The 72,089-nt window shown below is 34.1% G+C and overlaps 1 long non-coding RNA gene across 1 annotated transcript; it reads right to left on the reverse strand.

The window, feature by feature from the left end:
- Nucleotides 1–12,643: 12,643 nt before the first annotated feature.
- On the reverse strand, nucleotides 12,644–46,060 carry LOC111098476. Its single transcript, XR_005368392.1, has 3 exons — nucleotides 45,984–46,060; nucleotides 35,110–35,237; nucleotides 12,644–12,819 (listed from the first exon to the last, which is right to left on the reverse strand). It is a non-coding gene; the product is annotated as an uncharacterized LOC111098476 (long non-coding RNA).
- Between the last annotated feature and the right edge of the window lie 26,029 nt (nucleotides 46,061–72,089).

The following is a 72,089-nucleotide window of genomic DNA, read 5'->3' on the forward strand; positions in this document are numbered from 1 at the left end:
AAATAACATCAATATTTTGAGCTCAGGAGTCTGATTGAAGGATAGAAAACATGATCAATGGGGCTGCAATCAACACAACTCAGAGCAGTAAAGGTTTTGCTTAAGAATGTGTATAGTCTGAGGTCTGGATGGAGTGTGAGGAGGTGGTTGACATCATCTCCCAGCTTTGAGATCTCCATACATGAAAATTTGGAGAGAGATTCAGAAGGCCACAGGGAAGTGATGCCTCTAGGGGTAATCTGGTTTTGATAATGCAAGGTACAGAAATCATTTTGTTAAAAAAAATTGTAATATAGAGGGACGGTGAGTCCTGAGAATTTAAATTGTCATCAAAGTAGAAAGAGTTGGGATCAGTGTTCTGTGCACTTCTTTCCAGGCAGATGATAGAGGGGAAAATCATAATGGGTTTCAGATGTACAAATCCATAAGACACAGTATCTTGAGGACAGGCTTGCATTTTAAAAGAAAGATACAGTGTAATGAAAGGGTTGTAATGTTGGGGATTTGGGCCCCATATAAGAATATAACTTTTTTTTTTCTAGAAAAAAAGTAGGCATAAGTAGTGAAGTGATTCATTCTCTCCATCTTCAAAGACCTCTGAGAATAGGACAGGATTCAGTCTGAAGAGCACAAGTGAAGTAGAGGGGATTAACCATAGGGGCTACATTGGTGGTGAGCAAAATTCTCAAGTGTCCTGGGCACCTGGCAGACTCAGTTGGTTACAGCATGCAACTCTCAGTCTCAGGGTTGTGAGTTCAAGCCCCATGTTGGGTGTGAAGCCGACTTAAAAAAATAAAACTAAAAATAAACTTCTTACATGTACATTTGAGCACTGGATTTCTTGCTTGTGGTACCGGAAGCATCTTTAAAACAGGAGTTATTCAATTTTTGGCTCTGACATTGATACATATGTGATCAGGACAGCCTTCAGACCAAATGTATGAATGAGGATGGTTTAGAATCAGTACTGAAAAAAATGGTCTAGAGAGGAGAAAATGTTATTCTCCTAATGAGTAATCAACTAAATTATGCCATTAAATTAGAACATTAAAGAATATAAGACTTCTTGCATCTTGATCTGCTAAGAAGATGATTATTATACCTAAATCTGAAAAGCATTTAACAACACATGAAAATATTAAAAACAAAAAATGAATTGGAAATAAGAGATCATAATTCTTAATATATTACCCAACGTCTGTAAAAAGTTTTTACATACCAGCAAAGAAAAAGGACAAAAGTAAATGTTTAAATTTATGATAATATACAATTTTGGGAAAGTATACTGGACTTGCATAAATGCTATTCTAGATATAACTCTAAATGCCCAAGAAACATGAGATTATTCATTCTAACATATGTGTTTTTAAAACATTTCCAACAATACCTCTTTACCAGAACTTGCAAATAAATGAATCCCTATAATTGTAAAGATGAAACTGAAGTACTTTAAATTGCAGAGGTTCACAGAGCAAAATACATAAAAAAGACAAATGCAAAATAGCACTTTCAACACTGCCCTCTAAAGAGAGAAAGGCCAGTGTTTCTGAAATAAATTTCTAAATTTAAAACATATTTTCTGTATTCAGAATTTTGCATGCGATTAGAATGAAAGAAAAATCTCAAGAGAACAAAACATGAAGTAAAATATGGACATTTGAGCAATTATCAGAGGAGACAAAAAGCCTTGAACCTAAGAACATTTTCTCAAAAGTAATTTTTCAGCTGTTAGATATCAAAGGAGGCCAGACTTAGTCTATGTAAAGCAAGGCTTCAGAATCCTGCTTTAAAAACTATTCCAATATGGAAATAATTCTTTATATTTTATAGCTTTATGAATTCTTTCATCTAAGAATCTCAAAAAGGAAATGAAGTAAGTGCAATATTGAATTTTTTGAATATTAATGACCTCAAGAAAAATGGAAGCAATTAAAAAGAAATAGAAGTCTACTATAATGAAAGCCACTTTTTAATGTTAGGCATAAGGTTTCCTGGGTAGTTATTGAAAAGTGATAGCTGATAGCTATTGTTTTGTTTCTGAGTTCTTTTTTAAGGAGTATAATTATACTACATGAGCAGGGTGGAGATACCTCAGAAGAGAGCATGTGTTTTATTCTAGCAGGAAGACATCCCTTTTATACCTATCAGAACACTTGTATTCATGAAGTGTTTCCATATTAAAGCTTAGAGCAACTACATTCAAGATTGTTTACAACTCAAGGCTTCAAATAGAAAAAAAAAAGAAAAAAGCTTTTTTTTTTTTTTAAACCTTAAAATGCTGCACTGTTCTTTACAGTCAAGGCCACTATTAAGTAGTAACATAGTGGCCTGCAAGATGTGATTTATAGGCCTCTAAAAGTCCCATCTGCTCCAAAATGATAGCCATATATTTAAAACAGTTTATAGGGTGGCCATCTTTATCTAACCCGCTTTTGTCAAGCAGGGCCTCCACTGCCTTAGATGGAGCATCTTTGTGCAAATTGCAAAACAACCACACTTCCTCCAGTCTGGCTAAGCCTCAAAATTGAGTGAAGGGTTTGATGAACATAGAAAGTGCTAGATTTTACTGCTCTACTCTACTACTAGCAAATGCCTTTGTACAGTGCAAGTAGACAGCAGGATTCACAGCATCCCTGTCACCCTATGGTTAAGAAGTCATTGTCAAAAAGCCATCTTAAAATGCAAATTACATTACCTAGGAAGAGATAACACATATGTTTGAAGTTATATTAAGGGCTTAAATAAAATCAATGGCCTTTTAAACTTTAATTACATTCCTAAAATGTTATTTGCTAGGATATATTGCTGCTCACACCTCTATTTCCCAAAGAGAGGAAAGACATTGGCTAAATTCCCTGAGAAGGAAAAGCATGGAAGGAATATTTGTGGGTGCCTCATTGCTTCCCACTGAAGAGCTTAGGTACACAACTGAATATGGAGGATAAGCTGTGCATGTGTAGAGCAACCCTTCTGGGCTTTCTCCATGAATTTTTCAGGACCACATGTCCTCAGGGTGCACTTTGTTTTTCCTCTTGAATTCAGTAAGCTCTTCATCTCTCTGGGGATGCCTCTGACTGATGAGAGCAGCAACTTAACTCAAAAAAAAAAAAAAAAAAAAAAAAAAAACCAAAAGGTGAAGGGATATATATATTAGAAAATAAAAACTGCAGATCTATGTCATATTTTCTAATTATCTTATCATTACAAGTTTGATTCCTGCCTTATGTCTTAGTTGATATAGAGGCTGAGAGGTAAACAGAAGGTGTTATTACACATTTTATCTTCAATACTATTTTTTGATAGTAACCACTAGGATTACTTTCCTTGAATCATAAAAATTTTTTAAAAAGTATTTTTCAATTGCTTTAGATTTTAGAAAACATTTGGATATTGGTACTATCTCAGCATTATTACTTTGCAGTTCCTACATTTTCAGGATTAATTTGTGAAAAAATATTTATGGTTCGTTACTCTGAGACAAATATAAAATTATTTGTACAACATCTTGTAAGCAGCTGTTAATCAGAAGAATTATAATCAATAGCTTTCAGGATAATTAACTGCAAAGGAGGAAAGACTAGAGCATTAAATGGAAAAATATAAAAAAGTAGAACAGCAGAAAAAAAAAAAAAGACTACCAGAAAAATCCTCCCCATTTTAAAACCTTGCCAAGAAATTCCTACTCAATGGCTTGTCAGTAAACAGCCCATGCTGAAAAACCAATTTATTTGAAAGGAAGAGTTAATTGTAATATAATTAAAATGGAATGTCCAGTAATATTAGAATCTCCAGATGCTATCCATTTGCAAAAGAAAAACATAGCAGTAATATAAAGTCATAAAATCTATATCACAGAAAGGCATGGTGTAGATTTATGCCCTGTAAAAACAAAATAAAAAAAAAAATGAGCCTTGAGAAAGGTCTGTCCAGACCATACCTGGCTTTAATGATGAGAAAGAAACTGTTTAAATAAATGATCAAGTCCTGTATGTTTATTAATAACATAATTTTAAGTCTGATAATCTAAATATGAACACAAATTATTAAAGGGAAATAAAGTCTCTGTTGACAAATGAAAGAGATGTGTTAATGCCTCCTGAAAAAAATGCACACTAAAGCTTCTTATCTAGGGAATGGTAAATATTTCTACATGTTAGATGAATCAAGGAACATAAAAGATCAACCTAAAATGATGCTTGAAGAGAAATAAACTATGTATATAAACACTTAGCTATTTTCATTGGGTAACCATTTGTGATTCTCTGGGAAGTTCAAATAATATTTGCCCTGAATTCAAAGTGAGAAAAAAAAAAGTGAGAATATCTACTCTAGTATCAGCCATTGCTAGCACAATAAATTCTTCATATGACACCTCTAAAGGATTCACTAAAACTATGTTAATTTTTACCACACTGTTAAAAACGTTATATATGTGAGCATATATGCATATATACAATTTTCATATATACATTTCATATATACATTTTTATAACTTTACAGCTATATTACATATATTAAAATGTTATATATATTTTTTGTAATGGAGGAATAAAGTTCACTGTTACTAAACATTGGTTAAAGAAAACAAACACTTCTACTCATTGTGGAACTTTCATGAATTAGTCACAAACTACTTCATGAGAATTGGGGAGCAAAGAACAATCTGGATACATGAAAGCTAGTAATGACTTTTAAAAATGAAAATAATATAAAAAGATTTTGAATATGAAAATAAAACTAGAAGTTTTGTGTTGAAAAATGTTAAATGATTACAACTCAGACAATGCAAGGAAATATTATTTATAATACAAAATTCAGGATGGAAGTGTTGATAAACGGTGAACTGAAATAACTATGTGTCATGACATGAGAGAATTTTGGAAGAAATCTCTTAATTCAAAGCCTTAGTTTCTTCATCTACAAATCATACATATATTGGGGGGTTGTAAGGATTAAATGATATAAGGTATCTAACTTAAAATAGGTCCCCGATAAATGAAGGGGAGCTGCCCAACTAGACAGAACTATATAAACCAGATTCCCTTTGTAAGTGCTAGAAGGAAGTTTCTATCAGAGTGAAATATATATGATGCACTTTAAGGGGCTTTTAATGATATTTACCAAATGGTGTTTTAGGCATGTCTCAATGATAAATCTAAACAGAAGTTTATATTCTGTGAGTCTCATCTCTTAACAGCAGGCATCCAAGAGTAAGTAATATTTGGGTATATCCAGGATAGTAAATTAATCTTCTGATACTTTCCTATTTATTAAAATTTAATTTAGCATTTTACAACTTCTTCATTATATGGTTCAATGAAAGATGACATCAATTAAACTAAAATAGTCACCTTATAATAAGCATACATTTATTATAAAATCATTCTCTCATAATATATTATAGAAGTCTTATGTATTACATTTTCAGGTATTATATATAAAAATGTTTTATTACGAATTCACCATTTTGAAATATATTGAAGGATAACATGTATAAAGTGTATCCTAATTTAAACTACAACTAGATATAAAAGTTAAATATTTGTAAATGGAGTTCTAAATCTTCAGGCTCAGTTAAACTATTAATTTGATAACTATATTCTTCTGACCTTTTTAAAAATATAGTCAGCACTGTTGCAGAGAAAACTGCAGCTAAGAGATGATGCACTGTAAAAACATAGGAACATTCAAAAGAAGTGAATATATCTAGAAAAAAATATGCTTGAAACATTTTCATTTATTTCAAGGATTTTAAATGAAAGCATAGAAACACATTCCCCCTAAGGCTTTATACAGCATAGCCTGGATCGTTTCAACCCCCATAAGGTCTATTTCTTGAATGGCTTTTACATGTAAGCATAACAACCTTCTGCAATTGACTTCAAATATGTTTCCATATGCCTCATAGGAACAAAGATGAGGGAAAAAAAAAAAAAACGCTACGCCCAGTGAATACTGGAGACCAGCATTCATGTATTTAGAGTTATTTTTAAAGACTGTGTCTACAAAGTACAGCATGAATTGATAATTTGGCAAATGTCTAGTCAATGTAATCAAAAACAAAGCCAAAATTCAGGATGAAATACTAGCTTAGAAACATGTGTGATAATTGCCAAGCTGCCTCTTGACCTTGTGATACATAGACCGGATCAAAGACTGAAGCATTTAAAAATTTACTTCTCATGGGTTCTGCTTTCAGCAAGATGGAGATTTTCTATTCTCTCTACTTCCAACTAAGTAATCCTAAAAACTTCAACGCTATGTATAAAACAAATACACTTTCCAAGACGGGAGAGAAGAAGGCATACTGGATGGGAAGCTGTGGCATGGGGAAAATGTGACATGGAGGTCGGTCTCTCAGTTTTCTTTTTTGCCTCATATATCTCAGTCTTGGAGCTGAAGATGTGAGCCCCTGGGAAACACTGACAGTCACAGACAGGAAAGGTCTCCAGCAAAAGCCTTTTTCTAGCCAAAGGAATAAGAAATAAGCAACCCAAAAGGACAGAAAAGCTTTTAGAAAATAATTGCTTTCTTATTGCCAAGCATCACAAACATTAAAAAAAAAAAAAATTCATGGCTCCATCTCCATCTGTGTTATCGGAGGCCATGTGGGAAGCCTAGATTTCATCTCCTGCCAGTTACAACAAGGCACCTATGAAAGCTAATTTTGTCAACTTGACTCATCATGGGTGCCCAGACATTTGATCAGATATTCTTTTGGGTGTATCTGGTCTATGAGGTTGTTTCCAGATGATCATCATATTTGGATTGGTAGACTGTATAAAAGCAGGATGCTCTCTCCAGTGTGAATGACCTCAGTTATCCAGCTAAAAGCCTGAACAGAACCAAAAGCCTGACCTTCCTGTGGGTAAGAGAGACCATTTCCTGCCTGACTGCTTTTGAGCTGCTACATCGGTTTCTTTCTGCCTTCAACTCAAACTAAAACATGAGCTTATCCTGGGTTCACAAGTCTGCCTATCTGAACAGGAAATGCACAGTAAACTCACTCTCTTGGTTCTCAGGCCCTCAGACTCAGATTGGAACTACACCATTGACTCTTCTGGGTTTTCCAGCTTGTTGACTCTAAAACTTGAGACTTTTTAACTTATGTTACTATATGAGCCAATACTTTATATTAAATCTCTTCATTCACACATACACACATACACACATTTCTTGAATATATATGAGATATATTGAGGAAATATGGTTGTATATAATTATATTTGTGTATATACATATATACCTTATTGGTTATATTTTTCTGGAGAATCCTGAACAATACATCCCTCCAAATCCTCCTCCCCAGGGTAGCAAGGTGTCAGAAAAATCAATTAGTGAGTCAGGACTTTCATTCCTACAAGGCAATAATGAGCCTTTTTCCTGTGGTTACAGTGAATCTGACAAGAAGAGCCTGGATTTCCACCACCACTAAGTAATGACAAGGTGCCCCTCCTACTCCCTCTAAGGTAGTCAGAGAAGGTCTTGCTCAGAGTCAGGGTTTTCATTATTACCATCCAGAAATTAGACCACTCCCTTACTGTGGTGTCAATGATAACCATGCAGGGGATCGGTAATGACACACTCTTACCCACCCCAGCCAGAAATATTATTGGAGATTTAATTCCCACACATACCAAGTAGTAATTAGGAGCCTTCTGCTCAGTTATCAGTGGATCCTGATTGAGGAAACTAGACAACTACATCCTTTTGGCAGTGATAGGGCAGTGCCCCATCACCCCTTTTTTGTGTCAAAGTTGTGTCAAAGGAAGTCAGCTAAAACAGAAGTTTAAGTAAGATCTCCAGCCTTGTAGCATATTATTCAAAATTTCCAAGTGTCAATAAAAAAATCACTTGTCATATCAAGAACCAGAAAGATAGAACTATATCTTTTTGACAGATCTAGAACTATCTGACAGATTTTAAAGCAGCTGCCTTAAATATGTTTCAAAGAGCAATTTGAATACACTTAAAACAAAAGAAACATAGAACATAAGAAAATAAGTAAAAAGAAAGACAATGTATATAAGGAAGAACCCAGGGAAATGATGAAATTGAAAATAAGAGATTTAAAAATCAACATATGAGTTCACGAGCACAATGAAGAAAACAGAAGAAAGAACCAGTAAAACTGAATATATAATGATAATAATTGCCCAATTAATGAACAGAAAGAAAATAGACTGGAAAAAAAATGAACACAAACTCTGGAACCTATGGAACTATGAAAAGTAATTTTAAAAATTCATGTATTTGGAATCCTGGAAGGTGAGAAAAAAAAGGTGAGGCTGAAAAAGCACTTAAAAAACTAATGACTGAAATGTCCACAAATTTGGCAAATGATATTAATCTATAGATACAAGAAGCAAATTTTACACCAAACTCAGTAGCTGGAAGAAATACACATCAAGACATAGTCATAGTCAAAGTCAAATTGCTTCAAACTAAAGACAAAGAAAAAATCTTAAAAGTAGCAAGAAAAAATCATCGTATTACATGGGAAAAACATTTCAAATGACACTGATTTCTCATTGGAAACCATGAAAGCTAAGAAAGTAGCACATTATGTGTCACATACAGAAAAAAAAAAAATTAACAACCTAGTATCCAATGTCCAGCATAAACATCCTTTGGGAGTGAAAAAGAAGAAAAACATTCCCAGATGAATGAAAATGAAGAAAATTTGTTGCTAACCCTAATACCCTATACCCAGACATACCCTAATAGAATGGTTAAAAGAAATTATCTAAACAGAAAGGAAGCAATCAAAGAAAGAATCTTGGAATATCAGGAAGGAAGGAAGAACAGAGTAAGCAAAAATATGAATAAATACGATAGACTTTCCTTCTGTTGAATCTTCTAAATTGTGTTTGAAGCAAAAAAATAATATGATGTTGTCTGGGTTCTAAATATATGTAGAGAAATATTTAAATCAACTTTATCGCAAATAGAAATTAAGGGTATATAAAAAGAAGTAAATTTTCTGCACATGACTTGAAGTTGAAAAATAATGATCCCAGAGGCTGAGAGTTGTAAAATATAACAATATAAATTGTATTTCTACAAAAAATGTCTAGAGCAACCACTAAGTAAGTTATACAGAGAGATACACTTAAAAATAGTATAAATAAGTCAAAACAAAATTCTAAAAGATGCTCTCAGTATCCTACAGAAAATCAGAAAAAAGTAAACAGGAGATGAAAGATCTGTATAGTGGAAATAACAAAACATTGATGAATGGAACTGAAGAAGATAAAAATAAATGGAAAAATGTCCTGTGTTCAGGGATCAGATGAACTTATATTGTTAAAATGTTCATACTACTCAAAGCCACTTGTAGATTCAATGAAATCATATCACAATTCTAATGGCATTTTTTTAAGAAATAGAAAACATTTCTAAAATTCATATGGAACCACAAAAGACCCTAAATAGCCAAAGCAATTCCAAGAAAGAAGAACAACACTGGAGGCATTATACTTTCTGACTTCAAACTATGTTACAAAGGTGCAGTAATAAATAAAAATGTGATACTAGCATAAAAACAGATAAGTAGATCAATGGAACAGAATCAAGAGCCCAGAAATAAGACCTCATGTATACAGTAAACTAATATTTGACACGAGACCCAAGGATACTCAATGGGAAAAGGATAGTTTCTTTAGTAAATGATGCTGGGAAACCAAAGAATGAAATTTGACCTCCATCTTACACCACTCACAAAAGTAAACTCAAAATTAATTAAAAGTTAAACGTAAGACCTGAAACCATAAAACTCCTAGAAGAAAACAGGGAAAAACCTCCTTGACATTGGTCTTAGCAGTGTTTTTTTTGGATTTGACACCAAAAGCACAAGTAACCAAAGCAAAAAATAAACAAATGGAAGTACACCCAACTTAAAAACTTATGCACTGTGGGAAAGAAGCAATCAACAAAATGAAAAGGTAGCCTATGGAATGGAAAAAAAATATAAACCATTTGCTGATAACTGAGCATATTCAAAATATATAAGAAAAGAATATAAATAAGGAGCTCATACAACTCAATATCAAAAAGAAAAACGATTTAAAAAATGGGCAGAAGATCTCTATAGGCATTTTTCAAAATAAGATATATGGTAGGTACATGAGAAGGTGTTCAACATCACTAATCATTAGGGTAATGTAAATCAAAATCATAATGAGGTGTCACTCCAGACCTGTTGGAAATGGCTATTATAAAAAATAAGAGATAACCAGTATTGAGGAGAATGAGAAAAAGAGACCCTCTCTGTATACTGTCGGTGGGAATGGAGTTTCCTCCAAAAATTAAAAATAGAACTATCATATGATCTAGCAATCCCACTTCTGGGTATATATCTAAGATAAACGGAATCACTCTCATGAAGAGATATCTGTAACCCATGTTCATGCAGCATTATTCACAATACCCAAGGTATTAAAACAACCTGTGTCTATCTACAGATGAATGAGTAAAAAAGATGCGGTGGTGTGTGTGTGTGTGTGTGTGTGTGTGTGTGCATAAATATAAATAGCAGAATATTATTCAACATGAGAATAAGGAAATCCTGCCATATGCAGCAACATGGATAGAACTTGAGGGCATTCTACTAAGTGAAATAAGTCAGTCAGAGAAAGACAAGTGTCATATAACCTCACCTACATGTGAAACCTATAAAAGCCAAACTTATAATAACAGGATAGAATGGTCATTACCAGGGGCTGAAAATTGGGGGAAGTGTTGGTCAAAGGGTACAAATTTCCAGTAATAAGATGAATAAGTTCTGAGCATCTAATGTACAGCATGATGACTATAGTTAAAAATATTGTATTATATACCTGAAAGTTGCTGAGAGATTAGATCGTGTATGTTTTCACCACACACACACACACACACACACACACGCACAGAATAATTATGTTGAGGTGATGGAGTTGTTAACTAACCCCACTGTGAAAATTATTTCACAATACATACACGTATCAATTTATCATGCTATCCTTAAAATTATACAATGTTATAGATCAATTATATACCTCAAGAATGTTGAGAAAAATAAAAAATGAGATTCTTTTTTTTCATTATGTTGAAAAAAATGTATATTTTTCTATAAAATAGTTTTTTAAAAAGAGGCAGACTTTAGAAACCTAAAGATTTAATCCCATGCTGATAATTTGCTTACAATATAGCATAATTTTGAAGGATGGCAATACGTATTCTATCAGATATATTTATCTTGAATCAAAGTTTTCCAAAAATGTATTTTCATATATGCTAACCAGTAAGCTTCTTATAATAACGTGATAATTATAATTGGGAAGAAATTGTGATTAACATTATACTTTAAAATATTTTTTTCAGAGTGTGTCTATACTGTACTGATTTGTTGGTTTTTTTAAAAGATTTTATTTATTTATTTGACAGAAAGAGAGAGTACAAACAGAGGGAGAAGCCGGCTCCCTGCTGAGCAGAGAGCCTGATGTGGGGCTAGATCCCAGAACCCTGGCATCATGATCTGAGCTGAAGGAAAACACTTAACTGACTGAGCCAACCAAGACACCCCTTTACTAATTTTTTTGAAATAAGTATTTAATGTGGGAGATCTATGGAGAGATGATAGAAATTCTTGCTCAAGGAAATTGAATTGTGATCAAGGAATATACTATATATATCATAGAATCCTCAGTCCTCACGATCTAAATTTAAAATATATATTGCAAAAAATATTAAAGACAAAAAATATATGTATGTTAAAGGCAATTTGACTAAACTATTATTCTATTTATATAAATCCTATATCTTCTGTAAGTCAGTGTACTGACAAGAGAAATTTCTTTTACTTGGAGAATATATATATATATATATATATATATATATATACACACACATATATATATGCACACACACATATAACACACAAATATATGTATTTCACATGCATATTTGAAAATAAAAGGTATAAAATTATTCATGTTTTCAGTAGATATCTGCAGTTAATACCTATTACTATAATTAACTAAGGCATTCATGAAGAAAAAGTGGGCCAAAAATTGAATACATAGTGCAGAACTGTTTAATCTTATTATAAAGAACAGAAAAACAATTTTGCCAAAATAACATAACTACTTAGAGTAGGTGACACTTAATACACATGAGTATTATATTGAACAAACCTTTTTGCCCTGCTCTTTCTGTATTATGTGAAGCTCAAAGAAAGGACACTTACCAAGCTTTAGAAGTGAGACACATTGAAAATAGGACAAGAATTCATAAAATAGAAACCATTGACCAAAGAGACATTTTGTTCGTTTCATGTCCCTATTTTATTCCCACATTTATTTCCATTTATTTTAAAGCATCTCCCCTTGTTGTTTTGTCCTTTTACTAGGCTAACTGAATCATCAAGGAGGATTAATGTGACTTTCAACCACCATGGACTTCTTTTGCCTTTTTCTCAGCACTCTTCCTACCCACCCAGGCCAAAGTTCCTTTGAAGTCAATGGGAAGTCCACATCAGAGGTGATTAGTAGGGTTCAGAGCAAACCAGAATAGCTTCCTGACAAAGGTATCGTACCTTTCCACAAATATCTCCAGCCTGGAGTGTCACAACTCTTTTCTAAAAATCCAAGTTACTTACCTATTCAATCGAGCTCACTTTTCGCCCCTGTGCCTTAGATCGGAGTCAGGCTGTTTGTTTGACTGCTTGGGACACATCTCACTTTGGGTTGCATATTGAACCATGAACTTTTCCTCTCAGGACTTCTCCCATAGTGTGCAACTATCTCTGTGTGTCGTCCTTCATAGAATGCTGGAAAGGACCTGAAAAATTATGACAGAGTGAAATAGGGAAAGGTAGCTGCTGACAGGACAAAAATGATGAGACGGATACATTTTGAGACAGCTGCTGCATCCTGACAGCTGACAGAAAGCCAATCAGGCAAAGCAGCATTGCCAACACCAAAGAAAAGTCTGGCCAAGGGGTGAGGCATGCTCTCATAGCTATGGGAAATGGAGAAACATTTGCGGTGGGAAGAGGACCGGCGAGGTTCTGAACCTGCCTCTGCTGCTAGCCCCTACATACCTTTGGGCAAGACAAAGCACTTCCTGGAAACTATTTCTTAATGAAAGGAGTTAAGAGAAGAAATTTGATTCCTTCCAGAATCTCATCATGAGAAATGTCACAGAATTTCCCCATCCAAATGTTTTCATCATTATCACTTGGTGCTGAAGACTACTTGGGATTTAAGGTACAAGAGGCAAAGTAATCCACAAAGGACCATTAAATAAAAAGAGAAAAACAGGATATAAGACAAAAATAAATCAAATGTCATGTCTTCAGAAATGTCACTAACATGAAAATAAAAACTGGAAAGTCGAGTAGCTGTAGCTAGCATAATGTCATGTTCAAAAAGATACTGATTTTGGATGGAAATGTCTTCTTGTACCTCACATATCATCCTGTCATATGTAGCTACTTCTTATTTTGATCTCAGTAAAGATATTAAAAGAAAAAAAAACTTGCTGCCAATCTTTTCATAATGTTTTGATATCTTTTTTTTGGCATAACAGACACATGATTCTTAAGTATTTTTCTTATCACTCTTTTTAACTATTTATATTTCTAATTACTTATGATAAACATGTGACTGCTGAATTCTTCAATATCAAATGTAGCTTCGCATGTCCCACAAGGCAAATGTAACATATTAAAGGCATAGCGATGCAAATGTTAGAAAATCCATTAAATAAATATATATATATTTTTTCTTTTTTGCTAGTACATAAAACTTCAGCAGGCACATGAATTGCATAGAAACAAGCCAGGAATGAAGCAATGGAAAGAAGCTAGAGTAACATCCAACAGAGGCTAAGGGAGAAGAACAAATGAAATTTATTTTGATTATGAATAAACCAACTTATTCGGTGCAAGACAAATTCCAAGGATATTTCATTTCATTAACAAGGCTATTTCAAGCAATATCCATAAATATGAGACAAGTGTGCAGAAAATAAATATATAGAAAACAATACTTAATTTGGGGGAAAAATAGATAACGGAGAAGAAAAATGCATCATATCTGAAATACGGTAAAACTTTCCATAACCAAATTAACACAGCAGTTTTAAGAATACCAGTTATTTGATAATGAGCATGACATGAAGAATAGCTCTTAGCAAATGAGATATTACTTCTGTGGCAAATTTTTTCTTCAGAAAAATAATTGGTTTCTAAGTCAATGCCTTTCCAAACAGTAATTAATGAGAGCCACTGACAGTAGAGATCGGAGAAAACAATATTCACGGATTAACTGTGGGAGAAATTAGTTCACTATCTCAGTGTATGGGATAAATTGTTCATTAAGGAAAAAAGGATGAAGAGAAGAGAATGCATATATATTTCTCAATATGACATCATTATTGTATTGGCCCATATAAACAGGAAGTAGAACCAGGGCATAAGCACATTTCCTTTATAAATTATAAATAGAATGAGTTATATAATGAAAGAAAGACTAATTCACTATAAGTGTAGTTGGCTGATTCTAAGTAATTGTTAGTTGCGAAGGCAAATCAGAATTACCTTCAAAACTTATTTCTAAAATTATGCTGCATACTTGCTCCATTGTTATATAGTGAGAAATATGTTTACAGATCCTGAAAAATCTTTCGAATTTAAGTGATCTATCTGTTTTGTTGAATTACCAATAGACACTATATTAATAACACTCCAACATAAATTTGAAATGTTGAGGAGAAAGATATTTCAACATACACTATGTCTATCAGTTTTGAAAATATAAATGCTTAAAACATAAAAGGGAAATGTAAAATATATATGCTTGAAATTTATTGATTCATATTAAGTCCCTGCCTGCTGTGAATCAAAGACAAGTAGGAAGAACCTGAATGAATAGCAAATGGCTAATTTTAAATTGTTGGGTGCTTTGTTAACAAGTCAATCAACACACCTCAGTGATAAGAACTTTTACAATTCAGTTAAAAAATAGTAGAATGGCATAAATACACTATTGTCATCTTTAGGCTACAGTACAATTACACTATTTCTTTTCAATAACTGATTATGTACTGCCAACTTCCTAGTATCTTTTTAAGTATGTCGTCAAATTTTATCCCCATTGTGCAAGTGAGAAAACTAAAACACAAATAAGTTTACTGAAAAGAGAGATATTAATTATTATACTAGTCATAAATTAATATGGCCTGCCAGATGTATAACATTTTATCATTATTTTGAACTTCTTTCAACAGGCTTTCTTTTAAATATCAAATAAGTATTTAAAGCTGATTACTTTGTGTATCAGTAAACTGATCTCCTGAATACATTTTGTAAATGAGAAAAGAAATCATAAGAAGCTAAGATACTAGCAAAAACCAACATCAAATATTAGCTATCTATTTTGAAAAAAATTCTATGAAAACATGCAATAATTACAAGGATTAGAATTACATGTTCTAATTACAACATTAGAAAATGTTTCCAAAAGATGAGCACTCTAAAGCAAATGTCTTTTTTAGAGAATATGTAATGATCTTCAAGAAAGATGAGAATTGTACCTTAAGCAAATGTAAGTGCAAATCCACCATGTAGGGGTTGTCCAGCATTGAGGGACGACTTTTCTACTTCCTACAATGGCATTCATGGACTAACAGCTACTCTGTTCATGTGACAGCTCCTTGAATTACTTGGTCACCCATCAGTGGACCAAGGGTGGGGAGAGATCCTGAATAACTAAGTTGGCTCCCATGAGAAAATAACAATGGTTTCTTCAATAATATAGAGTACCACAGTCTGATGAGATTGATCTTCCACAAAAACAAAGTAATATTTTTCCAGTGTCCCGTAGAGAATGTTTCTTCTAAACTTGGCCAAGTGGTGCAGTCCTGGCATGCATCTGGATTGCTTCTCTAAAAGAAGATAATCCTCCTCATACAGCTTTGAAACAGTGCCTCTCATCACAGACCTATTTTTTAAAAATTGTGATCCTGTCAGTATCTGCTTTCTCTTTCATTTTATTTATGCACCTAGCTATGCATGTAAAACTAGACAATGAAATATTTTAGTTTTTAATATAGATGAGAGAAAAACAAATGTCTTCATGTGACTGGTAGCTAAAGAGCTGGGTATAAAAGCTTTTGTGTTTGGTAATGTTTGATAAGAAAAGGAGAAGCACTCTTAATGGTATAGAAAATGAAATGTATTATAGCAATTAGACCACATGCGTTTGTGGGAGCAGGTCCAGCAGTCTAGTGGCTATGGCTTCTGCTTCTGGTTTTAGGTCTGAATTCAGATTTAGAGGTTGGAAAGGAAAGGTAAATGCATAGTTAGGGGAAAGCAAGAACTAACTGAAAGCCTTATCTGTCTCTCACTTCCCGCAACCTTTACTATAAAAGGGATTGCATGCAGGATAGCCTTGCCCTCTTCACTGTGGAACTGTACATGCACTGGCTCAGGATTCCCCATGCTGCTTTGGGATATTGAAAAGAGGAGATTCAATGGGAATAGAATGAGCTTCAGGTCTGAAACTGCTGGGCCCAAACAATTAGTTAAACCAACAGATGAGGTATGTATGGAAGCAACAATAGCTCCTGGCCCTATGCAAAGTTCAGATAATAAATACATAAATAAACAAACAAACAAACAAATAAATAAATCTGCTTCTCCTCCTACACAAATTTCTCTTAAGGTCAACCTAATTTGACAGCATGTCAGGAAGGAAATCTGTGAAATATAGCTCTAGTTTAGCTAAATTGACACAGTGAAAAAGCCACCATAGGTTTCATTTTACAAAGCAAATGAAGAACACTGGCATAGATCTTTCTATACATCTTAACTGGGAAGATACATAAGAGATTTCCTGAGACTGTCCAAAAGCTGTCCAGATTGTGAAGAAGTCTTCCTAGGCTTTAGACATAATATGAGGACCTGAATAATCTGCTTAATCCAGAAGAGGACATCTGATGCTTACGATGGAAAACAAGCCAGAAGAAACAAAAGCACTTTGGAAAAAATGTGTTTGCTCAAATAGTCCCTTTACACTCTCACAAAGGATGAATAGATGGAGGATATCAATAGGCACAGATATAGATATTTAAAATTTTGAATAATCTATTTTTAAATAGTTCAAGATATATCAGTACCATCAACCATGATAGTTTGGAGCCTCTGAGCTCAAACTGACATTCAATCAGCAAAGATCTTTAATGATCTTCATATCAAAGTCCATGTATTCCCTTCCTACATTTAATTTAGCAGGAGATAAGTGAAAGCCTTACTTTTTGGTGAGACAAATCCATTTGACTTTCAAGAATACACAGTCTTTATTCAGGGAGAACAGTTATAAATATTGCTAATATTTATCCCATGCAATTATATGTTTTCATACTATGCACTTGGAGAACCAAGTACTTGTATTCTGTGAAGAGTCTCATTTTAACCCAATATATAGTAGATGTAGGTTGCCATAAGAATACTGATTTGAATACAATCTCTATGATTGAGGGCCTTATCAAGTGCTTATTTGAGTAATATGCAACAGAATACTTGGCTTTTATTAAAATCAGGGTTGGATATGAGTAAATAATTTTGAAATCTATCATCTATCTATCTATGTATCTACTTATCTTTCTATCTATCCATCTCTTTCATTTATTTCTGTCATGCTTTATTCAAAACAGATCCTTAGGGGGCAACTGAGTGGCTCCATTGGTTGAGCACCTGAGTCTTGGTTTCAACTCAGTTTATGATCTCAGGGTACTGAGATGGAGCCTACTTTTTTTGCATTTTTTAAAGATTTTTATTTATTTATTCATGAGGGACACAGAAAGAGAGGCAGAGACATAGGCAGAGGGAGAAGCAGGCTCCCCATCAGGGACTGGAGGCAGAGACATATGCAGAGGGAGAAGCAGGCTTCCCCATCAGGGGACTTGGACTCAATTCCAAGATCCCAGGATCACAATCGGAGCCAAAGGCAGACACTCAACCACTGAACCGCCCAGGTGCACCGAGATGGAGCCTGCTTAAGATTCTCTCTCTCCCTCTGCTCCTTCCCCTGCCTATGAGTGTGTGGGTGTTTATGCTCTCATTCATTCTCTCTAAAATAAATAAATAAATCTTAAAACAACAACAACAGAACAGCATTTTAGCACTAAGGTCCTCCAAGATATTCAATAAAAATATCATATATTATACTCTAACACCTTACTCCAAGAATATCCGCTTAGTGGTTGTAAGAGTACCCTAGAGCAGCATGGAGAAGCTATTGAAAATAAAAGGAGGGCCATAAATACGAAGACAGGGAAAGAAATTAAGTAAGGAATGAAAAGAAGTAAAGAGAAAAATAAGAAAAGAGAGGGGATACTTGAATGGCTGTCACTTATGTGTCCAATCCTTGATTTTGGCCCAAGTCATGATCTCAGGGTCCTGGAATGTAGCCCCATATGGGGCTTTGCACTCAGCAGGGAGTCTGCTTAAGGATTCTCTCCCTCTACCCCTCTCCTCACTCTCTCTCTCTCTCTCTCTAAAATAAATAAATCTCTAAAAAAATAGAGACAAAATAACTTCATTTGTTAACTAGTTATCAAAGAATAGTGTTAAATTTTTCTCTTTCTCTCTCTCTCTCTCTCTCTCTCTCTTTCACATGCACACACACATATACACACACCACACATAGTCACATCAATAAACAACATTGAAAAAAACTTACTGTGCATTGTAATAAGATCTATAAATACAACAAAGGTTAAAACACAGAGAACACACAGAATAATTGTGGGAGTTTCTATCTCCTTTATCCTCCATCCCACCAGAGTCCTAGTTCCCACACTATGTCTAATAAATAATTATCCATTGTCATAGCTAAACTTGCCTATCTTCTCTTTAAGACTTGAAACCTACTGAGTTTGGTCATCTCCATTTTGTGTGGTCTAGTTATTTGTGACAATTCTAAATGATCTTTGTGATAATTAGTGCTAGTAACTATAATGGGTACTCTATCAATGAAAGATATAACAGGTACAATATTATGTTATATATTATATAATATGTAGATGCTATAATGGACACAAGTTGAGTCTGAGACTGTCTATAAGAATGTATTTGTAGGCAGTTGTAGCTTGAGCAATAGTTATGGGCCTCAGTCTCAAAAGAGTAGTTTTGTTTAATTTTCTTGGTACATCTTAAATGTCTTTTCACCTTGTTTATATAGTTGAAGCCTACAAAAATTATTTATCTTTAATAAAAAATCTTACAAACAACGAGTAGAAGAAATAAGATAGACCCCAGGTGTTTACAATGCTGATACCCGTTTCTCACTGAACTGCAATCATCTGCATAATTAGCATTCTCTGTTTTGAGCACCTAGCAGAGGGCCTGGCTCATATATACCCTCATACATATTTCTTACGCATCCAAAGTTGATATGTACCAACGTGTTTCTTTCAGTTATCTTTGGTTGTTGCATGTTCTGATTGCTCAGTTCAACTACATTCTGAGTTTTAGAGAAATTTAAATTCACTTCTGGCTGCACCATTTCTTCACCCTATATCGATTTCATACTAAAAAAAATAACAATAAACGTCAGTAATGGCAAAGGATTCTCTTACTGTGCTAATAAAATCAGATAAGTCCGCATCCATAAATGGAAATAAATGATGGACAATTTGACGTATGTTTATTGGATATTTAATTATTCAGAGATTTGATGAAATTAATAGACTGCAATTTTTTATTGTATCTATGAGTCAAAAAAACATTTCCTGTAAGTTAAATAAAATGCTCGTAGATGCCTATTACTTAATATAAGTGTGTCCAACCTATTAAGCTGTAGAAGTGAAGTTTTGCTTAACTGAAGCTTTAAGAGTCTTAGAAAATGAGATACAGATATTAACTCTGAGTGGGGTCAGAAAGGATAGCCTACTAGGGCACTTGAGTGGCTCAGTCGGTTAAGCATCTGCCTTAGGCTCATGTCAGGATCTCAGGCGGGGGCAGTGGGGAGCCTGCTCCTCCCTTTTCCTCTGCCCCTCTCCCCCTACTTGTGTTCTCAATCATTTTGCTTGCTTGCTGTCTTTCTCTCAAATAAATAAACAGGTACGTAGACCTACAGTTAGCTGAAGCCTCTGGAAAGGGTTTAGGAACATGCATTTTAACAAATGTATCTGTTGATTTTTGTGATCATACACATTTGAGCAACACAAACAAACTGGACTTTTAAAAAGGAAAATATAATTTAGACTCTTAGCTCTCCTGTTAATTATCTGTATGACTTTGTACATAAGTTTTCTTTAGTTAACCTTAGCAGAATTTTGATGAGTGTTTATTATGTATAGAAAGGGTTTTATGCTTGGTGCTTCAGTTGAATATCTTATTAAGTAACAGGCTCAAAAGATATGCTGTCAAATGTCTTTTCTAGTTTTAAAATGTTGATACCATAAAACAGGCCCATTTGTTTTTTGTTTATCTGATGTGTTATTTTTTAAGAGATTTATGGGAACATAGTTTAATTGGAAAATGCTAACATGAAAGCGTTATATTAGCAGTTTAAGCACATTGAGATTATCTCAATAGCTTTCTGACATACACAATTTCAGACACTATTAAACTAATCAAATGAGATATCACTATGATTACATGAGTCACTTACACTCAGAGTGAGATTTTTTATTTTTTTATATAATGGTATAACAATATCAATGAGAATAAAATATATGTATTTGACTTTGCTGAATCAATTTTGTGACAGCCTGGATTAACTATTTTGTAGAGTATAATTAAACTAATTTATAAAGTAAATTTGTACTAATCTCTTTATAAGAATGTATAGCTAAAATTTGAATCTCAGAAATATTTACATTTCCTCCAACATATAATCTTATTAATCTTAACATATTTTCTAAAGTGTGCTGCAACATACCCTCAATGTAAATTAGTAGTTAAAATATATTCACAGTAAAAATAATCCCTAATTCAGCTAAGAAATAACTTGGGTATCAACATTATAGGAGGAATTTCAAACGATATAAGAATAGGTATATTTTGTCTTAAAGATGAACTATAATATGGTTATATTCCATTTTCATCTTGATGAAAAGGAAGATATTATACTCTAATTTTATTAGTCATAAAAGATGTAATGATTAATACAATAATCAAATTTGTGGTATTACTGAACTGAAAGGCACTGAAATGATAGCAGTTTGGAGGAGTGGTAAAGTGAATAAATTACTTAAGAACTATTAAATATTATGCAACAAAGACAAAATAATCCTATATAATATAGTATGAAAACATCGAGATAATTATTTGTTATTCAAGAAAGTAAACTTTTTTACTTTTCGGCCAATAGAAACAATCCTGTATGATACATTTATGTATATGTTAATGAACAAAATAGTGATTTATTTTTATAGGTTAATATATGCATATTTTAAATATTTTTCCAAGTATGGTAGTTAAGAACTGCTCAGCAACAGGAGTACATAGGTGGTTCAGTCGGTTAAACATGCTACTCTTGGTTTCAGGTCAGGTCATGAGATGGAGCTCTGTATGAGTCAGGCTCCAGTCTGAGCCCAGAGTCAGCTTTCTCTGACTCTCCTCATGTTCTCTCCTTCTCTCTCAATCTCTCTCTCTTTCTCTCTTTCTCACTAAAAAACATAAATAAATCTTTAAACAGGAACTACTCAACAATATATGAAAGTGCCTGTATTCTTATTCGCAATATAAGGAATTCCTCTTGTCAGTCTTATATGTTATTTTAATTTACATTTTCCTTACCAATACTAAAGATGAGCACCTTTTCTTCATGTTCATAGTAAATTTCCTACTTATAGTTTTTTCAATTTTTTCTCCAGACTGTATTTCTCTTATTTCTTAAGCTATATAAAAAATAAAAATTATTTGTAATTTTACTTCATATAGGTTGCAAATATTTGTAGCATCCATCATTTGCCTTTTCTATTTAATGTACCTTTTATTATACTTTTAAATTTTTTTGTACTGCTAAATATGTATACTTTTTCTCTATTATCATGGGTTGCCTCTCTGACTTGGGGGACCATTAACAACCCATTTTTTTTTTAACAACCCATTTTTTAAAAGTATTCTGATACTGTCTCTAATTTTTTTGTTATTTTCTTTAATATTTTATTTATTTATTCATGAAAGACACAAAAAGTGAGGCAGAGACATAGGCAGAGGGAGAAGCACAAGGAGCTCCACAGGATTCTCTATCCCAGGACCCCAGGATCAGGACATGAACCAAACACAAACACTCAATCACTGAGCCACTCAGGTGCCCCTAATTTTTTTTTTGTTATTTATTTATTTATTTATTTATTTATTTATTTATTTATTTATTTATTTATTTATTATTTAAATCTCTGATATATTGGAAATTACCCATTTACAGCAGTAGAATAAAAAATAGAAAATGTGTGTTTGCTATCAAATGGATTACCAATTAAGACGAGATCATTAGTAAGTAAACCCCTTTTCCCTACTGAATTGAAATACAAATGTTTTTATATTAAATTTTATGGAGTATGTATTCTATTACACTGATCTAATTCACTATTCCTGTGACAATATCATGTTATAATTATAGTGGTTTTATAGAAAAATTCAATATCTTGTAAACTCAGCCCTCCGTAATTCCTTTTTTCATATTTTATTGTTTAATGGAACTGTAGACTTCCTTATTAATATTAGAATCTAGAAAACTATCCTCAGGGATTGTCAATGGAATTTCATTAAATTTATATATTATTTTTGGAGGATTGTTTCCTTCTTGAAATTAATTTAATTAAAATTAAATCTTCTCATTGAGGAAGTATAACTCTCCATTTCTTCTTATAGTTTCAATGTCCTTAAAAATTGGTGTTCCCTTTCCATAAATGTTACAAATTTCTTATTAGATTTATTTCTTGGGTTCTTATGTCTTTGACTACTATTTTGAATATATATTTACATGTGTGTGTATGTCTTTATTTCCATCCAAATACAGCCTTTGCTTGAGTTAGAGAAAACCTGTTTTGTATTTATTTTATATTCAACTATCTTTAAAAATTCTGTCTTACTTAAGTGTTTTAACTAAAGTCTCTTGTTTTTTCTTAAATTTGTATTCTTATCATCCTCAAAAAATACATATTCTTGGCACTTCCTTCTGAAATGTGTAAAAAATTTCCCTGATCATAATAATAGTAGGTGAGGAAAAGCTTTCCTATTTTATTCCTGAATTTAATGAAAAGGGCTTCAATATATCATCATGTTGTCTGATATTTTCTACTTTGCTTTAAAAATTACCTTTATCCTATTTAATTACTGTCCCTCTCTTCCTGTTTTACTTAGAATTTTACTATGAATTGCTGTGAAAAAAACTATGGATGCAATAATTTTTTTTACAAAGTGGAAGACACAGAAGATAAAGATAAGTAAGAAAATAAATAATGTGTCAAAGCTTAGTAATCATCCACAGACCGCTGTAGCTCCAGGATTTTATTATTATTCAACATTTTCTTGTTTGTCTTTCTTGAGGCCAAATAGTTTTCTCAGTAGTGGACTTTCAAAGGGATAACTAAGAGATTAACAAAAACAAAATTCTATAAAGTTATATTTTGTCATACTAAATCATGGCTTTTAGAATTTTACTCTCATACAATGCATTAAACTTCATTTTACTGGGAGAAAAAAAAAAGAGAGAGAGAAAGGATGGAAAATTCTGGACAGATATCAGAGCGCAAGTCTCCTTAAATCAGCAGCTCAACAACATCATCAAGACACAGTTTCTTTCAGTATGTGCCCTCAGCCATTATTAGGATGCTTTTCCTCTTAACATAGCAACTGGCAACTTTAACCTTTATCAGATCCCATGGAGAGTTTGTGACACCACTGAGTGTCTGCTTTAGTAGTTCTGGGATGGACTGAGCACAAAATTTTGTAGTCCCAACTTGTTTCCAGATGATGTTCTCTTTTTTTTTTTTTTTTTTTTTTTGATGTTGATGGTTCTAAGCGCACGGACTTCCCTCATGGCCCCCCAAATGAATGGCTGGAAACTTTTCCAGCATTTCATATGGATTACACTATAGTCAGGCAAAAGATAATGTATCCCTATTGAGTGTCCCATATTAGAAGCAATTTTTTTCAAAAGCCACAAAGTTGCCTTTTCTTCATTTCTTATTTTCTAAAATGTTGCTGTATGTCCATAACTAACCAGGATCTTTACAAAATGATTGAGTTAGTTAATTTGTTTAGACCCATCAAGTTTCACCATCTGGGGTTCTTTTAGGTACCTTGATCACTTGAAAGACAGTAAAAAAGAATTAAAATTTTATAAACAACAAAAATGGGCAGAATGATCATGGATAGAAAATTAACAGAGCCTTAAACAACAAAAGCTAATATACATTTTCTCTTTTTTGGCATAAATTAATTTACCGAAGATGTATCAGTCTTTTAAAAACTGATTTTGATTTTATTATTGTTCTATTTTTTTCCTTATTCATATTTCACTCGTAGTAACTTAATTTCCTAATTCTTTGATTTATTTGTAGTTTATTGTTCAGTTTGCTAATTTAAATATTTACCTAATGCTAATCTGATTTCATAATAAGTTTTACAGTGGTAACTATTTCTCTTAAATGCATTCTTGATTCCTATATATACTAAATTGTTATGTTTTCATTATTTTCTGTTGATTTGCATTTACTTTCCATTCTTGATATTTTCTGATACCTTGTGGTAATTTTAGAGAACATGTTCCTAACATGTTCTTTGAGCATGTTTCTGCTATTGATTTTTAGGTTTCATTTAATCATACCATATAAAATATCTACACTTTGAAACCGAATAAGAGTATCTGTATGATACAGTATATGTTATGTTTATGTAAGTGATGTATGGGTAAAAGGAAAAAATTTGCATTCTCTATAAATAACAATATGACATATATGTAATGACTGTAAACATATAAATAAACATTTAAGCTTTTTGATGACACATTATTCAAATCTGTTATTGCTATGTATTTGGTTTTCTGTATATTTAGCTTGTTTCATACACTCTTTGTGAAAATACATTTTTGAAAGATTTAATTAATTAATTAATTAATCTATTTATTTATTTATGTGAGTGAGAGAGAATCGAGACAGAGAGCAAGCAGGGAGAGGGGTGCAGGATGGCAGAGGCAGAGGGAAAAGTAGGCTCCCCACTGAGCAGGAAGCCCAGTGCAGGAATGGATCCCAGGACCCCTGGGATCATGACCTGAGCCACAGGCGGATGCTTAACTTGACTGAGCCACAGGTGCTCCAAAAAGGATGTATTAAATCATCTGCCAAATTTCTTCTTTTATGAAGTTGTCTTTGCAATTCAAACTCATTCTTATTCATGTATTTGACTTGTGATTGATTCATAAATATTTAATGTCTTTATGGATTTTAAAATTTATTAGTATATATGTGTGCTTCTTTCTTTCATATAATACTTCTGGCCCTTAGTTCTAATTTATCTGATATTTATATTAATATGCACAATTTCTTCACTTTCATTTGGTTAGCATATAGTTGTTTAAGCCCTAGGTTTTACACTTTGTTTAGTTTGTTTTTGTTTTTTAGTTTCTTATAAGTTATATCCAGCTGATCGAGTTTTTTCAATAAACTAATCTTATTATGGGTTGGTTTTATAATTCTAGAGTTTGGACTCAAATTGGTTTTTTGTTTCTTTTTTTTTTCTTTGCAGAGACTCTAGTTCACAAAACATGAGCCAAACATGAACAAACCATTTCCCACTATCCTGAAAGGCAGTGGAAGGAGAAATTCTATAGCTAAAAATAGAGTAAATAGTCATCCCTCAGGGGGTTTAAACACAGGCTCATATTTTACTTAATCCCATAGCTCCGAAAGGGAATTATGTTCTTTCTTATATTTCAAAAGGGGCATCAAGGACTAAATTCAAGCTGATGTATTATAATCAAGTTCCAATAGCCAGTTTCTTTTAGGCCTTTAGGCTTAAAATAATTTAAGGGATAGGCTGGTGACTGTCCTCTTACACAAAGTTAGAAACTGCGTGGGAAGGGAGTCTCCTCTCATTCTAATCAGGACATGCATCACTGTGGCTCTTTAAAATTTTGCTCAAGGGCCATCAAGACAAATGGCACCCCAGGCGAGACCAGCAATCTAACAATGTCTATATTTTGACAAAGGATTTAGCCAATCCACATTTAGTATAATGGCTGACATTTGATTTTGTGCTTCTCAGTCATACCTACAACCTGGTTACATTTCTGCTCGTTCATCTTAAACTTTTCCTAGTTCTGAAATTGTATTCTGCTCTTCAATTTTGCCCGATCCTTCCCTTCCTTATCAATAATAAATCAAGCCATATAACTTCAGTCTTTCAAATTATACTCTCACCCAAATGATTTATTCACCAACAGCATTTCCATCAGAATGAAACATTTTGAATACTTTCCTGTTTTATCCCCTTCCAACATGAAATCTTAATTTAGAATGCTTTTACTTCCCTGATTTTATCACCAAAATATAATATGCCTTATGCTGGGATTACTGTATATTTTTTTTTATGTATTTTATCTTTCGTTTCAATAGTTATCACTTAATTAATTACCATATTTTATTTAAGCATGAATCGTTTAATGCTTTTGCCATCAACTGTTTACCTAATGTATTTTCCATATCTTGGGATATCTATGACGGTTCAATTGCTATTTGGTTAGAGTACACAGGAATAAATAGTTTCTGAATTCTTGTATGCCTAAATATGTAGCACTTTGATGTTGATAGTCAATAGATGTAGTAGCTTAGTAGAGGATTCTGGAAATGCTATCATTTTCTCTCAGTAGTCTGCAGATATTCCTCCAGTCGCTGGCTTCTGGAATAGCAGATAAAATACCTGTAAGCAAAGTTTTTTGGGGGTCTAAAGTTTGGTAAGATATCTGTTTATCCTGGAAATGTAGGGATATCGCTGTTATGTCTGAGAGTAAGTCTTTAAAATTAATTTTCTAGAAGTTATTGAATTTTTCACAAATAAAGGCTTTTCTTAAGCTTAGGGAAATTCTCATATGTTCAATTATCTCTGCAATATTTTTCTGTTATATAATTTCCATTATTTGCATGAGATTTACTTCACCTGTTTTCCTTATCTTTTTCTTTTTCTTTTTAAAGATTTATTTACTTATTCAAGAGAGACACACAGAGAGAGAGGCAGAGACACAGGCAGAGGGAGAAGCAGACTCCATGCAGGGAGCCCAATGTGGGACCCCATCCCAGGACTCCAGGATCACGCCCTGGGCTGAAGGAAGGCAAGCACTCAACCACTGAGCCAACCAGGTGTCCCTATTTTTTTCTCAAGAATTCCATTTCCATATATATTACAGACAGAAAGAAAAAAAACACCATTAATATATATTTATTTAGTCTTCCTTAATAATGTTACTGTTTCTAATAGGAAAAATCCTGTTTTTAGTTGATCTACTGCCTTTAACATTTGAAAACCATGGGATATCTCTTGTTTCAGAAAATCTTTGTAAATATTTTTTAGGTTTCTCATTACTTTGTTGTTAATTTTCTCACAGTAGACTCTTGTGGTTTTCTTTAATGTACTTCAGGGAGAGACTTGTTCTGAATGTCTACCTTGAGCTTCGTCTTCATTTTCACATTAACATGTTCCCTTAATGAACTGTAATTATTTTCTCTTCCTGATCATGATTTTTTAGTTCAGTAAGGCTCAAGGCATTATTTTATGATTCTTTTCTTCATAGCAAATGAGTGATAAATAGAAGTAGAATATGGCATGGATTCCCTTCTAGGGGAACAGGTAGAGAGAATGCTTGGTAGAGAATTATTTCGTTGCTGAGGTACATGGAACAATCTCACATCCCAAGATTTCCTGGCTGTCCAAGCAGTAAGAATGATGACAATCAACTCACAAGAGCAGTTTACTTACAAGCCAACTGTAGTCAGCTGGATCCAGTAAGTTCTCCCACAAAAACCCCCAGCCAACTGGTAGGCTTTCTGATAGAATTTACTGGCTTTTTCCTGCTCAACCTTCAGGAAATCTTGACATCTTCATTATATGCCTTGGATCTGGAAGAAATGTACGATCTGTAGTTGGCTCTGAGCCCTGATTTACAATCCATACAAAGAAAAAACAAAGTACCACATGTTTTTCTTTCTTTGAGAGATACAGGGAGAAACACTGAGGTCAGACAAATGTTCTAGGCTCTGCCAAATTTCAGTGCCCTGTAAAAGAATTTGGGAAGAAGAGAGAAAAGAGGTAGCAACAAACAAGTTTATATGCCTAGGTATTGTTGAGCTTTTGAAATGTATTATTCATTTAATTCTTATAGCGACCTCAATGGTAGGAATTACTATTATCTTCATTTTCTGAGTACACAAACTACGGCATAGAGGCATTTTGCAATTTGGCCAACGTCTCATATGGCTAATAGAATAGCAGAAATAATGGTAAACCAGGGAGATACAAACCATGAGCTAAATCATCATGCTATATTACTTATTTCATTAGCTTCCTATCAGTTTATTTCCATCTGAACACAACATCCACAAAACATACTCTCATCATTTGTCTATTTTATCCATACTTTATCTTATGCGAACAAAGACTTGTTAAGACTTGGGAATATAAACAAGACAGCTCAAACTTTTAGAAGCTTATAGTTTAATGGCTTGACAGAACATAAAATCAATATTCAAATGTGAATTCCAACACTGGTAAGCAGAAGTGTTTGTATGTGTTTATGTGTGCGTGTAAAGAGAAAGTTTTAAAAATTTATACAAAACATTTTCATTTTTTAAAAGATTTTATTTATTTATTCATGAGAGACACAGAGAGAGAGAGAGAAAGAGACAGAGACAGAGAGAGGTAGAGACACAGGCAGAGGGAGAAGCAGGCTCCATACAGGGAGCCTGACGTGGGACTCGATCCCAGGTCTCCAGGGTCACACCCTGGGCTGAAGGCGGCGCTAAACCACTGAGCCACCTGGGCTGCCCCACAAAACATTTTCAAAGTGTTTACAAACTATTCTACCAATTTAGCAAATTATCTACCTAAAAGATGCCAACAAATACTTAAAAATAAAATGGCTCATGGCAGTAATGACATGTAAATACTATAAATTTTACTTTAGTGCATAGTTTCTCAGCCTAGGTACTATGGGTGTTTGGGGCTGGATAACACTTTTGTGGGGGGGGCTTGTACTGTACGCTGCAGAATGTTTAGCACCAACCTTGTTCTCACCCACTAGATCCTAGCAGCAGCCACTCCTCAGGTGTGCCAACCAAAAATATCTCCAGACATTGCCAAATGTCCTCGGGAGAAAAAATGTCCTCCATTAACCATGTTCTAGTGTTCTTCTTCAGGAATAACATTGCTTATAATAATAAAAAAGAAGTTACATGTTTAAAGATTTGTATGGAGGAAAAGGGAAATTAAAATTTTTAAGGAATCCAATTGTTAGTCTGCCAATGCCAATGCTTATCTCAGGCAAGTTTAGTGATCATTCCTTAGTAGAAATATCATTTCTAAGTCCTTTTAATTCATAATTTCCACAGAATCACTCACAAGGCTCTCTCTTTGCCTCAAGCTACATCGGTCCTATGTTTTATTTAGTTTTTTGAAACAATATCTGCCACTCATCCAGAGGATAAGTGCATTCACCTTGGTTCTGGTATTTCCTCTACCTGGAATTCAAGTGTCTAAATTCCTACAGCTGGTTGGGCGTCCAACAATAGTTTGACACACCATTCAGAAAAGTTTGTCGTTGAGGAGACTAACTCTTCAGTATTTGATAAGTCATTGTGTCTGAAAGCAGAGCACCTACTAAAACAAACAAACAAACAAACAAACAAACAAACAAACAAACAAAAAGCAAAGGTTGGGAGCACCTGGGTGGCTCACTGGTGGAGTGTTTGCCTTTGGCTCAGGTTTCCTGGGATCGAGGCTTCCCACAGGGAGCCTGCTTCTCCCTCTGCCTATGTCGCTGCCTCTCTGTGTCTCTTGTGAATAAATAAATAAAACTTTAAAAAGAAAAAAAAAGAAAGAAAAAAGAAGGAAAACAAAGGCTAAGGTTTATGCTTCAGTCTCTATCGAAACTCTGACTTTAACATTGGTGATTTCTCTGCTAAAAACTATCTTGCTGCCTTCAGTCAGCTTTTTCTAAGTCTGCCATTCAGACTTTTCAGTTTGTTCACTACTAACAGAGGCTTTCATATCAAAGAAAGGCTCTAGTAGATTAGTCACATTTTTAGCACAAATATGCAATATGCAAACTTTGTGCTAGCAGAGCTTCCCTTGCATTAATTCAGATGGTGTTTAGTATAGAACCCAGCACTCAATAAGCCATGTAAGTGAAGCCACACCACCATTAAATCTTTTCGCTTTTTAATTCTATGTTAATTCCTAGTCTTTTAGAACAAGCTAGCCATTAATCAATGTTACCTATATAACCATAGTCTTGTAAATTATTGGAATGACCACGCGTATAAAAAAATTACTTTTTTTTTTCTTTTGAGAGAGAGAGAGCACCTGTGCGTGCATACACAAGAGGGGAGGGGAGGGCGAGAGGGAGGAGACAGAAAATTAAGCAGGGTCCTCAAAGCTCAGTGCAGAGCCCAATGTGGGGCTCAGACTCACGACTCTGAGATCAAGAGCTGAGCCAAAATCAACAGTCAGATGCTTAACTGACAGAGCCACCCAGGCACCGCTAAACAAGTTTTTAACTTGGAATGAGGACTCTCTCCTCTTTGACATATTATTACAGTTCTCTCTAGCAGTCAACTGTACACTTGAAAACCAATTTTGTTTATCGCTTCATATGTGATATCCAAGCTTGCCCCTGAGTGTTTGCCTATGCTTCATTTAAGGAAAAGTACTCTAACATTGTTCCAGGCAGTATGATATGACTCAAACTCCAAAGAAAATATTTAAAATAATAATAATAAAAAACACCCACAAGGTCCTAATAGTGATTCTTCTTTTTAAATAAGAGAAGTTACTGCTACTTCCTAACATCTCTACCTAATTTGTAATAGTCTAAGTTTTACAGTTTTCCTGGGCAATAAATTCTCTTCAAAATTTTTATATCTAATGCCAGACATAGCAATTTTCAAGCTGTGAGATCCACTTGTCACATCCTTGAAATTAGTTCCAGGTCTAAAGCAAGAATAAGAGGCATGTATAATCTTCCATCACTAGAAAACCAAACATATGTTTTGAATGGGAAAAAACAAAAGCATGTTTCTTATCAGCTATAACCATTGAGTGGCCAAAGTAACTTAGGTGCACTTATAGTTGGCTCTGTGTTTATATATATATATATATATATATAATTATTTTATAATATTGGAACTGTAAAAGAACCTTTTAAAAAATGTTAGTGAGGAATTTAGAATTAGAGATTATTGGTAAGTGGAATTGGTTTCATTCATGCCTAGTTAAGGCATCAGTGTTCCTGGATAAAGCTAAATAGTGTCTATTGCACTTGGATCTAGAGTTTCAGTTCTGAGTTCATTACTTATTAGTTATAATACTCTGGTCCAGGTTTTTTTGTTTTGGTTTTGTTTTTTTTTTTGTTTTGTTTTCTCTAAGCTTCACTTTCTCCAGTGTATTAACTAGGCTTCTCCAGAGAACAGAACTTATTATAGTTCTTTATTGTATATATATTGTTATATATTATATATGTACATTATATAGTTAATTTTATATATATATAATTAGAGAGAGATTGATTTATTATGAGAGATTCATTCACACAATTATGAAAGCTGAGAAGTCCTTTGATTTGTTATCTGCAAGCTGGAGTCCCAAGAATGCTGGTGGAGTGTATAATTCCAGTGTAAACCTGAAGGCCTGAGAACCATGGGAACTAAAGCTATAAATTTCAATCTGAGTCCAATGGTGCACTAATGTCTAAGGGAGGAGAAGATGAATGTCCCAGCTTAAGCAAAAAAACAAATTCACCTTTTCACTGCTTTCTTGTTCAATTCAGATCCTCAATGGATTGGATGATGCCCACCTGTGTTGGTGAGGGCACTCTTCTTTCCTCAGTCTACCAATTCAAATGCTAATCTCTTCCATAAACACCCTCACAGACACCTTGAATATAATAGTTTACCAACTATCTAGGTATCCCTTAGCCCAGTCAATTTGCACCAAAATTAACTATCACACACATCCACCAAATAAGGATTATATTTAAAATCTTAAATTTGTTGTGAAGATTAGTTTAGATTATAAATGCCAACACATTTGTAGACTGTTGGGCAAAATGCAGTGTTTAATATGTTAGCTGCTACTAACATTTCAATGTATCTCATTATTTAAATATAAGATAGGTAGAGATTTTTTGTGAGAGCAGATGTATACAATCACGCCACTTCACATTGTCCCCACACACCTGTCCAAGACAGATTCACAAGCCATTTAAAAACAAATGTACTCTAGTTAGTACGGTTGTTTAGGAAATGGGTAGTCTAGACACTGTATTGTTTTTAATTTAACATTGGACCTCAAATTGTCAAGTACAGTGACTATTTCTGGCACACACAACGTATCCCTGATTCTAGAACCAAATTCAGCCCAGCTATGTGTATATGTGTGTGAATGCAAAGAATTGTTTTCCTATTGCTATAAACTTTTAGATCCCCGAGGAAGTTTTACAATGAAACATCCCTTAGTGAATATAGTCAAAGAGAAGGAATTTCCTCTCTTAATCCTCAAGTATCAACTCTGTAATAGTATAGAGGATAATGTCTGTGCTCCTCTCAATATTCTCACTTTGCAGTCCTGGCCTGTGGATGATGATTTTCTAACCACAAATAAGATTTGGCGGTAATCCTTGTTTTAATTTTCTAATTTATCTATCCCCATCATGGAGGTTATGTGTTATTGATGAAAGCCTAACTGAGCTTCCTTTCACTAATGGGCAAGAATCCTATCGATATGTGTCAGAGAAGGGAATGCACAGTATATGCTTTTACTGACTTTAACTTCTTTACTTCCATGTGGCACAGCACACTTGGCATGACCTATTCTGCCAAATTTCGTTCCTCTCCAAGTACCTTCTCTTCCTTCTGAAGCAAGGTGAGTAATGTAATCAGCCATGCAGCTGGCCAGCCTGCCCAGCAGAGCCAGTCTTGTCTTACAATATATAGGCACATTTGAGCAAGTGAATCCAAACCCATTACTCTTTTTGGAATAAGAAGTAGGAGGTCCCACTTTAATATCAAGTAAAAGCCATGTTTTCTAATCTAGCTTTATTATATTCTATCTTTCTAAGAAATCAAAAACTTGCACATTTATTAACATTTTCCATTTCACTGTTTTCATTGGTCGCATATCCTGTATTGCAAGGAGACCAGAGGAGAATTAAGTGACACCTCAAACCTACTGCTGCCTGGATAATCTTCTGCATTATGGCAGTTATGGCAGGGTTTGCTCCAGAACAGGAGCAGGAAGGCAGTCAAGCCTCAGCTCCATGACTTGTCAAGGTTTGAGCAGTGTGTTTTGGCAACAAGGAAGTTCACTAAAAAGCCAAAATACAATTGTAGTTGGTAAATAATGTCTTGAAATAGAATTTCCTGAAGTCATAGATTGCAGATTTGCAGATCTCAGGAGTATACTTAAATTCTGGTAATCCTGGCAGAAACAGTACATTATGGGCAGGCTAAAGAAATCCTTCAGTTTATCAGAAAAAAAACTTGCAGGAAGAAACTTCTGCAAAGTACTAGAGTTGTTACTAGTAAGATAGGATGTAGTTATTTAGAGATTTTTTTTTAATGACCTCACACTGTGTTTGTGATATGTATATTTTCTTAAGGGTGTTCCAATAAAAATTAAAGCACAACAGCAACAGTGGAACATTTTCTAAAGATTATCTTTTTTACCATTTGATACACCCAACTTTGTGAATGAATGAGGAAAGGCAATATTACCTCTGTTAATATAAAGGTCATTCATTTAATAAGTGACACATCTGGAAGAACCACATGTCATAGCATCTCTTAACCTTACACCACAATGACATTGAATAATTTCAAGTTATTTTTTACTTCTTCTATTTAAAATTCTGGAAGTCTGCATGTATTTGTAGCTGGGCACAGGCCTTGCATTGTTAATCAGATACCCCATTCTCATCATTTCCTCATTATACTGTGATTTGTTGTACTTTGGAAAAACTGTCAGAAATGCCACATTACATGATTTCTAAATATCTTTCAATGAGGTGGATTGCTACCTACAGGATGATAGCAGAATAAATGCACATAAGAACTTTCCCCAGAAATGAGCTAGAAGTCTGTGGCAAAGGATGCATGTTTTATTTGTGAAAGCTGATTGTTAGTTTATTCAGATTTTCTACAGGAGAGATAGACAATACAGTATAGTAACAGAGACTGAATGTCTTTGAGTTAGACAAATCTTCGTTCAAATTCTACTTTACTTTCTACTGGCTGTTTGAGCAAGTTCCTTAACCTCTCTGAATCTTTTTTCTCTTTATATATATATATAGCTTAAATAATAGTTCACTGAGAAAACTTAAGTATAAAATGAGATGTTTTATGTAAAATACTTAGCATCGTACTTTGTGAAACATTCAAAATAGTTTTATTATGATATTAATAGTACATATATATTATATTGCATAAGTATAAGTTATAGGACTCAATCAACACATCTTTAGTTATTATTAAAATGTGTCAAACACTGTGCTAAGTTTCAGGAATTGGAAAATAAACAAATCCTTTGTTTATAAGCCTGTGTAGGAGATAAATATTAATCAAATAATCATACAAATTAATGTAAAATTACAGTTGTGATTAGTAATAAGAGGAAATACATCATGTTAATAAATTGAGTCTTTATACTAACATTAAAATTAGGTTAGTTTTATAATTTTTATTTTTTTTTATTTTTTTTTTATTTTTTTTTTTTTTAGTTTTATAATTTTTAAAATAGGAGTTTTATACCTCTTATTGAGGATTTTAATATTTTCCTGAGTAGAAGACAATAATGCTTTTAAAACAAGGTGCTAATATGATTAATTCTTTGTATCAAAAAGTTACCTTTGATCACAGCTTGAGAAACAGGTAGTAGAAGGACAACAAACGGATGAGGAGAAGACAATTATCAAATGATTGTAATATTCCAGCCAACAGATGGTGTCAGATTTTGGTTGTAGATACTGGGAGGACTCAACAAAAAATTCAAAAAAGAATTATAAGTTGACTAAACTTGGTAATAAAAGAACAAAGATGAAGGAAAAGAGTTGTCAGTGACGACCTAGCTTATGGACATGCTGAATGAGATGGATGATGTTGTCATTACAGTAGCATCGATAATAATTAATTATAATTAATAATGAAAATGTCATATTGGGAAAAGAACCTGTTAGCTTAAAGACTGGACAGTCACTTTTACCCATCCTATTGGTGTTAAATAGGTCCTTCAGAAATGTATGTCATGGTTCAAAATGTATTAGAACATATAAGAATGTTGAGGAGGCGAGAAGAATGCCATGGTTTCTAAAACTTTCTGATCTTGAGAATTACAAAGATCAAAAACCTATGAGTAGAAGTTCTATTTATGATGAAGTAAATGGGATCAGATTTACTTTCTGCTTAAAACAACAAAGACAAGCAATATGAAACAATGGTTTTAAGGTAAGTTTATTGGTCTGTAGGTAAATTTAAAATTTAATTTTACCCTGGGACATGAGAAATAATATAAGCCCTGTGACCATTCAAACATACAGGCCAAAATGGTTTATAGGTGTGATCCTGGGGGCATGTAATCAGACAGACTTCAGTGTCCTCCCTAAGTTGTGGAGACAGAGTTGAGTGTGCAGAAAAACCAAGAGAGCTATTATTCAAGAAAAGACTATAGCGAAGAGGGAAAATTCCAGAGAAATATTCCAGAAATTTGGAGAGACCCCTTTTGAGTATTTAGCTAACTTACTGATCAGCATATGAGGGTACTAAGGAAAGTAGCACTCAAACAGGCTTTACATAAGAGTATTTGGTATTCATGCAGGCTTGCGAAAAGGTCTGTTCCCATCAAATAAACTGAAAAGCCTCAGGACACATGAGGCATGGGGTAATGGACAGGGAGTCTTGCCTCTTTAGTAGTGGGGAATAACTGACCCTTGAGAGATGACTGTTCCGATGCCACCTAATAAACATTAAAAGCAGGACCTGAAAAGATCAAACTCTTTCCAAATAATTTGATAGCATCCCAGACAAAGCTCAAGAATTGTATAGGAATATAAAATAACTCAGCACCAAACAAGCTGAAAATTATAATGTGTCTTATACAATAAAATTTATAAGACAAATAAATGAGGAAATACCATTTATGATAAAAAAAATCAATCCATTGAAATCTACCCAGAACTAATAAAGATGTTAGAATTAGCAAACAGGTACGTTAAAATAATTATTGTAACCCTATCCATATATTCACAAAATTAAGTAGAGTATGGAAGATATAAAAAGGACCCAAACCAAAATTCTATAGATACCAATCACAATGTGCAAGAAGAAAAACACTCGAATGTGATTAATTAAATATTAAGTATTGCAGAAGAAATGCTTAGTGAACTTATAAAAAGGGCAATAAGGTATTTAAAAATGAAACAGAAAAGGCAAACAGATTTAAAATAAATAAAAATTAATAGAAATCAGTGATCTGTGGGACTTCAAGTGGTTTAATATACTTGTAATTTGAGTCTCCCAACTAGAGGAAGCATATGTAGAAAGAGAAAAAAAAATTTGCATGTGAAAAAAATTGCCGACAATATTTTAATTTCAAGGAACATAGTCAAGAAGCTCAAGAATTCTGGAATCAAGACAAGCAAGGACTGTTTTAATTATTATGGATTTATAATATATTTTACAATCAAAAAGTGTGATGCCTCTAGCTTTGTTTTATCTCTCAAGATATTTGGCTATTCAGGGTCTTTGGCAGTTTCAAATGAATTTTAGAATTGCTTTTACCATTTCTTTTAAAAAAAGTTTTGAATGGGAGAAAATATTTGCAGACCATATACCTGAAGTTGGTTTAAAATCCAAAATATATAAGAAACACAAACAACTCAACAGCCAAAAAAAAAAAAAAAAAGACCCAATTTAAAAATAGACAAAAAACTTAAATAGATATTTCTCCAAAGAAAATATGCAAATAATCAAGAGGTATATGAAAAGGTAATCAATATCACTATACATAAGGGAAATATAAGTCAAAATCACAAAATGATGTCACCTCACTTCTTTTAAGATGGCTATTACCCAAAGAGCAAAAGATAGTGTTTGGAGGACTGAGAGAAATTGAAACCCCAGTACACTATTCGTAGGAATGTAAAATGATATGTGGCTGCTATGGAAAACAGTATGGAAGTTTCTCAAAAGATTAAAAATAGAATTACTACATGACCTAGCAATCCCATTTCTGGGTATATACTTAAAATAATTGAAATCAGAATTTTAAGAGATAGCTACACTATTTTTCATAATAGCCAAGATGAAAGTAACCTAAATGTCCATTGTTGGATGAATGGATTTAAAAATGCGGGAAGGGCCTGAGTGGCTCAGTTTATTGTCTGCCTTTGGCTCAGGTCATGATCCCTGGGTCCCAGCAATGAGGCTCACATTTGGCTCCCTACTCAGTGGGGAGTCTGCTTCTCCTTTGCTCTCTGCCCCTCCCCCTGCTTGCACTCTCTCTTTCTCTCTCTTAAATAAATAAATAAAATCTTTTTAAAAATATGGCATATGCACACAATAGAATATTATTCAACCTTGAAAAAGAAAGAAGCCCTGCCATGTGAGACAAAATGGGTGAACCTGGAAGTCATTATGCCAAGTGAAATAAGCTAGACACAGGAGGATAGATACTGTATACTTTCACCTCTATAAGTTATATAAAATAGTCAAATTCAGAGGAAAAGGTAATAGAATGGTGGTTTCCAGGCACTGAGAGAGGGAAAATGGGGGGTTGCTATTTAACAGATATAAAGTGGTAGGTTTTGCAAAGAGGCTAAGTTCTGGAGATCTGCTGTACACATTATGCCTATAGGTAGCAATATTGTATCATGTACTTAAAACTGTTAAGATGGTTGTTCTTAGCACAATAAAAACAAAATAAATTAAAAGAAATATACTCTAACTGTAAAGACACAAATGGACTAAATGTAAGAGGATGAAAAAATATACTAATACAAGTTAAAAGAAAGTAGAGGGGCTATGTTAATATAAAGCAAAGGTGATTTCAGAATAAGAGGACTCTTTCATTACAATAAATGTGTCAATTTATCAAGAATACAACAAATCTTAAGTGTTTGTGTGCTTAATAGCAGGGTTTCAAAATACCTAAAGTAAAAACTGGTAGAACTTCAATGAGAAATAGATAAATCAAAATGTATGAGATATTTTAATACCCTTTTCTCAATAACTGATGGAATAAGAGACACAAAGAGATAAGATTGTAACTTTTCCAACTGGATCTAACTTAACCTGACCAACATTTACACAACACTCTGTTCTACAACAGTAAAATATGTGTGCTCCTCAAATACACATAGAACATTTATTAAGATGGACCATGCTCTGAGTCATAAAATATGTCCCAATAAACTTTTAGAAGACTTAAGCCCTATAGTACATATTCTCTGACAATAATGAAATTAAATCAGCTAGTAATCTCAGGAAGATATCTCTTAAAAATCTCTAAATATTTACAAATCAGATAAAATACTTCTAAATAACCCATTACTTAAGAAGAAATCAAAAGGGAAAATAGAAAGTATTTGGAACTTAATAAAAGTAAAAACTCAACATATAGAAATTTATAAGATTCTGTTAAAAACAGTATACATGGAGAAATTTATGGCAATGAAATAAATTAGAACTATATCAAAAAATAATAGAGGTATTAATAATTTTAGCCTCAGGTTGCTTCTTAAGACACTATAAAATTAAAACCAAAGTGAGTAAAGGAAAAGAAACCATAAAGATTACAATGAATATCAGTGAAATATAAACTGAAAAGAAAAAGGAAAAATCAATGAAAACAAAAGATTCATTAAGAAGATCAATAATTGATAAAGTTTTAATCACATTGTTCAGGAAAAAGAGAAAGAAGACACAAATTACCAATATCAGGATTTAGAGAATTGATAACACTACAAATTCTATGTATATTAAAGTGATATAATAAGGAAGTGACAATAAATTAACAACAGAAATGAACAAAATCATTGAAACACACAAATCTCATTCAGGAAGAAATGAAGAAACTGAACAGGACTACGTATATTAGGAAATATAAATTGTAGTTGAAAACCTTCCCACAAAGAAAACCAATTCTAGTAAACATTTATAAGAAAGAAAATAACACAATTTCTATACAAACTCTTCCAGAAAGTTGACAGGGAAAGAATATATTGCAACACATTTTATAAAGAGACCATTCCCCTGATATAAAAACTATGAAAAAATATATTACTGCAGGAAAAAAAAAACCTACAGAATAATAACTGTCAAAACAGATGCAAAAATTCTAAACCAAACCCAAGGACATATAAAAAGACTAATTTGTAATGACCAGTGGGGTCAATTTCAGGAAGGCAAGATTGGTTAACATTCAACTAAATAATTCACCAGGTTAATGAGTCAATAAAATCACATGGTCATCTCAATTGACACACACACAAACACCATTTGGTAAAATCCCATATTTGATTGCTTTCCACAATGTCTTGAATTAATTGGATGTTCATATTCAAAATTTAACTGATCCATGCACCATTTTATATAAAATTTTTTTAAGGTGACTATTGACATAAATGTAAAATTACAAACTGTGATACTTCTAGGAAAAAAAACATCCAAGAAAACTTATGTGACTTTAAGTTAGGCAAAGATTTTTTAGATATGACACCAAAAAGCACAATCTTTTAAAGAAGAAATAGATCGATTTGTCTTGCTCATGATTAAAAATGTCTACTTTTCTAAAAATATGGTTAAAGTAATGAGAAACAAGCCACAGACTGGGAGAAAATATTTGCAAGTCAGGAATATATATAAAAACCCTCAGAAATCTATTTTAAAAAGGAACTTTAAAAAAAAGAAGGACATAAGTTTTGAACAGATACTTCACCAAAGAAGATATATAAAGATATTCATCATTAGTTATTAGAAAGCTAAAATTAAAGCCACAGTACTACTACCCATGAATTAAGATTGTTAAGAGTTAAAAACCCCGATCTTGTCAAGTACTAGCAGATTTGTTTGTATTAGCCCAAACTGGAAATAACCAGGACATCCAATAGCAGGTGAATAAATAAACCAAGTTTGGTATATTAGTACAATAGAAAGCTACTCAGAAATAAAAAGTAATGAGTTCTTGAAACATGCTACAACTTGGATAATTCTCTGAATAATTATGCTGAGTGAAGCAATCAAACCAAAACAAAATTTTTTTTAAAGAACACACGTTCTGTGAGTCTCATATACATTTCTACAAAACAAAACCTAATCTCCAGTGAGAGAAATTAATTCAGTGGTTGCTTGGGGATAAGATGGACAGAAGGGAATTACTAAGGACATGACAAAGATATAGGGTGATGGATACCTTAATTATCCTGCTTTTGTCGATGGCTTCTCCCTATATACATATGTTGAACTTTATTGAGTTTTATATTTTAAACAGGCACACTTTATTGCTTGCCAATAAAATATCAAAAGAAGATCTTAATTTTAAGAAATTTCATTCACCAGAAAACATCACAGAGACAGTTGAAAGAAGGAAAAATAAGAAAGCTACGGACTTGGTTAATTAGTACTAAGTGTTATCATTAGCATGATAATTTCCAGCTGGAGGTGCAGAGGCTTCCCACAGGCAAATGGCTGAACCAGCTCTGGGGACTGCAAACTAAAGGCTTTAAGGATTGCAGGGAACACCCGTGTCTCATTATGGGTAACAAGAGAAAAGAATGAAGAGAAAGGAAAATGAAAATGTTCAGTTTGATGCAATAATCCCATTAACTTTTTCTTCCTCTGTGTTCTTGCTCCAGAGAATTTATGCTAAAGGCTTAAACCTGCCTGTGATGTCCAGAGCTAAGGGGATGTTACCATCATGTGTTTGCCAGATGTTAGTCCACCCAGAAGATAAATAACACAGTTTTTTTTTGTCCCAACATTTTATACTATTTCTAATTGAAAATATTTTCCAATGCATAGAACGATTTTCTATTAGGAAATATATAACCTGTAATTAATGATTGAATAATTGACATGCGGATTAAAAAGAGAATTAAAATCATCATGAACATACCTCAAGTACTAGCTTGATCACATTGGTAAAAACAGCCCAATTTTGGACTACTACGTAAGAGATCAGAAAAGGCCTTTTTACTGTCTCGCAAGGATGTTTATTGTTAAGTTGCACATCGCATGTTATCTTCTATTTCTCTTGTCTTTTTAATATCATAATTGTGATATGATAAGTGTTAGTAATGGGAATAAAAATATGTCACGCAAAAAGTAGCAGGATAAGACTCTGAGTTTTGCACATTATCTTGCCAACATTTATATGGAAGATTTTCTCCAGAAGCCTTGAGTTTACGCGGTACCTTTCCTTTTTTTTTTTTTTTTAAGATTTTTATTTATTTATTCATGATAGACATAGAGAGAGAGAGAGAGGCAGAGGCAGAGGGAGAAGCAGGCTCCATGCAGGGAGCCCGATGTGGGACTTGATCTTGGGACTCCAGGACTGCGCCCTGGGCCAAAGGCAGGCGCTAAACCGTTGAGCCACCCAGGGATCCCTCTACGTGGTACTTTTCCTAACTCAACATAGTGTAACCTAGAAAGCACATTAGAAAACTTTGAGGCAGTTCTCTTCATCAGACAAGTATATGTTGTTAGGTTCCCCACTGACCTCATTATCCCTTTCTTTCGTGTCACAATAGGTCTTATGTAGCAGTGCAAGGAAATAGCCAAAGTTTCCTGACTACCCCTCCTGAAGCTAATCAATGAATTCTGTAAGCAGGCAAGACCATTTCAGTCACCTCCTGAAATCTTTGGTGAAGCTTCTACTGTTCAGTTAGGTCTGGACAGCTGCTTCTATATTACTTCTTCCTCTGTTCTTTAAAGCAATCATTATTGTCATCTTTGTCTGTGTTTATATAAAGCTCTCTTTTACACATTGGAAAGACTGAACACGATCTCAGAATTTTATTCTATTAGAGGGAAAGAAGCTTCAGAGAAGGCAGTGATTCTGGCACCCTGCGAATCAGTAAAATCGGAGGGTCCATTTAGAGAATATCTGTCATTCTGACAGCTCTTTCAGGCCTTGAGCCAGGAGGACCTGTTATCTCAGTGCTCCATGAAATTACTGATTGGAGTACAGTGAAGGAGAATTGTGACAGGGAGGGAAAGAGTGACTGAAAATAATAGAAATATGAGAAAACACAGTAATAAAGGAAAGAGGAGAGGAGTGAAAGGGAACTCGGGGAAGGAGTGCGAAAAACAGAAAATTCTGAGCCCAAAAGCAAGGAACACACAAAGATGGCCATCCACACACAAATATATGTCTGGAAAAATTAGTGGTAATCTTAAAACTATCTTGCAACCTTGTTCCAGACAAAGTACTCTTGTGACGTTCACTTCCTGACCCCATAGTGACTTATTCTGAGGCAAATAGTGCTCACTTGAAGAATATTTTTGTCTCCTACAAATTCAGAAAATGTCAAGAGATGAAGTTGGAGATAATCATACTGATATCATTTCAATGCAATAAAGGCTATATCATTTAGTGTTCAAGGTAAAAACACCAGAAACCACCCTAAGGAAAAAAGAATTTACTGTAAGAATTAGGCTGTTTACAAAGTTATCAAAGGGGCTAAAAGAATCATTTAGAAGCTGGGACTCTAGAGTTATGCCAAGAAGGACCCAGAACTAACCTACTCTGAAGCAAGGCTGTTCCAGCGTGGGCCATCAAGCCGTCTCTACTACCAGAGAAGACTTGGAGCAGAAAACTGAAATGACACACACAGTCATAACCAATGGAGTAAACAGTAAGATTAAGAGGCTACTACTCTGGAAAGCTGAAGAATGAGCACTGGATCCTGTTGCAAGAGAACCATGACTTTCCTAAGGAAGCAGGGCAGCCAGAGTTGAGGAAAGAGGGCCTTTCTTGGCTTTGACTTCCAAATCTTCTGGAAGCACATTTAATGGGTGAACACTAATTTGAATCTAGAACCCTAGCTGCAAAGGGGCTTTAAAAATATAGTTTTAAGCATTATACCATCTCCAAATAGAAGACAGGTAAAATAAGTAGAGAGAGCCAATTACAATATCTTAATACATGAGAATAATTTTACATTAGTAATAGAAAGTAAACATCCCAAGAGTTGCCTCCATAAGGTATATAACTATGCATAGATCTTTGGAATAAATTTTTTTATATATATATACTTAATATTTGTGGTCTATAGGAAGTGAGTTATAGAAGGCACAGAGTATCATGTAATTTCTGTTCCAGGAATTTTATTTTGACTATTCCATGAGAGCATTACGGGGCTCAGAAAATATCTCAGTTTGTGTTCGTTTAAATACAATACCTAAAAACTTTTAGGTAGATATGAAAATAGTGATCTTCAAATTTGGTGATTTTGGTAGTTAATATATTTCAAGTCACCTATGAAAAATGCTAAATAACAAGGATAATTTGAAAATATTGAATGATTGTTGCGTCTTTCCACGTTTGTTTAACTTTACCTCTGAGGATAGGATACCTGACATTTCAATACAAAGTACATTATAGGGATGTGTGGGTGGCTCAGTGGTTGAGCTTTTGCCTTTGGCTCAGGGCGTGATCCTGGAGACCCGGGATCAAGTCCCACGTCGGGCTCCCTGCATGGAGCCTGCTTCTCCCTCTGCCTGTGTCTCTGCTTCTCTCTCTGTGTCTCTCATAAATAAATAAATAAAATCTTAAAAAAAAATAAGTACATTACATAGATGCCTGTTGGCATAGAGAATTCACTAGCAAAAATTTATAAGAATTAATAACTCTCAGTGCACAGTAAGATATGGGTCCTCTATAGATTTGGCATTCTCTCTCTCTCTCTCTCTCTCTCTTTTTTTTTTTTTTTTTTTTTAGATTTGGCATTCTCAATTCTGTTCTTTTCTTCACGGTAGAAAATATAAAGGAATGCTTTCTTTGTTTTAGACTCTACTGAAATAACACCCCCCCCAAAAAGGTGATATTTTCTTAGCAAAACTTTACATCAACACCAATACTGTTTAGATCCTCAATACCTCTCATCTAGGTACTATAATAAATTTCTGACTTATCTTTGACCTCTCTGATTTCTCTTCTTATTCTCACAAATTCATCCTAGCTCCTTCACTCCTGTGTTCAACTTTTCACTAGTTTTAATGGTTCCCCATGTGTACCTCCATTTCTTTAGTTTAAATTCACTAGTTTCTCACTGAGAGTCACCCCTGCTACTACAACTATCCCACCTTTTCATAATCCTAGTAATTTTATAGCATTTGAAAAGGTATTGTATTGCTATCACATCATTTCTGATTTCTCCCCATATTCCCCTACTGACACATATTTCACATGCTGTGCATTTAACTGTAATGTCTTTTCTTCTCCATATCCCACTATTGGCTGTGTTCATTCTTTGCAAACCAGCTCAAATGTTACTTTCCTCCTTTAGATTTCTTTCCCCATCAAGCTCTCCAAGGGTGACTTGTTTTTCCTCTGAAACTTTAAAGACATACATATTTCAGGGTCTCTTATGGCATGGGACAATTTCTCTTGTTTAATAATTATTTTGAGTCTGCTTCTATGCTGCCAGCTGACAAGGAGAGACATTGTCTATGTTTATGCCCCCACAGTGCTCTCATAAGGACATATGCTGAGTAGACAGTAAGTTATTACTAATTGAATACATACATTTGTGAATCATGCTAGAAAATGAAACCATTTCTATTTATTGAAAACATGAAAACAACTTCATATCCAGTCCTCTTTCTACTTTTTCCTTCCCCTGACATCCTACAGAAAGTAGCTTGAAGCAGTTTTGCAATTTTCTAACTAAGAAATAATTCATACGTAGGCTTTTTCTTATTACTTCACATAACCCGCTTTGTAGAATTCAAGCTTTCATTATGAATCAGAGTTCAAAGTTTTCATATTAGTGGGGAAAATGGTATTGGGGATTATATGAAAAAATCAATGCATGGCCAGCCTTTAAAATAGCATTTTATAAACTACATAATTGTACATTTGTGCTAATTCATTCCATCTTCTTTTTCTTAGAAATACTTAAAATAGGTTACTATTTTTTAATATTATAAGATATTTATCACATTAATTTTTAGGACATTAGATACCTCTTTTGAAAGCTAAAAAATAAATAAAAAAGCAGACCTTCCCATTTTAATCCAGGAACACTGATCAAAAGTAGAATAAACTTCCAATACATTCACACACATGCACACATACACACAAACACAAGCTCAAATGATTATTACTTTACACAATGACTTGAAACACTGGATTTTCAATAATAATATCAAAGCATACACAATAACCTACTTGTATAATTTTAGTGTTTTCAGAATTATATTGCATGATATGGACATTGAAATAACGTAAATATATAGCTTTAGGAGGGAGTTGGATTTATTTTATTGTCATTACCCAGAATGTTGAAAGCCAGTTTGCAAAGAATACTGAACTCAAATATAAATGTGATTTAAAAACCAGGGAAAGGAAAACACTGTACGTTGCCTTGATTGAATACTTATTTAGGCATTAGGGTAAGACTTAGAAGCTGAACATTATATTCAGGACAACACTGTAAATGGGAAATTTTGGAGACTTTTATTTTTTATATCTTTGAAAAGTTAGGCATAATCTTATTACTTACATTCTCAGAATGTTAAATCAAATTCTCCTCTCTTTAGCTGCTTCCCTAAGATATTTTCCCCCTCACTGGCACTTATGGCCACACATACATAGTCATTATTCTCACCATTATGATCCAAATAGCTTCTTAACCTATCTTCAGCCCAGCTCCTGCCAGCTCTCTCTCCCACAGAGTTTTAAGTGATCCTTTAAAATTGCAAATGTGATAGACATTTCCTTATTTCCAATGTTTTAATAAGTGTCCATTTTCATCAAAATGAACTCCAGAGTCATCCTGGAATACAAGGCCTTTCATGACCTCAATTGTAGCTACATTATTCAGCCTCAATTTTACCATTCTTTGATTTTGTTTAGTATTCAAAAATATGTATCCCACCTAATCCCTTTTTGACTATTTTATTCTCTAAAGAGTTAGAAAACAGCTCTATACTTGGCCAAAAAGAATTAGTTACTAACAAGTGATCTTTTTTTAGGGAGTTCATTAACTTATTTTGACTTATGATAGATTTAAAAAAAAAAAAAAAACCTTACTATTTCATGTTGAGACAAGCAGAGTAAAAAAAAAAAGAAAATTCAATAGTTCAATTTTTTTCAAATATATGTTAAGGACATGTGATAGATCAAGGACAAATCCAAAAGGATTTAGGATTCTAAGACCAAAGATAGAGTCCTTAAGAAAGCACATCTCTAAGGACAGAGAAATTGCACTTCGTGATCAGATAACAAAGCTAGAGCATCCAGAGGGATATTCCTGTGGAGACTCAGTACTTCTTTCTTTCTTTCACAGCTTCAGCAATGGTTTTCTTGTCTAGTTTATTTCTTTGCTTCATATCATTTTGCTTTGTTGTTGAATGTGGGTTAGTGATATTGAGGAAAACAAATGGATTTTCAATGAAAGTGAAGACAGTCTTCTCAGCCTTTTCTGGGGTCAGAATGAGAATTGAAAGGATGGCTGCTCCAGAGTTCAAGGTGAGGGCAGGAGGGAGGTAAGTGAAGCCTCAAAACAGACCCAAAAGTAGTTGTTGAGAGTCAGGTGACAAGAGAGAAAGAAACTGTGGCATGAATTGATCTAGGAGAGAATTAAAAAACAAGACAGAAAAGAAACAGAGAAGCTTCTCAAATATATCGTGGGCAGGAGACTTTGAAAGTAGAGTGTAAGTCAACCCTGAGCTCTCCTTGAAAAAAAAAAAAAACTCTGAAACACAAAGTTCTCTTCCCTCATCTCTGATTTCACACAGAATTACCTGAAAAAATTGTCAGGCACGGCTAGGCTCTCTATTTTGAATATTCAAAATACCTAAAGTAGGTCACCTTAAAATAATTCTTTATAAATGTCCTTCTTGTCCATTCAGACATCACAACGATGAAAATATTATAATAATCATTGGTAATAGAATGTCAGTTGTTCAGAAAAGCAAATTTCTACTTTCCTGTGTGCCTGACCATATGAATAATCTCTCCAAACTGAGGAGAGGAGGCAAGGAATCCAAGGAAAGCGTTATTTCATTTGCTGACTTCTGAGCTGTGTTGTTTACAGTTTACAAGTTCATGTAATTTCATAGGTGGAATTTCACAGTTAGTAGAATGATGAGGGAGGCAGATGGCATAATCATTTATTAAAAAAAATCAACCACTTTCTCATATATATGATAGCTCTTACTTCATTCTTGGGATTTGCATTTTAAATGATTAAGGATCCAGTAAGACAGCATGAAACCTCATTAACAAAGATATATCTTCAGGCCTCTACCTGAAGGGAAAGTGGTGATTTTTCCACCTCATAGCCCTCAGTTTAAATACCTGCTGATTTGTTTTATCTCTACTTACTTCAAAGTATTTCAGCCACATTAATGCAGCTTTTAACTATAGAAACCAACAGAATACAAAATCAAGCTTTTAGCTACATCCTAAAATAAACAAACCAGAAAATTTTTCACTTACGAAGCTTCTATTTTCTATAACATTGTGTGCTATGTTAGTGGTTAACTGAGGGCTTCTTTTGATACTAAGGTAAGAGGGGACAAACAAACCTCTGTGATTTTCCAGTTCATTATGAAAACTAACAGAGCAGATTTGCTTTTAAAATAGATGTGGTGTCTTTAGCTGCTGCTTTGAAGTAAGATGCTGGCAGCAATACGGGACGGAAGAGATCATATATTCTCACAGTGCATATAGCAAAGGTGGTCTAATAATTAAGGTTTAATCAGAGCCTACTCCTGCTGCTTTCCCAATCACTGTTGAAGATAATAATAGCATTATAGATTAGATAGCAAATTGCAACAAAGTTAGGCAACTACATCATAAAAAGCAATATTGATGTGTAAAAGAATTAGGTAAACTTAGTCAATGGAGCATAGCATCTCATTCATATTAACCTCCAGCAGGGCCCTCACAGTCCCAGGCATTGATCCAATCATTTGCTTGCCTAAGTATTTTCTACCTTCTGTGTAGTTGCTTATCTCTTTTCTGCAACATTCACCTCTCTTCTTTAAAAATGCTTTGTGTTCTCTCTTTTACTGAGTAGATCCCGAGAAAAAGAAGTGGGAAGCTCTTTTCAGCAAAAGACTATTGAAGTAGTTAAAGTTGCAGGATCCAGAAAAAGCATCCAGAATCCCTGGGCTGTGTTTTTACCTGGCTCAGCCCTACAAGTGTTAATTTGAGCACCATGATACTACTGATTTGATAGTACTGTGGGATGTCCGTGGTACATAAATCCAGTAGGTGGTAGTTATGCTAAATAATGCTGGTGTGTGTGTGTGTGTGTGTGTGTGTGTGTGTGTGTGGTTTTCTTTCTTTTTATCCTATTGTGGATTATCTCCCAATCAACACTTTTCAACCCAATTTCCATGATAAACAATAGATATTTTATAAGTAGCAGTGAACATTTAAAACAGTGAAAAGAATAGTCATTCTCAGAATGGGGAAGGAATGTTTGGTCTAGGTGAATTTAAGAAAATAGGAGCAGAGGATTTGAGTGATGTCTATAGATTCCACTGAGAAGGAGAAGTTTTCTATCCGGATCCCTGTAAAAATGGGAAGAATTATTACCAGGTCTCTCATTAGTCTAGTACATTAGATGATAAATAACTCTTCAGGAGAGTCATGAAAATGATATAGAGTATTAATTCAAGGCTCAGTGAGAGACACAATGACACCTAAGATAAAAGGCATATATAAGGAAACACAGAAATAAGTGCTCAAAAGGCTTTCCTTGATATATTAATTTCCTCTTATTTATCTGGGGTCAAGACCAACCACTCCTAGATGTTGGAGAAGATAAAAATGAGCCAGCTCTTGTATGGCAAAGCATCAGAAACAATCTGCCATAAGTATTTTTTAAAATGTACTTTATTCCAAATGAAATAATTGGCTATGCAGACGGATCACCATCCTGAAATAACAGCATTGGAGCATTGGAAGAAAACATTAATTAGAAAGAAAATATATGTTTAGGGTTTTTTTTTAATCATGGAAATCAGTTCCACTAACTAAAACATCTATAAATCTGCTCTGCCACCAGTCCATCACAGGACTTTTCATAGAAAAATGTCAGAATAAACAGAGATTCTCATACATAGGCTTTATTTCTAACATTCATTCTTCATAGGAGGAAATATTGGAACAAAATAACCTACGTACTTTTTGTCATCTACAAAAGATTTGAGATCCTCAAATTTCTCATCATACTAAACAAACATCAGTTCCTCAGATTGAAATAAGGATGAGCAGATTGCATGTAACTTCCTTTCGAATCAAAATTTCTCTGTGCTTTGATCGTGGGTACTTAATCTTTCACTTTCTTTATCTCTATTCTCTCACTTTCCCTCTTGCTCTCTCTGGATCTCTCTGTTCATCCACAAGACAGACAGAGTGAAAACCACCAATCCTCTATTAATTACTTAAATAATTACATTCCCTTGTAATTTTTCTCATAGGTGTTTCATCTGCTAGATCTTTCACCTCCAGATGTTAATGTTTGCTGGAGTCTAAGGGTACACTATCTGTAAAGGATTTCTAAAAGTGCACAGAGACAAGATGATTCGAGGTCACTTCAAAGTTATAATTCAAAAAGTCTTTAGGTAATTAAAAAAATGAGAGTATATACCTGATTTAATGAGAGCTGAGGAAATTGAACAAGAAATTTTTAAAAACGTAGCCCATCTAATTCAAATATATGAAACAAAAGTGTCTTCCTTAAACAGGAAACATGTTTTGTTTTGTTATGTTTTTACTTCGACTTACTCATCCCTTATTTCTTTTTTTTTTTTTTAATTTTCTCACTTCTTCACTCATGAAATAGAGAATTTGATAAGGAAAAAAAACAAGAAGTAGAATACATTTAGTACAGGAAAAATATTAATTGCTTGAAAATGCAAAGTGAGGAAAGAAATCAATTGTGAATAAACAGCACGGAATGAAACCTCTTGACCTTGTCAGACGCTTTATGGGAGAGACCCTTCAATCAGAAATGTGCTGATGCTAAATTATCACAGGATTTGATCTATCCTCTAATAATTGAAAACTCCCACTCCTGGAAGAAGACCAGATTTCTGAACAGCCACTAATTTTTCAAAGTGGAAATTTAGTACTGAGGAGATTGCACATTTATCCACTAAGATTTGTATTTGTATTTTATGGCCCATCACATTCAATATTAGACTCTGATTGTAAATTGCCACATTGTGTTTTGAGTTGCACAATTCTGTGATGTGCTATTGCAATTCTTTTAAGGGCATATGTAGTTTAACTTATTACCTTTAGTATCATTCTTTTAAATATCGCAGTGTGTGAAAAACTAAACCATGAACAAAGATAAATGCCATCAACTGCAACATCCGTGTTGAATCTTACTTGCCTACATCTTGCCTATAAAGAAAATGCTAACTTTGAATTCATTAGGTATTTTTGTACAAGGATATAACATAAAGAGATGAATACTTAATATTTTTATTCAAGTGTTCCACTTAATTTTATGTGTGCAATATGTTTTGTGTCACTTTATCATTAAACAACCTCTCATTCTAAGATTATTTCTGAATAGTAAAAGCACCTAAAGCAAATTTAAGATTGATGGTTCATGTGATTATGTAATGAAATGACCCAAGATGGGTTTTCTAGGTATTAAAAATAGATAGCTTAGAGACTTCTAGGAAATGTAAAATAATTTTACTTGAAGCTCTAATCCCTATGATGCTTCATTAATAGCTCTTTTATACTCAGGTATGTGTAATAACTCTAAGAGGAAAATGAGAGAAGGCATGTCAAGGATGAAACCACTTTAGAAAAATTATATATATATAACATAAATTAATATATATAATCATATAAAATATATATAATTATAAGGCTCAGCCTGGAATTAAAAGCAGAGTCTGAACAGTACTATTCCCTATTAGTTGAAACACATTAAAGAAGTTTTAAAAAATAGACATGTCTATGTATAAAAAGTTAACTTGAACACTCTTAGTATTCATTCAATGGACTAATTTGAGCACTTGTTAAGCACTAGGATTGTGCAAAATGTTAAAAACACAATGATGAGCATGCAAAGTATCTGCCCTCATGAAACTTAGTGTGGGAGGCAGACAAGTGCAGTAAATGCAACGCTTGCCATCCATGACATAGGGTTAAAAGTAAATGCAGAGGCTCCAAGTCTGGGCTGTGGGAAATGGTTAGAGTCGACGCTCAAGAAGTGACTGTCTCACTAACACTTCAAAAATCCTAAAAGATTTTAAGCAGGAAGTGACATGATCTTATTTGCTCTTTACATAACCAAAGAACTTCAAAAGAAAGACTTAAAAAAATAAATGGTGGTGACTCTGTGGGTCAAATGGTGACTTAAAAAAGTAATATGTCGAACAATCCTTGCTGCTTCCAAAGCTAACAGAAGTAGGGACAGTGTGTAAATAGTCTGGGAAGGCTGTGCTGTTTTGTTCAAAATAAATGAGGTCTTCTTGATGCAACAATGTCTCCTGGTGTCTTTCCTGCCAAATTCTATATATTTTCTTCATCTGAAACTATTCAGACAAATACCTGTAATTTCAGTTCAGTGTATACCTCCACACAACCTGACACTTTCTTGGTTGATGATGTGTTAGAATGCCAGCTTCCGAGGACAAGAAAGGGCAGTTTTGGGGTAGACAAAGCTGGACTTGAATAATATATTTTGGGGATGATTTCTCAAAACTCCCAAATGGTACTTTCTCATTCTCTTGAGAAACTTATAAAATAGGGATAATATTAGTTTACAGTATTTTTGAGAGAATTAAATAAGGAATACATATGCTGGAACATAGGTTAGGCCAGATACATTTTTGTTTCTTTTTTTCTCCTTATATGTGATAAGAATCTGATTGGACTGATTGAAGTTTTAAAAACATTTTTTTTTCAGTCTAACTGTATTTTTTTATTCAGTCAACCACCTTTTGGAGTGAGTTGAATAGTCCATTGAAATAGAGTAAAAAAATAATAAGCCTCCTCTTTCACTAACTAGACCCGTAAACTAATTGTAAATCTCTTTACTTCTTTGCAGTTGAGGATACTCATTTGGGAAATAGGCACATTGAATGCAACAGTCCCTGGTATCCTGTCTTGTTACAAAAATGAAAATTCTTTTATAAAATTATATGAGAATTAATAGTATATTAAGTACCAGAAGACAGTGGATGAGAAAAGCAAATATTCATAATAAGGCATAAGGCAAAAACCCCTCCATAGTCTAGAAGTATCTATGAAAGCATCTCAATGTCTGAGTGATGGACTAAGACATATAATAAACTCTGATAGAAATATTTATTTTCAAAGGTAGCAGGCCACAAAAGATTGTACTTTCCTGATTTTAATATTACAAAAAAAAAATTCTTACTCTAATAATCAGGTAGGGTTATGATTGCCAGATAAAATACAAGATGTCTCCTTAAATTTGAAGTTTAGATAAAACAACATTTTAAAAGTATAATACATACAATATTTGGAACATATTTATGCTAAAAATTATTTTTATAATTTATTTTTTCATTTTTTCACTTTTATAACTATTTTTTATCTGAAATGCAGATTTAATTGCATATTCTGTATTCCTTTATCTAAATATAGAAACACCAATGGAGTTTACCAAATAAGTTATCTACACTTAAAAATACGTTAAAGGTTTCTTTAACCTGCAAATTAATTAAGAAAGATTAACTCTGGCCCAGGGAATCCATTCATCATTCATTAAGTCATTGTGTCAGAGAATCTCAGATGTCAAGTCCTATACAAGGCACAGAGCAGTCAATCTTCAACAAATACAAGGGCATATCGTCATGAATTCATAGAGATATTTGTCACAGAGATAAATGCCACAAGTAAAAAATGATTTTCAGGGGATCTTGATATGCTTCCAGTTACCCTTTACTAAGACACTACTGCTAACTCTTATGCTAACTCTTAATCCTTATGAATGAGATAAAAAAGTGTGATTGCCTGAAATTCTCTGTTTGGTTTTGTTATTAAATATACTCTAAAAAATATATATATATATATATATACTCTAAACTAATGCAGCACATTAAAAGTGACTAACTAACCAAAATCACAACATCTTAAAACCCTGGGAATTTTAGAAACAGGTTCATCTAGCAATTATGGTCACAGCATTGTACCACTTCTGTTTTGATCCCATTATGTTCTGATCCTGCCAGACTCCAGCACGTTTACTTCTCTCAGCCTTCATTGTTGACCACAGATTGTTCCTGATCTTTACTTATGGACTCTAAGAACCACTGCAGTATGAAAAAAGAAAGTAAAAAAAAGAAAGAAAAAAGCTCTGTCTGTGTCACTGCAGCACCCTCTTGCTCTATATGGCTATGGAGGACATGTTCTCTCTGTGCATGAAACCTCTTCTATGAGCTGTAGCTAGGAGAAAGGGTTCATAACTTCTTTGGCAAAAATAGTCATTTCTTAATTGGAATGTACTCTGGAAATGAAGTTAGCTCTTGCATAGTAGTAGACATTTCTTGTGAAATATTTACCTCTCATGACTTCTCTCTCCCAAATCTCTGTCCTCAGAACCCCCAGAAAAGGTAACTCATGATACTTTTATGTCTAGGACACTGTGAGTTCCAATGCCATAAACTTAAACTATACCTATCAACAAACACTTCCAAAAGGACTTAGAAATGGTATGTCTGTTGCTAACCATGACTATGTCCATTTAATAAATAATTAATGCCATTAAATCATACTATAGAACATGTCTCAAACTAAAACAACTAGAATATACACGCTTCCGTATTTGAGAGGGGAGAAGGCTATTATTTCATCAACTTGCAAGCCATTTGAAAAAATACAGTAAGAAATGATAAGCAAATTTATTCTTTTCCTGCTTATATACTGACTGAGGTATTGTAGTAAAGATAGAAAATGAACTTAGCTTGAAAGCAACTTAGCCTATGACTCCAAATAACTGTAAGACATTTAGAGAATTATTTAGCTTTCGTGGCTTCAGTCTTTCCATCTATTAAGTAGGAATGACAGGAAGAGTGGAGAAGCAGTTTACTGTATATTCTCTAAGCTTAAATTGTAGGCTTTACATCTACTGATAAAGGACCGGACTTATAAAAAGAAAATTCTCTCAGGAATGGCATGTGTGTGTGTGTGTGTGTGTGTGTGTGTGTGTGTGTGTGTTTAATCCATCTTGAGTACAATTCCAATTAATTTATTAAATATCAACTGAAGGCTAAATGCACGTAAACTATTGGTCTGGTATACTATGCATTGCTATAGTATTCTTTTCTCATTAGTAACAGAAAATAGAATGTATCCAATTCCCTTATTTAGGTGTTGGAAAGGCCGTACTCCCCCCTGCAATTAGTAGCATAAGTATAAAGGCACATCCATAACAATAATCCCCAAAGAATATTTCAGTGACAGAAAAATAAAACTAGATGTTCTCTTTTTATAGAGGAATCCAAAAATCGTTAATAGCTTCAACCCATCCACCAAAACACCCTTGAATGAGTTGGAGACCGTACCACCTTATTAACCTTATCATTTCCACAAAATGATATTCTCGGAATATTTATACAGACCATAATTTTCTTAAGCATTCCAGGTCATAGAAAAGTAAAACACTGGAAATGATGGGGAGGTGTGTAATACTGTTGCAATTATGGAATTCGGTAAAAATGAGCTGAAATGGCAGGTCATTTTCTGAGTCTTGTGAGGATATGCAGTCTTAGTCTTTCCTGTATATCCTCCATCATTCATGCATATCCTGCATCATTCCTTCACCTTGATTGCCTTTGGCTCCCTGTTTCTCATTTCTGGAGCCCTCAGATACTCATGTCAATCGGTTACTCCTTTTACACATTTTGATTCTTTGGCTCCCACTTCTTGTCTGACCACCTTCTGTTAACCACCTGCTGCAGTGAAATAAATACTGATGTTTGCCTTTACCCGTTGTTGCAGGTTCCAAGTGCTTTAATATTTCACACTTGCTATCCTTCCCAAGTACCCTTCTTCAACATCCCAAATGATCAATCATTTCTGATATAGGTAATAAATGTGTCAACACTCTTTTTAGAGTGTTACATTTTCATTGCATTCACTGTGGTCAGAAGTAATTCCTCAGTATCTGGCATTGAAATTGCCTGTTTCAAAAGCCTCCACTACTCTAGCCATACATCTGGGGAAATAGAGATAATTGCTACACGTATGCTGATCTTGTCCTTAGAGCTTTTCACACATCAAGAGCAAGGCCACTTTTTCCTCATTAGTGCAGCAAACACCTGTCCACACATTGTGATTTTAAAAGCTGTGAGAAGATCTTAGTGCTTCTCCAACAATCTTTCCCCATCCCTGTAATTCCTTTAATTGAGAGAAAGCCTTTCATATGAGAAAAAATAAATGGCTGATATGAGATCATTTCCTAAAAAAAAAAAAGAATTCAAAAATTGATATGAACTAGAAAACACAAGGATATTCAGCAACACGAATCTGAAGAAAATGTGAAGATGCTTCATAAAATGTGAATCTTAAAAAAAAAAAAGTGAATCTTAATTGGAAAAAGGAAACTGAGAGCAGTGAGAAAATTATACTCTGTTCCATTTTTGTGTTTTGATTACTGCATACCCCGTTTTGCTCTATGCCTGACTGTTGATTCCACTGCCAAAAAGCTCCTTTAACTCTCTTAACATTATTTAGGTAAAGTTTCAAAGCCATTAGGGACCCTATAACTCTTTGGTTGATAAAGTGTAGATATTTTGCTATACCTGGAAATTTTTTTCACCAGAGATGACCTACACCACTTTTCAGTTCCCTTCCAATGCCTAGGATGCCTGAACTAGTCCAGACGATTTACACAGGCATTTATGAGAGATCACGCAATGGGATTATGCCATATGCCCTCAAACTGAAAGAATTTGTCAAGTTCTACATCAAATTCCCATTTCATTGAGCTTTTATTTAGCACGAATGTAGAGCAAATTATCAATTTCACAAAAGCCTATTTAAGGATAAAAATAATTTTATTTCATATGAGAAAATGAATGTAAATATGTAATCAAGGCATATATTTACCCAATATCAATTAACTGAATGTTACAAAACATTAGTTGATACAAATAAACATTCAGAATTATATCAACAGCATTTCCAGTTATATCTTTCAATAAAAGCAGAGGCAAAGTGACTTCAGTGAAAGCTAATGAATCATAAAAGTAGATTAAATAGTTGGAAAGACATTGGATGACTTTGAACACCAAATGTGTAGGGCATATCTACTCCACTAAATGGACAGCAGAACAGACAGTAAATGCCTGATGAGAGCTGCGGTAAATTTGGAAGACATTTCATTTGAAAACAAAAAGAATTACTTTATCAAGATAGATAATATAAAATTTAATCATGAGAAAATTTTCCCTCGACACTAGACAAATAGCCAAATTCTTTACGGTGTTTGAGGGCCGGAACCTGCTGTTTTGTACTTATAAGTAACAGTGTTTCTAGCCAGGAACAGTAATCCTGGGATATTATAGCTGAGATTTTACCGCCTCCCCCTAAAAGGTATATTATATATCTATGATGGATATATCTGATGATTCAGTGACAGATTCCATATTATGATGGTTGTTTGAATGCTAAATGTGCAAAGTCACTTTAAACATCCTCTAAGGCAACATTTTTCTCTGTGTTTTAGCAGAATAAAGCAATAATATTGTCGTATCTTTTCAACTATTAGAAGAAAATCTTACATATGTTAAACTAAGCCTCAAGTGAGTTAGGCTTTAATCAAGCTGTTTTGATTTATGTGTGTTATTAATGTGGTTCAATTCAAATAACCATTTATTGAAGGCAGAATCAATGAGGACACTGTGTAAGGTAGAGTTCTCGCAGTTAGTGTGAAATAAAGAGGGTAAGAACATTGCAGACGCCGAAAGTAAAAACTGAATAGAGCTGAGAGTTTGAGAAGCACTATTCAGCCCTGTGCTTCTGCACTGTCCATTCAAGTGTCCCTGCACCCTTACCCACACCTTTATGATTAGCCCCCGACGATTAATCCTGCTGGAATTATCCTGAATTGTCTTTCATCTCTTTCTGCTTGGGACACTGACTAATTCACCTCCCAAACAGAAACTTGTTTGGGGAATCTTCCCCAGGGCCCTATAAATTCTCCATTTCAGCACCACAAGTCATGCCAAGAAAAAATCTCTATGGGTCAGAATGCCCCAAATTGAATCAAAAAAAGCCTTCTAGGGGTAGGGAAGGAAAATGTGGCTCATATTCAGGAAGAGAAATGAGGATATATCAATAAATTATCCTAATAAATATATCTGAAGATAATAAATATTAAAAAAATGCTCATATAAATGTATAACAGCTATATTGGGGCTTTATAAACTATAAGTACCTGTTAGTTTAAACATGACTTTCTTTAAAGGGAATAAAATGAATTGTTTAAGCTCATGTCTTTGGGATAGGAGGCTCTGAAATGATGAAAATTTGCTAAACTGTCTTCACTTTAAACTGAAAATACTGAAGATATATATCATGCTTAAGGTTCAGTGAAAAAATTTTACATTAGCAGACTTCAATGCTAATTTTAACTGTAGCAAAAACAAACAGAAAAGGTGCTTTTGGGTGTACATGTTTCTTTACTTAAATATGTATATTCAAAAACAGAATCATTGAAACTGAAATCAGTATTTTACAGATAATATAAATGAAGATAATTAAGTTAACTTAGCTATATAATGGCAGGACTTTAAAAGCCCTCTACTCTTTCAATTCTGTTCTTCTGTATTACATAATTCCTTTTATGATGGTGCCATTTCTAAATGTGTGTATAATTTAACATATTTACATTTAAGAAAAACACTGTTATTGTATCTTTTCCTTGCAAAGAATTCTTTTTTCTTTCTTAATTGTACTTTAACAAGAAACATAAACAGGTTAGTTGAGCAACTGACTATTGTTAAAATATAAGTTTAATCAACATTTTACATATTTAGTTGGCTTTTAGATAGACTATTGCTAGACATATGTGGTCAAACATGATTCTTTATAAATACCTTTGACAATTTTACAAATATGACTTTAGTTTACTAAGCTACTTCCCTTTAAAATAAAAGAAAGTCACAAGTTTTTTCTCCCCACTATTTTTTGCTGAGACAACCTATTTATTTTGGCATCTAACGCACTCCTTCTACCATCTTGATCTTGTGTTTTCAATTTAATCTCCCACTTTCCCCCTACCCCAAAAAACACCAGAAATTTATTTCAACCTAGAATATGATTTTCGCTTTCCTGTCTTTACTTAGCCTCTTTCCCTCTGTCAGAGATCTTATTTTCCCAACATTGTTGATGGTCAAAAGAAAAATTTCCTTCAAGCTATTCTAATATTACTTCCACTGTATGCTTTCTCATTCCCTCAGTTAAGAGTAATTTTGCCCTCTATCTGTTCTTATAGTTCCTCCATTGTAATATTTACATACACTAATATTTTATTTCATTGTATAGTTAATAGGTGTTCATACCTGACCCAGTCTCCACACTACTGAAAATGCAAAGATCTCAAAGATAAAAAGAATTGTGTACTCAAGAAAAAATGAAAATATAAGTTTGGAACCAAAAGCGGGGCGGGGGGGAACTTGAATGTCAAATAAAGTCCATGGCCTCAGTGAGTAAATAGTAGAAAGAGAAAAACCCTATTTCTCTTTATTTTCAAACCAGCAAAATATCTTTAAAGATTCAGAAAAGATATCATTTCATCCCATGGACCATTTTGGATTCCACATGTTGCTTCCTGTGATAGTTGGCCCATGGCAGTCACTTGTCCTGTAATGCAGAATTTAATATATGGACAGACATATTTTTTTTTAATTTTTATTTATTTATGATAGTCACAGAGAGAGAGAGAGAGGCAGAGACACAGGCAGAGGGAGAAGCAGGCTCCATGCACCGGGAGCCCACGTGGGATTCGATCCCGGGTCTCCAGGATCGCGCCCTGGGCCAAAGGCAGGCACTAAACCGCTGCGCCACCCAGGGATCCCGGACAGACGTATTTTTTATAAAGCAATTCATTGGAAAGGACTATCGAATCAAAAATAATGACATGTAATGTATCTGATATTTGTTATTGAGCAATTTAATTGCTATATTTTTCTAACAATAAGAACACATTTCCAACTATGCCTAAAATGATCTTGGGATTCTGATATGAATATTTTCATATTCCCTCTGCCAGGATCTATTATAATCATCCCTTCTTTTCACTGGAATAAAATGTTTTTAGACTGTTCATCAAAAATACCATAACATCACATTAATTATACTTGGCAAAACATAAAACACAAGTCACTTACAAACATTGATTTTTCCAAACATAACTATGAACTAGTATAATATTGTGCAGGTTTTGCAGATTGTATTTAAGATCTATTTTCAACATTCAACATGTGTATCTGGATCGCTGCACCCAATATTGCATCACAAATATTTGAGCATAACTGAGTAGCTATATTCCAGCTATATCCCACTGACATTTTCTATAATGCAAAAGGGTGACATCTGCTTCCTTTCTTATTCATTTTCATAAGAACATCCCACTTCTGTTTTTTTTATATATATAAACCATCAATACATATTCTAAAATAAGATACATCCTTCAGATGTAAACCCAAGAGTTCACAGACTGAAAGATCTGCTTCCACACCTGTATCTTTCTGGCGGAAAGATGCTTCATTTGGATAGAAAAAAGATAGAGTGGGAGCCAGGAACAGTCATAGAATGTGCTTTGGCAGCTTTTCTACGCCACCGTATTTTTATTTTTAATCTCTAGGGATAATTCACAGAGAAAGGATCTCCTAATGTGTTGCTGAAATATGTATTATATTGACAGCCAAAATGAAAACTCACTCAGTTGTCTTCGATGTTTAAAAAGATATACTCACTTTAAGATGTTTCAGCATGTTAAACTGTGAAGAAGAAAATATATATGGCAAATTAATATTAAAATATTTTTCACATGTTCTTCAGCTGTAATAAACTACCAGATCTCAAAATTACATTTAATGATTATTGAAGTATGTGGAATATGTTTAATTTAAGGGCAAACAAGTATAATTGTATGCATTTGAAGAGGTTTCAAACTCTCACTTATGTTTATACACTTTTTCAACTAATTTTTGTGTTGAACTCAGATGTGAAGGAAAGAGATACATTTAAAAATCTTCTACTCCACTTCCTTCCTTTCCTCTCTCTTTCCTGCCCCTTCCTTTCCTTTGTTTCAACTTTTATGGAGCACTTTCCATGTACCGGAACCATACTCAGTAGAGAAATTTCAGGACAGAATTAAATTTATGAATAAGTGTAGGAAATTGAGACTATTAAGATAGGCTTAAATAGCAAGTGTTCAAGTAGAGTTAAGGTGATTATATTCATCCAGTTAAAAAAGATTAACACTTACTCTGCCTTGGCCACTGGTGTCTCCATGTTAAATAGCATTCCAGGTTCACTAATATCATGACTTTCCTAAGGATGGATGGATTTGGTGATAATTTCATAAACTTTTCTCGCAGTATGTTTACTTTTACCTTTTGTCTTTTATATAATCGGTAGATTTATGCAGTTTTTTAAAGTGATAACTTCATTCAGGATATGTTAGCCTAAGTCATGCCTTTCTATTAAGATATTGAGAACGACCATTTCCATCACAAACTTCTCTTAATGATCTCAGCAGTCTCTGGATCACCAGAAACCAAGAAAGCAAGTTGTTAAACTGATTGGTTAGAACCCCTCAGGAACAATATTTCTGAACTGGAAATAAATGTTGTATATAACTAATTGCTTCCGCTTCCCCTCTTTCTTCAGATAACTCCTCCCCAGTAGTCACTATACCTCACACTCTTCATGAATATGGTTTGAGCTGTTGTGTTGATGGAAAAATGTTGATAAAAATGTTTCCAAGGGGAATATGGTTTTAAAAGAGTTGAGGTTTGAGAGATTTAATACATAGGCATCCCTCAAGTTCTGAACCAAATAAAGAAGCAGATGGCATCAACCCAAAGAGAAAGAAATGTTAGCTTTATTCCTGACAGCTAGTGTAGACCACACCTCAGTGTAAGAATTCCATGCGCTAGTCCACAGATCTAGAACTTGAACAGCTCATCTGAGGGAGTGTTGGACTTTCCAGCAAAGTTATCTCAACCCAGATCACCAACTCACATCTATTCAGGATAAATGTGCAAGGACATACATAGAGATAGATCTCTTTCATATGAGGCTGAAATTTTCTCCATCCACTTGAGAAATGCAAACCAATGGCTGGTACTTTTGAATGAATTAACTCACTCCCCCACAACTTGGAGCGGGGAGAAGAGTAGCAAAAGACCAATGGAAATGCTTTCTTATGCAGACCAGAGAAATTGGAATTACTCAACTAAACCTTCCAGCAGAAATTGTGTATTTCTGTCAAAAAGCACCCTAAATGCTATATGTAAGTGATGAGTCACTGAATTCTACACCTGAAATTAATATTATGCTGTTTGTTAGCTAACTGAAATTTAAATGAAAATTTAAAAAAAAAAGTACCCTAAATGCAATTCTATGTAGTTTAGGTCTACCATGCTGGTGATCTCCAAGAAGCTAGTCAATTCTTCTCAATTTCTTTGAGATGGCTGGGTTTCATTCTTCATTTTATTATCCCAGGAGTTCTGTGGGCCATGACTACTGAGGCAATAACAAAAACTAAAAATTGATTATACTATATGTTAATTTTTGACTTACCACATAGTAGCCATTGAAATACTATGAATAACTAAATGTTAAAAACAACAAAGAGTGTTTTCATTTTATCTTTTTTAACTGGTGAGGACAGCTCTAATTAGTGCACTTATTTTATTTTTTAATTTTTTAAAGAATTTTATTTATTTATTCATGAGAGACGCAGAAAGAGGGGCGGGGGGGGGAGGCAGAAACACAGGCAGAGGGAGAAGCAGGCTCCATGCAGAGAGCCCGACATGGAACTCGATCCTGGGTCTCCAGGATCACACCCTGAGCTGAAAGCAGTGCTAAACTGCTGGACCACTGGGGCTGCCCTAATTAGTGCATTTAAAAGCTAGTGTTTCCCAGCAAAAGCATAAGACTATCCCCAAAACATAGATCAATGGTAGCCTTATCCTTTGACAGAAAAGAGGGGAGAATAATGCACTGAACAGCTTTGTTATTATCATAATTACACAGGTGGAAAAACAGCATTAGAAGGATCGACATCAGCTATAGCAGGCATGTCTTGCTAATTAAAATAGAAATCCCTTATCCTATAGTGATGAAAAAAAAACAAATGAAGGTAGGAATCTGAGCACCACAGAAACCTCTAAAATATGAAGTTCTAGAAACTAATACTTTAAATTTGTAAAAGAAAATATAGTATTTGTAAAAGATAAAATAATATTTTGTGAACAGTGAGGGACAAGAAGATAACTCTGAGTCTGATGTAAGTGAATCAACCTTCACTGTTAATTTTTACTAATAAAGTATTGATGGTAATATAAGGACCATACTTGAATAAAGCATATGAGATCTGCTTATATTCAAGGTTAACTATTTTAGTGTATATCCAGATATGTATCCATAGGATCCTTTGTTTTTGTCTTCAAGTTTTTGTTGAAGCTCTATTAAAAATCCAGAAATAGAAATAAGTTGAGATAGGCATATCTGATCATGCAGTGCTCCCTATTTATTATTGACAGAATTGTATCACTCCCACAATCTATATGTTAGTCCTAACCCTCTAGTATGTTAGAATGCTGCTGTAACTGGAGATAAGTCCTTTAAAGAGGTAATTAACTTTAAATGAAACCATTAGGGTGGGCCCTAATGCAATCTGACTGGTGTTCTCATAGAAAGGGGGTATTAGGATACACAAGGAGGAAAGACCTTGATAGGACACTGCAGCCAGAAAGTGGCTGTCTGCAAGCCAATGAGAGAGGCCACAGAAGAAAATAGACCTGCTGACACCTGCATTTTGGACTTCTAGTCTCCAGAGCTGTGAGAAAATGAGTATCTGTGGTTTAAGCCACCCAGTAAGTGGCAGTTTGTTATGGCAGCCCTAGCAAACTCATACTCTATTCTTCATTCATAAGGGACTGCATGTTGCTTGAATCTGCCAGAAAAGCTGATTCCAAACTACAAGAAGTTTGGTTTCAGATTACCTAGTACTTAAAGTTCACTCATAAGCAAACAAAAATCAAATATGATATAGGATATTAATAAGAAAGAGCAGCTTTCTAAATTATAAATTTTAAAGCTTTATAATTCCTTTCTTATTTAAAAATTGCAATCTCTAGGTTTAAAGTAGCTTACATGCCCTGATCATGGGTGTCTATAGGTAAACTTGTAGCTAATTTTAGTTCTTGACTATGAAACTGATAACCTGATTTTAAAGATGCTTATGAAAATTAAATTCTCTCCTAAAGACTCATAGTTACTCATACTTATTAAAGCAATTACTTTTATTAAAATAACAGATGCATCAAAAAGCTTAATTAATGAACCGGCATTTGAAATTACTCTGTAAAGTAGACATTACCCTATTGCCTCTTTAGCTCTATTTTAATATATGCGTTTAATACTGTAGTCTGGTATTCACATTGGCAACCTTAATATGTTTTTACTACAGTTGTTATATGTCATGTTTGCCCATATATAATATTTCACTTAACTCTTTCTTTATGCTATTCAAATTTTCTTAAGTCAAGCCTAACCCTGTAGCAATGGCATAACACAATAACTGCAAGTCTTATTCTATGCTTGACTTTGGCACATTCTGCATTATAACACAACCTATCATTATGGAATCTTAGAACTGCGTCAAAGACATTTATTAAATTACTTAAATTGTGAAAGTGTTACGCAATTAGATATGAAATAGGCATTTCATGTACACAATCTTACAATATTTTAAATTGAAATGGAACTGAAAACTCTCTAGGTTTTTTGGATCATATAGAATATTGAAAGAATAAAAAATAAATCTATGTTTTTACTGCAGAGACATTATTATTTTTTTATTTTTAAAGATTTTACTTATTTATTCATGAGAGACACAGAGAGAGGCAGAGACACATAGGCAGAGGGAGAAGCAGACTACATGCAAGGAGCCCAGTGCAGCACTCGATCCCAGGACCCCCAAGATCATGACCTGAGCCAAAGGCAGACATGCCACCACTGAGCCATCCAGGTGCCCCAACAGAGGCAATATTATTTTGAAATTATTTCTTTCAATTCAGAATAATTTGATATGATCACACTGCATTGATAATTTATACATTTTTTCATCAGTATTATCCCTTTGTTGTTTTTTTATGCATATATACACTGTATTTGTGCTAAGTTCCAATAGGTATGTTCAAGTGCTCACACTAAAAATCAAATCTTCAACAAGGTTATGTCAAAGACAGTTCGGGATGTTGAAAGACGTAACCAAAAAAGCTGTAGATTATTTATAAACACGCATTTATTTTTATTCAATACATTTTGTGAGCATCAAATCAATTAAGCAATTTACTTAATTTAGCAATTAAGCAGCTATGTTAGCACCTAAAGAAGAGTGCATGGCACATACCATCTTATCACAAGTACTGATTGGGCCAATCTCTCTCTGCTCCCAGGGAACAATCTCTCTCTGTTCCCTTCCAGGGGCATTTAATGGCCTCATTATTCACTGGTACTCTCAGCCTGATTGGCTCAAATATTGGCTTTTTATCCAATATCTTCACTCTAGTCTGTGCATGTACACATATGGACAGATGTATAAAAATGTACACACACACACACATACACATGCATACACATTAGAGAAGTTCATACAAGGAAACATGACTCTAGGCATTTAACAAATAGGTATTCAATGCAGGGAAGTATACGCTTCCAGAGCCATTGGTAGCACTAGAAGGTGGACACTGAGAATCACTGTTGGCCTTAATGAAATCAGTAAGCACTAGAATCTCAGTATCAGAAATCTCAGCTACATGAGCATCAAAGCAGAGGCATAGGATCACAACTATAAACCTCTATACCTTGCATCTGAGGTTTTCTTTTGGTTCTATCTACTACTACTCCAGAAGCATAATACTTCTTTCATACCTTCCAATGTCTCTCAATTAGTGTAACCTAAACCAAAATTCTGCCTACAAGTGAGTCTTGGAAAGGTAGGTTTCAGAATTCTAGAAGAGCATAAAAAGCTAGGGATGGTATAAACAGATGATATCTGTCATATCTGAGATATTAGATGATTTATTAAACCAAATGATTCTATGGGGATAATTTTCTATCTCTATTCTTTCTGAAGATGAGAATAATTTGGAGAGTTTGTAACTTTCTTAAAATGTGACAATGAGGAATTTTCTTTAGTACTTGTACGGATTAGAGTATCTCTAAATTATATTTGTTTGACCAAGAAGAAAAGGCCAAGGAAAGTTGTGGAGGATATGGTTCCCTTGTTTCTTGAGCAGCATAAGTACTATTTTAGACAAGATCTTAAGATTACTAGTGAATAATGTTATTTGTATGATTTTTTTGAGAAATGGAACATTGCAGAAAACATCGATGATACTTTCAAAATCTATTCCACTCAGTGATGTAATTGTTTTAAAAACATCTTTGATTTTGACAACTATTTAATTGTCATTATATTTTTAGAGTGGCTTATAGAATCTTATTTTTTTTCTATGTGAATATATTCCTGTGTGTTTGAAAAGGAGCTTTAGAAATGGATTTCTAGGCATTCCTTCCTCTTTTGGCCTATGCGCTATATATTTCAAAGATACTATGCAACCTAATATTTGAATAGAAGTTACAGATATCTGTGATAGAATCAGATTTTTACATAGTAGCAAAATTGATTAAGTGAACTGGCATTTATGACAGAATATGGAAAATGGGATATAACAGACTTACTGTGATAAATGAGAAACCATGAAATTAATGATGACTCTAAAATCACCTAGCTTCTCATATCCATTCTACAAAATCTATCATTAATATGTTCTAGCCTGGAAAATAAAGATAGTGATTAAAACAGTTAAATGGATACTTCTCATATCCCACAATACTCTAATCTTTCCCTATGGTGGATATATTTTTTAGGATCTTAACAAAAATATCCCCATGTGGTCTGAATGGAAAAATAATCTCTAAAATGAGTTTTCTTGCTCTGTATATAAGAAACTATAAAAAAGAAAAACACGCTGAACTGTTCACTCATTTGGTTTTTCTTAATTTAAAAATATGTACTAAGTAATTATTATTTGTTCAGCACCACTTTGTATCCTAAGAATTTAAATTCAAGAGGATGCTGCAAGAAGATGGGATCTAATTATTTCCTAAAACTTTATCAAGTCGAAGCTAAAAAGAGGAGTCAATTAAAAATGAAACAGTATTGCTGCCTTAAAATTTCAAAGATTTGAATATATTTTAGAAGCATACTGTTCCCTTTTGTGGGACCCAAGAATCTCTCAAATTCCTCCCCCCAAAACCTCTTATTCAAAAATAATAATAATCATTGTCTCTTTTTTATAGAACTTTCACAGCATCTTAGCAAGAAGAGGATCAAATTAGTCCTATTGTCCTAAGGCAGAGGCCTATCTCTGCCATAAAGCTAAGAAGTAGAGGGAAAAGTGAAGTTCCAAGGCCAGGTTTGAATCATGTGCTCTGCCCAGTAACAGGGTGCAGGACACCCTGCATGAACTACCAGCAATGAAAATGTCAGTAGAATGGATGACTCAACTCCCAAAAGGAAAGGAGGATTCTGTACCAGAAGTAGCAGCGCGCAGGCTAACACAAAAGATGTCCACTATGCAGACATTCAGCAAGTAATTATAAGAGCGATGCATGTTATTAAATTGAGTTTAAGGGTTCATTACCAAGGGAATTTAACTTAAAGCTTGTCAAGATCTTCCTGATGTGTAGAACAACTAGGAATTTGCTAAATAAAGGGAGGAGAGATGGGAGTAGGTCAGAGGAGATATTTTAGACAGAATGAATAGTAAATGAAAGGAACAAATTTGAAACATTGTGGAGTATTTAGTAAACCAGAGGACGTTCAGAATGGCTCCAATCTTGAGAACAAGAGAGAGAGAGACAAGTCAGGGGAATGGGAGGGCAGAGGTACAGAGGGGATAAAAGGGACCAGACTATAGGCCATGGTAGGAATTTTAAACTTGATCTTAAAAGCAATCGGAAATGACTTAAACATGGGATCAACGTGATCTGATCCCTCTTTTAAAACTACAGCTTTGCTGTTGTATCCAAAATGGAATGGAGTGGAAGAGGGATTATTTAGTAGGCTGAAACAGAATTTCAGACAGCAGGGGATGCCTGGGTGGCTCAGCGGTTGAGGGTCTGCCTTTGGCTCAGAGCATGATCCTGGAGTCCCGGGAATAAGTACTACATCAGGCTTCCTGCGAGGAACAGGCTTCTCCCTCTGCCTGTGTCTCTGCCTCTTTCTCTGTGTCTCTCATGAATAAATAAATAAAATAAAAATAAAAATAAAAAAATAATTTCAGACAGCAGGTGACAGTGAATGGGAATAGGATAAAAAAAGGAGACAGAGAATGAGCAAGTCGAAAAAGCTATTTAGTGAGCAGAAATGATAGAATTTGGAGAACAAGAGAGAGGAAGGACTAATTCACTCATTAACACATATTTATCAAACGAATATTACTGGTGTGGGTGATGCAATAGTGAATAAAACAAATAAAAATCCCCGCAATCATGGATTATACCTTCCAATGGAAAGAGAATTTTCAGGATTCAAGCTACTAGTCTTTCAATTCAAAGTGAAGTTAATTGAGAACTTATGTTTCAAGACAAAGGGCAAATCTAAATCTGTCACAAGCATGATTGATTATCATTGAAAGTCCTCAGTCTTCCAAATAAATTGGAAGAATACAATAAAGTGATGCAGCCCTGAAGGAAATCTTCCACAAATTTATTCTACATGTGGACAGTAAATTAAGGGACACCTGATGAGAGCAGACTCTTGGTCAGACAACCAACCTGGCTCCCCCAGAACTCACTCCGCTTCCAGGACAGGAATCTGCTCTGCTTGCCAGAAAGAACATTGTGATTCTTTTTCCTGTACCATAGTCCAAATGGCAACTTTTACTGCCATTCTCCTACACCATTGTATTATGGATGTGTGAGAGTTTATAAAATTTATCATTTCTCCACAGATTACTGGACTGTGATGAGCTCCATCTGGAATTGAATGAAAGGAATGCTAATCATCCTGGATGTGAAACTGGGCAGGCATGTGTCGTCTTCCTCTGGGGACAAGATGAGTAAGTTTTCATCTGTATGTAGAATAGTTAGTTACATTAGTTAAAAAGAGAGTATTTTTAAAATGGATTTTATGGAAAGTTTATGGGAAGGAAGTTTCTGGGCACCCATAGAAGTGTTAGAACATAGCCAATATATTGTTCTTTCTTTTCCAATACAGTATTCCTACTCCCGATAACATTCTTTCTTCCTTTCAGAAACTATCCCTCCCCAATGCTCTATTCATGTGATCTGTGTAGGATTGATGCCAACTCCAGTTTCCAGCCATGAGCAAATGGTCCGGACCTGGGCAGTTAGAGCACCTTTTTTCTTAGCCATATTGACTAGTTCATGAATGATTATAAAAAGGAAAACATAGATAAAAGAGGGAGAGAGAAGATTGCTGACTACATTGTTTGAACTCACAGAAATAATGTTAAATCATCTCTACTACTAGCTTTTTCAATGAGCATAAAGGCTATGTCTGTCTTAATTACTGTATTATTCACATGCAATAGGAGAGTACCTGGAAGATAACTATTTGTTTAATTGAATCAAATCAAATTCAATTGAGTATTTTAAATTGTTCCTGGACTGTGAAAATATAATTCTGAGATAAAAGGAGAAAAGAACGAATTATATCACACAATGAAATGAATTCAGTAGCCCTGAATTATTGGTCTTCCTTCCATTGGACACTTCACTTTGAATCTTGCCTTTTGTTATCCTTTTCAAATTCTCAGCTCAAATTTAGAGCCAGGTACAAGAGTAAAATGTTGTACCTGACAAGTCCACTTCTTTCTTTATAATAGTCAGAAGACTTTTTTTTTATTATTAGAATTTTTTCATAGCATATTCCTTAATCTTACTTTTAGTCTATTGATGACATATGCTGTAATGTCTCTTGTTTATTTATAGGTAAAAGGTTTTGTTGACTAGATATTTGAGTAAAGGACCACAGGAAAATTAGCAATTATGGGGAGGAATATAATGAGTTGAGTTTAGATGTGTTGAGATGACATATTGTGTGATATCTGGGTGAAGATATCCAATATATACTATCTGCATATTATTTTTTCAAGATTTTATTTATTCATGAGAGACACAGAGAGAGAGGCAGAGACATAGGCTGAGGAAGAAGCAGACTTCCTGCAGAGAGTCTGATGCAGGACTCGATCCCAAGGACCCCAGGATCACGACCTGAGCCAAAGGCAGATGCTCAACCACTGAGCCACCCATGTGTCCCACTATCTGCATATTAGAAGGAAGTTTTAAGTTAGAAAAACACATTTCATAGTTGTCATCTTATAGATGCTGAGTAATGTAGACAGACAAGGAAGTGAGTCCATTTAAAGAGAGTATCTAGACTAAGAAATGAAGAATGGAACCAGGGACAAACTAACATTTGAGTGGTACAAAGAACAAAACATAAAGGGATAAATGTACCAGAGGACAGGAGAGAAACTATTTCATGAACTGGGATTAACTTACATGGAAGACAAGTCAAGTAAGATTCATTAGTTTGTTTATTCAATGAATATTTGTTAAACTACTACCATGTGTCAGGTACTGTTCTGAGAATTGAATAGACAGGACTTAATGAAACTGAAGAAGATCTCTCTTGTTCTCGAGCTTACATTTGCTCACTCCTGTGCCTTCCACATACTGCTACCACAGGGAAGGATAGGCAAGGGGCCCATGAATGGGTCAAGAAGAGTTGTCCCATTCATGAAAGAATATCCATTCCTAGTTCGGCATAGTTTAAGACTGATCAGAGAGAGGATAACATCACCACATTGCCTGGAAGATAAAGAAAGGATTAACTGAAAAGGCCCATTTGGCTGAAATATCTTTAAAGTCCCCAAAAGAGACAGGTGCAGCCAGTCCTGAAGAATTGCCTGACACATGGCAAGAAACTTAAAGAGGAAGTGCTATCACTCTTCTGGGTGCCCACAGCGAAGGGTTCACATGGTAAATATATTTATTGGATCCCCACCAACCTTAAAAGTTACAGATGGAAGTGACATCATGCTCAGAGCACCTTCAAGTGACAGCTGATAAGTGAGCTCAAGAGTTAACAGTGGAGTATGGGTAACCAGAGTCCTGAACTCAACCTGTGTCCTACGTAAGTGAGAGTCACTGAAAACCAGCATGTCATCACTATTTTGGCCATCCAATCTCAGTCCATAGCAGGAAGGAAATACCATGTTGGTCAGCAGGATCAGTCCATTCACCAGGCTGTCCTCCTGGATCCAGAGTCCTGGGACAACTATATGGGGGAGTCACAGAGTACCTCACATCTGACCAATCCCACATGTGGAGTAAAAAGTTGGAAAACTCTCCAAAAGGAAAAACAGGGACTATATCCCATGTGATTCACAATTGAAATCACATTGGATTCAGTACACACCATCAGAACAGTAAACTGCCAGTACCAACAAGACCTGGAAGTCCAAGAAAGGCATTTTCAGCCACCAAGCAGTCTGCACCTATGGATGGCACTCTGCCCATATGGCACCACTGTCCCAGGCTACTGCCGGCCACCAGAGGGTGACTGAGAAAAAATGAGAAAAGCATTCCAAAGCACAAGAGACCCTGAGGTACAGCCTGGACAAAAGCATTGCTCTCTAGGTCTATGGGTCATATTGCAGCGCACTACTCAGATAATCTACTAACCATCAAATCCTTGTGTCAGGATCAGCTTTTAAGACAGGTATGTTAACCTAAAGTTAAAACAAACATTCAAATAACCAACGGAAGCAATGCCTGTACCTACTGAACTTTGTACACATCCCAGTTCCATCATGAGAAAACAGGCATGTTTAATTTTCTAGGCGTCAAGTCCCTCACCAGAAAAATGATAACAATTCTTTCCTTAAGGGACAATTGTGAGGCTTTAAAGAGATCAAATATTATAAATTCTTCATATTCCTCCTAGCACAAAACAAACACTCAAGAAGAAAATGACTTTTATTAATTAATTAAAGCATCCTTCATTGAAATTTATGATGATAAAGTAAATGTTGGCTAAAATTTACTAGTTTATTTACCCACTAAAAATTATAACTATTAAATGTTTCTATTTTATTTAATTTAACTATTAAAATGTCAGTAAAATAAATGTTGGCTATCCTTCAATTTTTTCCTCATTCTGACAGAAAAAAAAACTGTTTCCAGTGACAAAATTTCAGACTTATGTATAATAATGTATTTCTATGTAGGAAACTGAATAACTAAACGGTAGGAGGATTATGTTTTAAACTATATATTAAAATAAGATTGTCAATGCCTGGTCAAATAAATCCAT

Source organism: Canis lupus, chromosome 13 (genome assembly GCF_011100685.1).
Source record: "Canis lupus familiaris isolate Mischka breed German Shepherd chromosome 13, alternate assembly UU_Cfam_GSD_1.0, whole genome shotgun sequence".
NCBI lineage: Eukaryota > Metazoa > Chordata > Mammalia > Carnivora > Canidae > Canis > Canis lupus.